This window comes from Sinohyriopsis cumingii, chromosome 13 (genome assembly GCF_028554795.1).
Source record: "Sinohyriopsis cumingii isolate HCF-2022 chromosome 13, ASM2855479v2, whole genome shotgun sequence".
Taxonomy (NCBI): domain Eukaryota; kingdom Metazoa; phylum Mollusca; class Bivalvia; order Unionida; family Unionidae; genus Sinohyriopsis; species Sinohyriopsis cumingii.
Window position 1 is genome coordinate 66,121,400 of NC_142973.1, and position 72,089 is coordinate 66,193,488.

Consider the following 72,089-nt stretch of genomic DNA (forward strand, 5'->3'; position numbering starts at 1 on the left):
CAGTCTCATATTATGCATCTTGGTTTGGAAGTACCGGACCGCGTCTTTATCAAAGAGACATCAATATGCCTTGTACAATGCGCTTAATAATTTAGGTCTCACAAGATATTTTCGAAGTTTGACACCTCCCTAATTTTTAAGGTAGAATACATGAGCCTAATTATCATAAGCCTGGTGTTTATAAATTCACACAGAAACTAAATGTGTAATGTGGATTAGATTTACTTTGAGTTAGGCTTGAAAATGGGTTGGCTTGTTTGGTGACTGCCTGTCACTGTTAGAATAGCATTGGAGATTAAATGCGTAAATTGGGCTGCAAATGAACAGCCGACATGGCTTACGTATTCACCTATGTCTGCTACAGCGGGAAATATCTAAAAATCGAGATTTTGAGGGGTGATAAAAATTATCCTAATTTGTTACAGTACTACTGAACTTTAATCATTCTCTCAAAATGAATGTAAAAAGACGGGTTGGTGGCAGCGTCGGTTCAGTATGAAAGCCACCAGTTGTACAAGGAATTAACCTGAATACCTCCGGCAAAATCTCACAAAACATCTTTATACAGAAATCATTCATTAGTTTTTATTTGTATCTTGACTGTAAAATTATTTCATTTAAATATTTATTATCATAATGATATAAAGAAAACTTTACCCGATACGGTAATAAGGAGTTTGATCATAAAAGTCTCGTGGACCATCAATATAAAAACAAATTCGAGATAGATCGTTACGGCTTATTTAATACGTGTCCTTTTCAGTAAGTTTTTGATTATGTTTAATAAAATGACGAATAAATTCTCATGTGGGAGGATTCTATAATTTATTTTTTAAAACTTCTTCTCTTGCTTTTTCTATTAATTCCAGTTTTTTAAATATTTTTTTCTTTATCATTTAACCCTTAAAACAATCTTAAATTTGGAAATATTATTGTATATATTTCTTTATACTCCAACGCTTCATTGTATACTTCTGCGTCGTGCAGTTGATCCAAATACCTTTTAAAACAAAATGTTTAGGGATTAAAATTGTAATTAATAAGTATTCCTTCATCGTCAAGATCATCATCACTATCATCATCAATATCACTGTCAATATCACTATCATCTATTTCATCAATGGTCTCATCAATAGATAACATTATATATAATATACTAAAAAAATTAATATTTAATTGATTTTTTAAGCATCACTAACACATTCGGTTTTATACATTTTTTTAATATTGATTTTCATATCTGCTTACCCGCATTGGTAAAATATCTGTAAGAACACCATTAATCACACGAAACTATAGATTAAATCGTTCAGGTCATATCTTACACCGCGAAGATAAGATTTAATATGGTTCAACAATTTTTTATATATTATAGTTGCTGTTATACAAGCATTTTTTTTTTCGTTTTTGTTTCAAATTTAGGTTCTATTCGTTTTAATGCAGTTCATATACTAACACCAGTTCCAGAAATAATTAACAAAAATGGGTTTAACATTGCTCAGCTAGTAACTATACCAGAATTTGGTATAACAAAGGTAAATACGAAATTAATCGTAAGAAATTTCCAGAACACCTATAATACTTTTCATACATCAAAGTTTTTTTAATGATAAAATTTTAAATATTTTATTAACGCATCAATCTCAGCTTTTGGACAATTTTCTAAAATATGATTGAAATCAATAATCTCTTTTTCATTTTTTTATGTTTTTTGTGCGATAATTTATAAAATTTTAAAATCATGCATTCTTTCAAAAATTGTGAAGAAATTCGCGAAAGTTATTATTATAAGATAGCAAATCTTTATACTTGTAATAAACAAATGGTTTCGTATCCTTATTAGTTCATCTGTTAATACTTCATTTTTGTTAACCAACTATACGAATTAAAAATGGATTCCAAGATGATCATCCATTGTATTTCATTTACAAGATCCTTACAATCGTTTTTAATTCATCAATATAACCAAGCACTAGCGCTAAAGTTTGGAAGCTAAGATTGTTGATAATAAAATGTTCTTAAGAATTATGTATGCTTTACAAAAATTAGATAAAAATTTATATTGAAGCATATTTTTATTTTTGATATTACTATATGAAAACTTTACAAATATATAAATCTTTTCAGTAACTTTTTATAAGTGTTTGTATATAATTTATCAATTTTTTTATATAGTATCTTAACAATGATAACTCAAGAGATTCTTCTAATGTAGGTAATGGAACATCATCAGTTTCACTAATATCATATGGTGATTTTTTTTATTTTACAAAATCGAATTCGTTGAAAAACATTTCTCGTTCAACATCGTCAAAATCAAATTTTTCTTAAATACTAAAGAAAACCTAATAAACTTTGGACCGATCATAGAGTAGAGATGTTTAATAAAAAAAATATGAACAATTCTTGCATAAAACAACATAAAAATATGTTACCGGAAAGGAAGGAAAACTGTTATCGTCGAACGATTTAATCGTACATTAAACGAAACTTCCACAAAGATATGACTCTAACGCTAGCAACACCCTTGGAAAATGTCAAGGGGGGGGGAGACACAAATAGATATATTGAGGATCTTCAGGAAATTGTTGATAAATATAATAACATAAAAAATAAAACCATTTCAAAGTCAGTAAACGACGCAATAAAAAATCCAATACAAGCAAACGAAAATATGCACCGAGAATATAAATGCAAAGTTGGAGATCGAGTTCGAATTTCTCTAACAAAAAAGTATTTGAAAAAGGATTTACTCCAAATTGGTCGAAGAAGTGTTTGTTGTTGATAAAGTGCTCTTAACAATACCAGTAACATATGCGTTAAAAGATTTATTAGGAGAACCTATACTTGGAAGTTTTTACGAACAAGAATTACAGAAAACTGATCAAAATGTTTTTGTTATAGAACAAGTAATCAAAAGACGCGGTAATAAAGCCTTGTAAAATGGTGCGGTTAATGTGAAATATTTAACAGTTGGATTAAAAAAGCATAATAATTGTTTGATAAATCTCCTCGTATTTTCGTAGTATTGATTTACATTTTACGGGCTTACATGATGAAATACAATATTTTCGACGATTGTTGGAATTATTCATCAGATTAAATACTCTCACAAAGATAAAATCAAATTTTATATTTATTTGTCGTGACGTTAATGCATATATATTAACATTTAGAAATGCTCTTAGCAACTGCCTTAATGATTGATTCTCTTCCACGGTAAAATTAAATTTTCGGATTTTTGTGATATGATATTTAACATTATAATGACTAGAAGTTGGTCTTCCATAAAATTTTTTTTATCAACAACGGTGTTTATTTTGTCATTTGCTAATGGGGTTATGTCGAGGGCAACGCTTTGCGCTTAGTCATCGTTTACGTCAACCTCAGCGCTTGGCAGCGCCAAGCCGAGAACTTTATCAACCTTGACGCAGTATAGGGTGTTATATAAGTATGTGAATCTTTCCAACATCTTCATATTATAATGTTTTTTATCTAATATTAATAAAAATGACAGAAAAAATAAAGTATCACGAGCTGGTTGATATAATAAACATAAATGATCTTGAAGATGATGTAGGAAATGTTTTCCTACACAAAGCTGAATTTATTTTTTTTTTTATTGATATTATCATAATGCACGGCGATCATGATAAAATTCTATTAACAGCTAATGAAAAAGAAATGTTCAAATATAATCCGATTATATCAATAAAATATACTGAAGATGATAACACTTTACGCTCAAAATTGGTTGACAAAAAATCTCAAAGAAATCTTAAACAAAGTTTAACTATCAACATATTCAATGTTTAACTATATTTGAAGGTTATTCTATCAAATGTTGATTGTGATGTTGCAGATTTATTTATTCCATCGGCAAAAAGTTTAAAAGTTTTTATGTATATTTTAAAATGTTTTGCCACTGTCATCGATTTAAATTTTAAATGTTAGGCTTTCACTTGTTTCGGTATTTGTTGCAATAATAGATTAAACCGGAAATTTAAAATGAATACAACCACATAGTCCTCGTCTGTTATTTTCTTTTGCTGTAACAAGAACAAAATTGTCCAATCGGTTGTCGGTCTTGGCGCTGTTTATGTGATCAATAACTAAACCTGGTGGAATTGACCCATTGAAAACCTCATAACAAAATCTGTGAGATTTATAAGTAACGTTATCTGTTTGTTTTCCTCGCACATTTACAATAAGATATCCCGTGTTTTTAAATTTACCCAATACTTTTTTAGTTTTTATGCTTCCAATAACCCCTTTATCAGATGCCTAATAAAGATCAAACACCAGATGAGGCTGACATTCATCTTGTTAAGACAAATTTTCAGTGCTATCATCAGTGACAGCACCATTAACATGATATACGCATTGTCCTTCTGGTGTATATATCAGCAAAATAATGTGTGAATACAATCTTTCTTTAACATCTCCGTTAGATTTTCGTCTCCATCAGATTTTACATTAATCTTAAAACCCGCTGGTGTTTTCTTACCAAATGGTGAAGAATCTTTGATATGTATCACATATCCTAACATATTACCAGAGTAGAGATGCATTTTGCGTCATTTTTATAAGCAATGTATTTGTTTAATAGTTAAAACGCTTTTCGTTTCGAAAGCGTTTTCCCTTTTAAATACGTGTAATTAAATACACAATAAATTTATAATATAATGTTAAAATTACGTGATATTGCAAAAAAGAACTTTTTAGGAAAACCAACAAAAATAGCTTCCGCTTTTGATGGGTATAATAACAGCCACCTATTTGATAAACAAATTATTCTCAAGATTTTGCATCAACAAATCTTTTGCATCTGTTAGAACCAATTGTAAATGTGAACTTAAAAAACATAACGCAGTAAAATTTATAGTACAATATCAAGTTTTATTTTCAAAATTTAATTTTTTCGGCGATTATGTTTGTGAAAATATTGCCGATCCATTTATTACAGCAAAGTCTAGACGAGTTTGACTAGGAACTAATCTTTCCTTGCTCGTTGATTAAATATATCAGGAAATAAACCAAACAAAAAAAATAGAAGAATATACTACATTAGGTTCGGGCTGGAAATTTGAGGCAATATCAGAAATCTTATTTCACTCAATGAAATATGATGTACTACGTGATAGTTCTTAAATCGATCCACAACAAAAAATAAAAAATAAAAAATGCTGCGTCAAGGTTAAAACCTCGGATTAATAATGTTTTTAATGGGCTATTCCTTCCGCAATGTTTCCGGCATAAAAAATGCTGATCACGTTGAAAAATATTTAAGTTATATTACAAAATTAAATTTTGCTGGTATTAGGTTTCCCGTTGAAGAAAATAAAATACCAAAATTCCAAAAGCAAAATCAGACTTCTGAGAAATCCATTTCTGTAAATGGAATTTCTATTAACGTATTTGGTCCTGATGAGCATGAAAAAGTTTATCCAAGATATATTTCTGAGACGGCATCACAATCAACAACAAACCTGCTGTTTTATAAAAAATCATTATGTGTGGATCAAAAACTATAATGGACTTGTTGGTTGACAATATAATAAAGAAAAAAAAACAAATATTTTCGTTTTCGCTGTTTACATGGTTGCTCTGATAGTGAAAAATTACAAGAGCATATACTCTTCGGTTTAAAAATTGTAATCATAAACTAAAGATTCCGTTTGTTATTTACGCTGATTTTGAGTGCATACTTTCTTCAGTACATGGTGTAGAAAATAATCCTAATATATGAAGTACGAGAAAAATTCAAAACTATATTCCATATGGAGTTGCGTTTAAGGTAGTTTGTTGTGTTAATCCAAGTTTACTAAAGCCGATTAAATTATATAGAAGTGATTCCGTTACTAGTCCAAGTCCGGCTGTTTGATTTTTGAAGCAGTTGATGAACGAAGTTGATGATGTATTCATGCGTTTAAAAAGAATGACAAAAATGATAACAATTACAACTCAACAAGAACATGATTATAACCAAGCAAAATTTTGTCATATCTGCGAAAAAACTTTTGACATAACGCAATCTGATAATAAAAAAGATCAAGGTCATTGTCATTTGACAGGACAATATCGTGGAGCTGCTCGTGATATCTGTAATCTAAACTTTCATGCTCCAAATTATATTCCTGTCATTTTTTATAATTTTCATGGCTATGACAGTCATATTATTGTTGAAGCTTTTGGTGACCCTGAACTAACATCTCGTTTAAAACTCGATAACGTAATCAAGTGTATCCCAAATAATTTTGAAAAGCATATCTCTGTTACTTAAGGTAAGTTCCGTTTTATTGACAGCTGACAGTTTATGAGAGCATCGTTAGATGAGCTGGTGAAAGGCTGTAGTGAGTTTAATAACCTGCAAGATTGTTTCGGTAGAGACGATGCCAGAATTTCTAGCGCTAAATCAAGTTTATTAACCAAAATAAAAGGAATATTTCCGTCTGAATATCTTGACAATTGGGATAAATTTAATGAAATTTTATTGCCGGACAAAGATACATTTTATTCACAGTTAAAAAGTGAACATATAACCGACGAAAAATATGATTATGCTAAACGAATTTGTAAAGAATTTGATTGTAAAACATTTGGTGATTGTCACGATTTATGCCTAAAAACTGATGTATTATTACTTGTCGCCATATTTGAAAGTTTCAGAAATGTTAGTTATAACAGTTATGGAATGGATTCGTGTTGGTATTATTCAGCTCCTGGTTTATCGTGTGATGCTTTGTTTAAGTTTAGTAAAGTGGAGTTGGAATTACTGATTGATGCTGATATGTTTAATTTTATTGAAAAGGGTATTAGAGGTGGTATTAGTGCAATAACAAAAAAAGTATTCCTAAGCAAATAATAAATATATGAGCGAGTATAATCCAAATCTTCCATCAAAATATATTATTTATTTTGATCGTAATAATTTATATGGCTACACAATGTCAGAACCAATGCCATTCGGTGGATTTTGTTGGATCACACCAAATCAATTTTTATCAGAAACAGAAAAAAATACCTAATGACGTTTCAAATTGTACAAAAATGGTACTAACAGCTACCTCGCTTGACGCTCAGCATTGAGAGGTTAGTGTTAGGAATGGTCGGCCTGGTGTCAGGATAACGTGACTGGGTGGGACATCATGCTACTAATCTACGACATGATGCCCCAGTGCTAGACATCACCATAAACTGTCACTTTGCAGACATCGTAGCGATATGACTGAAAAATTGTTAAAGCTAGTTTATTATCTCGAGAACAACAAGCAATATCATCAAAACAAAATTCTGTTGTAAATAAAATGTTGTTGTTGTTGTTGTTGTTGTTGGGTTTAACGCCATTTTTCAGCACGATAGGCTATACATGGCGGCCAGTATTAATGGTGGAGGAAGAACCCGGAAAACCCCGGAAAGAACCACCGACCCACGAGAAGCTACTGTAAATAAAATTGTATCAAATTTGGTTAGCAGAAAAAATTATGTTTTGCATGATAAAATTCTTAAGTAATATATGCCGGTCTTGCATTGAGAACAGTTCATCGTGTGTTAAAATTTAATCAATCAGCGTGTATGAGACATTATATTAACTCGAATATTTCAAGAAGATCTATAGCAAAAACGGACTTCTTTAAGCTAATAAATAACTCAGTTTTTGTTACAACAAAGGAAATACTAGAAAGCGGGTAAATATTGAGATAGCTAATAATATCAACCGCAGAAACAAACTTGTGTCTGATGATAATTTTGTCAACATGAAAATCTTGAATGAAAACCTTGTTGCAATAAAATGAAGAAAAACAAAATTAAAACCTAATAAGCCGATCTATGTTGGAGCTGCTGTACTAGATTTATCAAAGTGTCTCATATATGATTTTCATTACAATTTTGTCAAAAACCAGTGGCCTGCTAGTAAACTATTATTTACTGATACCGACTCACTCGTTTATGAAATAGAGTGTGATGATCTATACAAAGATATTTATGATAACAAACATTTGTTTGAATTTTCCGATTATCCTCGCAGTAGTAAATTTCATGATCATATAAATAAAAATGTTATATGTAAATTTAAGGAAAAGATAATTCAATTATTATAAAATATTTTTTGCACTGCTCAGTACAAAGTATTCTATAGTATTGGACAATAATAAAGTAACAAATAAAGCAAAAGGTTTGCCTCGTAATTTTTTTAATAAATTTTATCGGATTTGATGATTTTAAGTATGCACTCCTTGGTGCTCGCCAAGGTGGTGGAGATAGCTTTATAAGATCAATTACTATTGGAACAAATCATTATTAGCTTGAAACGGATGTTATAATAAAACGTGGTTTAAGTAATTGTGATGACAAACGTTATTGTGAAAATGGAATAGATACGTTTGCATTTGGTCATTACCGGAATGAAAAGTATTCTAATGATATACTTGATGTTATTTTTTGTGTGTGCTAAATGTTCGTCAAATAAATTTTGTGTAAACTTAATAAAATAATGTTTGAAAATTTAACAGTATCAAATGGAAGTAGCAGTAAAGTAAAACTATTGACAATTAATGGACAACCATTAACACTTGTTTTCTCTAATGAGGTTTCTGGTAAATGTTTTACAAAATTGTATAAAATAAAACTCTCTTTAATAAAATCTAATAATAGTAAATATTTTGATTTTATGGAGCGATTAAGTAATGAGTTGATGTTGCAATATAATAAATTTCATAATCCAATACATCAAGAAAAGTATACCAGAATAACTATTGATCTTAATAAATCAAAAATATTAACAATAATTAGTAAATATTACATTAATACAAACATCTATGACAGATTTATTCGAATGCTATCGTAGTGTTAGTGGAAAAGTAAAATTTTCTTTATATATACACGATGATAATATATTTTTATATCAACAGTTGATATTTTAACAATTGGTGAAGAAGTACTATGATTTTATTTGCAAAATAAAACATTTGTGAAAGGATTTGCGTTTTTGCGTACAACGCTACACGTGATGCGTTGAGCTAGAAACCTCTTTTTTAAACATATATTTTTATACAAAAACGGCATAAAACCTTATAATTACAAAATACACTCAATACGGCAAATTTTTGGTGTCATTAAAAAGTCAATATAGAAGCCTTACATTTACAAAATACACTCAATACGGTGTTTGTAATAGTCGCTGAGCCATAAACCTGGTATTATGCTACTACTATAAGTCATTGTCAGATGAAAATTCACCCCACCCCACCCCCCGCCCTCCAACCCAAGAAAGTCAAGTGAGACCTTAGTAACCAAGACTAGTTCAGGGTGCATTTGATGATATGGTTCTGTCTGAGCAAGACATCTCACAGTGCTCATTCAGAAACATCTGGAACTTTGCCCGTCAGCAGAGTCTTTCATAATCGAATCCGGCATCATGCGAAAAGGGTTTAGATTACAATTATCTTTACAGATAGTACCTATATTTGTTTGCAAGTTATAAACGTTCCAGTGTGTCCAAATCCAACTAATCATATGTTAATCTAACGCATCTTTAAAGAGGAACTCACGGTGACCTGTTTGACATCGGTTAACCAGTATTTTTAAAAGGAAGCTGTACTCTTAACAAAGCAACGTTCAGTCGGTCTCATAATTAGCTTTCTGATCATCATCAACGCTCTATTACTCACTGTGCATTGTCGATAAAATGCACACAGACAACCGTACCATAATACTAAGAATGCCTAAATCTTAACTCCAATATCACCACCAAAATTAGAGAGGACACTTGCTTTTTAAATAGGCATTGACTACATTGCTGTGTACCGACCTGGAGGTACTAATTGTGATCTGAGTCCAACTGATGTAGGACAGGGGATGCTCACTATACACCATAGCCTCTGAATATGCGATTGTGTCATCAGCCAATTTTTTACTGTACAGTTTTGGATACTATACCTACGCCGACCAACTCAGTGCACGCATATGTATATTAATAATCACAAAATAGTTCAAAAGACTCGCTCCCTTTACTTTGCTAAGTTCCACGACTTGATAAGGTTAATCTATGCACTGAAAAAAAGTAAAATTCTTCGTAAAAATGTGACATGTGCTTTTGCAAACCGTAAAATTGTACATGCTCATTGCAGCAGTTCCGTTTTCAAATCTTCACTTTCGGAGGTGAGTAGTTTTAAACATTGTTAAGCTCTTCATTTCTTGAGGTAAGTAAATCTTGCATGTTGTCTGCAATTATAAAATGCCAAAATAGACGTAATAAGTTTTACAAAATACACCGGAGGTTATGAAGCTTGGATTATCGCTCTGTACAATTTTTACTAAATAATTTAAATTAAAATGCTGTATTTTTTAATACATTACCATTGTCTTCATGCGATTTTGTCAATTGGGAGGAGTAAAATGACCAAATACGCTGCTTCTCTCGAGTGCTTATTATCAGTCTTTTGCCAACTTTCCGCTTGTTGGAAGTATTAACAATGACAACGAATGGCCTAATCATAAAAAATAAAGACAAATTAGTGTTGTATATATTAAATATAAGTAGATATTTTTCTATAAATATTTATATAATTCATACTTGAACAGTGACAGCTTATCACGAGAAATACAAATTAGTTCCATTAAAGAATAGATTTAGGTCATGCAACAAGTAAACATTGTGTATGGCTATTTGTGGCATTGATGAATAATTGTATGTTGAGGAATACGCTAGATATATTTTAGAACGTTTTCTTTATAAATATGTGTGTGTCCTGGAGAATTGCAGGTTTGTTCGGCTTCAACAAAGATTGTTGCCTACTTTGATGGAAAGACGCAATAAAAGAGATCAGAGAGAAATAAAGACAGATTGACAGATCTGGTCTGCTTTTACAATTATTATCACTTAATATCCCACTTTAAAATAAGATAATATAATCGCTTCTAAGTTTCTTTATACAGGACGCTCTGTTTGGCTAAAATACCAGATTTGCACGTTTGTGTCAAAATCACAAAAGACAGAGACCGCTCTGGTGGCTTTAGTGGTTAGAGCGTCCGTCTCGGATGCGGGCGGTCTCGGGTCCGAAAGCCGGCCGTGTCATACCAAAGACTTATTTTTAAAAAATGGTACAAGCAGCTACCTATCCTGGCATTCAGATTAAGAGGTTAGTGTTAGGAATGGTCGGCCTGGTGTCAGGATAATGTGACTGGACGGGACATTATGCTACATGTCTGCGGTATGATGCCCGGGAGCTAGACATCACTATCAACTGTCACACTGCAGACATCGTAGCGATATGACTGAAAAATTGTTAAAGCTACGTTAAAAATCCAAATCACACACACACACACACACACACACACACACAGTGTTAGACATTACTATAAACTGACATACGGCTGACAACGTAGGGATATAACTGACATTTTTGAAGCTACGTTAAAAATCCAAATATCACACACACACACACACACACACACACACACACGACAAAATCCTAAACAGGAAGACATTTTAGAAACCTGTCATTATCCATGCAAGGAAAGTGAGGTACAGTATTTTTATAAGCCTAATTCAATTCAACTAAACTGTTACTTCTCCTCAATAGTTGAAACATGGTTGCAGCTATAATTCTTACACTATGGAATAACAGAACGTCAGGGAATCTTTAATAAGGAAAGATTAACGCCTAGTTTATGCAGACGAAATAACAATTTTGGGATTGGCGCACATGTTTTGTGACCATGCGCATAATTCACAATCTGTGTTGTTATAAAATTTCGATGTATATATTCAATTTCATCAAACTTATTTTGTAATAACAAAACATATTTAGCAATTGTGGTAATAATACTCCAGCAATTGTAACAACATAATGCATCTAGCTATTGTAATAACATGATGCATCTAGCTATTGTAATAACATTATTCGTCTAGCTGTTGTAATATCATGATGCATGTAGCTATTGTAATAACATAATGCATCTAGCTATTGTAATATCATGACGCATCTTGTTATTGTAATAGCATGATGCATGTAGCTATAGTAATAACATGATGCATATAGTTATTGTAATAGCATGATGCTCCTAGCTATTGTTATGACATGATGCATCTAGATGTTGTAATAATATGATGTATCTAGCTATTGTAATAACATGATGCATCTAGATGTTGTAATAATATGATGCATCTAGCTATTGTAATAATATGATGCATCTAGCTATTGCAATAACACGATGCATCTAGCTATTGTAATAGCATGATACACCTAGCTGTTGTAATAATAAGATGAATCTTGCTATTGTAATAATATGATACATCTAGCTATTATAATAACACGATTCATCTAGCTATTATAATAACACGATTCATATAGATATTGTAATAACATGATGATTCTAGCTATTGTAATAACACGATTCATCTAGATGTTGTAATAACATGACACACATAAATGTTGTAATACTAAGATGAATCTTGATATTGTAATAACATAATGCATTTAGCTATTGTAATAACACGATTCATCTAGCTGTTGTAATAAAATTATGCATCTAGCTGTTGTCATAACATGATGCACCTAGATGTGGTAATAATATGATGCAGCTAGCAATCAGTGGCAAAAGTTCCTACCCCGCCCATAAATGTTGTAGGCTTTGTTGTTTTGTGTGGTAAGGACAAGAAATATTTTTTTTTCACTGATGTTTAATGAATGAACACCAAATTTGCAGGAAATTATAAAATATATACCTCAGTAAAGCCGTACAAAAAACGACATTAGAATGAATGTTGATTGATATTATTCGTCAAAGAATGGGATGCAAGATTACAAATTATTTCTGAAATCATAGTTTTAGGGATATTGGAGAGAAAAATAATGTACAATTGTGTGATGAACAGAAATATTGTATTGATATACATGTCAACTAATGAAATGCGCCTCACCAGCGACAGCTTCAATCAATACTTTGAACAATTTAGATTTAATTAATTTTTTTATTTAAATAAAACGGTAATAGTCGATAAATCAAAGATAAATGCACCGGGTACTTCCTTTATTGATGTTGGTCAAATGTGTACAAAACAAAGCTTCTATTTGTTGTTCAAATTGCCTGAATATTATTTTTATGTTAATCTTAGAATACATAAGCATTTAATGAAAAGATGAAGCACAAAAATTACCATATTATATGTCTTTACAACAAAGATATTCTTCTCAACCCAAAGCCTATGGAGGTAAACTGGTGGTGTTGGACGCTGTGGTGAGCGGTAACGCTTGTTCTGAGGAAGGGTCTGGTTAACTCGGTATGAAGGGCCAAAGGTTATATACCAGCAGGCAAGCGAGATAAAAGTACTCTGAATATATCATTCAACAGGTTGGGAGGAGTGGACCACGCGATGTCGTTCCTTTACCATTGGACTGTGTAATCGGAAATCTCTGGTGATCGTCGACTGGACTTGAAACAATCCAATTCAGTATAGATAGCTACATTTATGAACAGTTGACTCAATGTCACTATATGTGTAAATATAACTCATACATCAGTCATGATGAACCATATATCAATCACACTCATTTATAAATTTCATACATTGATCATATTATGTTGATAGATTCACTTGTCAACCATACTTATTTATAATTCCGCATATTAATCACATTTGGTGATAGTTCCATATGTAGATAATATCCATTGATATATGTGATCATTCGTGTTTATTTGTTGATATTCCAAGCTCCGATCGGTTCCAGTAAGGAAAGATATCGTTTACTTATATCCATTGTTGAACTTTGTGAGTAGCATTGTGTTTGTTATATACCTTGTTTGGACTTCAAGCGCATGAGTAATGTGTCAGATTCATTCATTATTAATCTACATTTTAAACGAACATCTCATTTAAGTGAATGTATTCAGTATTTTCACTAGATCCAATCCCACCCGGCTTCATTCGTCTTATAATAGTGGGGGCTAGTCCGGAGTTTATTTAAAGACATGAAACGTTAGTATAATATTATGATGCCAGTTGTTCATGCAGTCAGGGCCGAAGGGGGGGGGGCAACCGGGGATCTATCCCCGGGGCCCTGTCCCGTAAGGAAGTCCCGGGCCGAACAACACTTTTTAGCATAATAATTTTTATCCCCCCCAACCCCCACCCGCAAAAATAAATCAGTAAAAGTTTTACAAGCTCAAACGAGAATATGGTTCAGTTTATCAGATAAGTTCTCCTAAGTAAATTTTACAATAGAGCATGCAATAACTAGCACTTTATGCAATGCTATAGCGGCGATTGTGCAGGAAATAATATTTCATGGCAGTTACACTCAATATAACTTATCGTGGACGGAAAGATAATAAACATAAGATAATAAGTTTTCCCCGTTAACAAACAAATCTTAGCATACAGATCTGGTATTGTTTGGATTTAATTTCTTACCTTCGATAAATTTATAATAATCAATTATCAATAAGTTCCAGACCCATTGTTCAGTAGCGTCCACTGGAAGAATCACAGATTCTTCGCTTAGCAGGTTTCAATTGCATCGGACGTCAACAAAATAGACCACTCTTAGATTTATTATAGTACCATGTTTGAGACTTTGTGAAAATCGTTTTTACTATTTGTCATCGTAAGTATATATATATATATATATATATATATATATATATATATATATATATATATATATATATATATATATATATATATATATATATATATATATATATATATATATATTACAATTAAATTTCGCTAACAAAAATAATTGATTTCGTTCCATAACAGTAATGTCATTGGCTCCCATTACTAATTCTGTGAACTAAGGAAATGAAATAACAAAATAAGAAATCGTGCTGAAAGCCTATTATACCACGTGATCCGAGTTATTAATGTCAATAAAACACTTAGTGTGTTTATAGTACAACGAGGTGACAGAGATGACCTGCCAGAATTATGTTCCTTAGACCTAAATTGCCATAACTATAGCAAGACCGCAAACCTACGACATGAATGACTATATATATATATATATATATATATATATATATATATATATATATATATATATATATATATATATATATATATATATATATATATATATACACACACATTTGACATTATCCGGTCATCTATTTCTGAATATTCAAATTTATTGTTTTTCATGTGATCAATGTTGTATATTTGCAGATTAAATACGTACAAAATGAAGCATATGGATTAGAGTAAAACTTTGAGGATGCAATTATATTGAAGTTATCTGAACATTTAGCCGATATTCAAACCGTAAATTATAAAATACGTAGATGCATATCAATATCATAATTAAACACATTAGCATGACAACGTCATTAATTTTACAAAATAGCAATAATAAAGTATACTCATATGAAAAGTGTTATGCCTATATATATATATATATATATATATATATATATATATATATATATATATATATATATATATATATATATATGTTTCTGCGTCTGCATTGATTATCCATGATGTAGCAGATCTTTCCCCGCGTCCCGATTGAACTCTAGCAAAATAAAATGTGCACTGTCCATCACCCACCCACCCCCCGAAGCACGTCTGAATGGAACTTGAAGACTTATATTTGTCACTTGGTTGATCTAATATATCTACACAATGACGATTTCACATGTTTAGATTATTAACCACAACGATCGACATCGTTTGTGTTTATTTTCAGTTGGTTGATCACTCAACTCTATGTTTGTCACCAGTAGGTAGCTCGTCGAACAGGACATTCAGAAATATTAACAGCTGATCTTGTACACATATGTTGCGTTTTGACGAATTAAATTACAATTACCTCCTACAAAAATGATTAATAATAACTGAAATTATAGGTCAATCATAGCGTTTCCATATACTCATGGTTAATTCAACCCATCCTAGAATTGGAGGGGGGCCCCGAGTGGCCGAGTGGTCTAAAGCGCTCTCCGTTACGGATCACTGCCATCTCACCTCTGCCTGCGTGGGTTCGAGTCTCGGATTCGGCTAATGTGGGTATGTGAGAAAGCTTGCCAGTAGCTTCTCGTGGGTCGGTGGTTCTTTCCGGGGTTTTCTCGGGTTCTTCCTCCACCATTAATACTGGCCGCCATGTATAGCCTATCGTGTGCTGAAAAATGGCGTTAAACCCAACAACAACAACAACAGAATTGGACATGAGTAGTATATATGGTGGGGTTTCTGGCGCACTTTCTCAAGGTATCTTTATTTTACCGTAAAAACATCTCTATCAAAAAAAAACTAATCATGACGAGGCAAAAAATACCCGAAAAAAATCGTATCTCAGCGGATCTTTGTGAATCTTTTTTGCTTCAGTATATCAGGTAATTAATGAACGAGATCAGAGACAGATTATCTAGCGAATCTTAAAAGTATATATGATGAGGTTTCTGGACCATAGTCTGAAGGTATCTTTATTTTACCGTAAAAACATCTCTATCAACAAAAAACTAATCATGACGAGGCAAAAAATACCCGAAAAAAATCGTATCTCAGCGGATCTTTGTGAATCTTTTTTGTTTCAGTATATCAGGTAATTAATGAACGAGATCAGAGACAGATTATCTAGCGAATCTTAAAAGTATATATGATGAGGTTTCTGGACCAGAGTCTGAAGGTATCTTTATTTTACCGTAAAAACATCTCTATCAACAAAAAACTAATCATGACGAGGCAAAAAATTGTATCTCAGCAGATCTTTGTGAATCTTTTTTGTTTCAATATATTAGGTGCTATTTTATCATTCTAACAGCCATGAGAAAAACCAACAGGAAAAAATTGCATTAGGCAGGTATGAACTCAACTAGAGGATCTCATCAGAAAATAATGATAGGATCAGGTAGAATTATTCTCCAACGTAAATTTATTAAAAAATTCCTCAACAGTCGGTAGGTTCTCCACGAGGATATAATTCGAATTTTTCCGTCTCTTGTAATACGCCAAAAGACTTCGATACTGGTTAGACCCGCAGCGGGTACATAATTGAATTTCACCTCGAACACCTACACCGCAACCGATACAAGGCCGTGTTCCGCTTTTTGGAGTTCGACGCAGTAGGTAAGAATGGTTTCCACAATAATCACCTAAACAGCGGCGTCCACATATTTCAGTTTTTCCCTCCATTAGCCACGGGCATAATGTTGCATGTAACATCTATATATATATATATATATATATATATATATATATATATATATATATATATATATATATATATATATATATATATATATATATATATATAAATTAAATTTAAATAAAAATATTTTTGTTTGGAATATAATTTAAGAATCAAAGAGATATATAGAATTAATATAATATGGAGAATATTGTACGTGACCTAACTGAAGTCAGGAACATCATTAAATTATCCGGTCTGAACCGGTTCGAATATATTCGTGAACTTCGAAACGACTATTATTTGTTAACAAATGAATTTGCTGATTATCCGCGATCTAATCAAAAATTAGTTGAGTTGTTTAACCGTGTTGAAAACCTTAAAAGACAGCAGAATGTTGCAGAAGATCGCCGTTGGAACCGAGATAGATTCAAAAATGAAAAGGAAAAAATTTACGACGTGACATGGAATGAGGTCAAAGGCAGAATAAAAACACTAGGAATAACGCGTTATGAATATATTCGACGGCTCCAGAATAGCTATTATGTGTTAACTAAGACCTTTGCCCCATATCCCAGATCGAATGAACAGTTAGTTGATCTGTATAGGCGAGTTGGGCATCTCATTAAGCAAAAGAAGGTCGCAGAGGAACTCCGAGGACAATCTGGTGGGTTCGTTATTGATGAAGCATTTGAGGGTCATGACAAATTCATTAGATTTATTCCGAAAAATCCCAACTACAATCATTACAGATTCAAAGATCTTGAAAAAATTATAAAAGAAGTAATTCCAAAAATATTGGCTACTCAGCCAAATATCAAAGTAACCGTAAAATATGAGATCGAGATGTACAAGGCGTCCGATCCAAATATAACACAGAATGCCGTACTCAATTCGAGTACAAGAATAATCTACCGCGATACTGATTTAACTCAGGCAGCTAACGAATTTTATCAAAATATTGCTTCTCATGTTGATAAATTCACATCGTATGGCTCAGGTTGGGTCATAAGCCAAATTAAGGGGATAATCATAACGACCAGTTCGTTCGAGTTACAGTCAGGAGGATCATATAAAAAATTACCAGAGAAGATTCTTAAAACGAAATCCTGCATTAATGTACAAAATACTGATAATCGCTGTTGCTTATGGGCCTTGTTGTCAGCATTATACCAACCTGAACGAGACGCTGATCGTGTAACTAAATATCTGCCATTCCAAGATAGAATTAACATGGATAAGATCAAATATCCTGTACCTGTTAAGGATATTCGAAAAATAGAAAAATTAAATCCCGAGCTATTCCCGTGTGGTATAAATATCTTCTCGATGACAGAAACATATGTGCCGTTTCCACTAAGAATATCACCTCTAGCTAAGCATGACACAAGTGAACGAGCTGTAAATTTATTATGGTACAAAGATCATTATGTTTGGATCAAAAGATTTTCTAGGTTCATAAAATCAACAATAACATCGCATAAAGCTAAAACATTCTTCTGCTACAGCTGTCTGAATGGCTTTACATCACACGAAAAATTAGTCGAACACAACAAGTATTGTTTTGAGGTTAAAAAGACCACAGCGCCAACACCAGGAAAAAATCAGTTATTCTTCAGCAAATGGGGAAGGACCCGAAAAATGCCCTTCATAATTTATGATGATTTCGAAAGCTACCTGGTACCTACTGAGGATCCTAAATGCATCTGCGGATTGGAACAGTGTCGCTGTGATCTTAAGACGATCAGAGTGAATAAACATGTACCAGCCTCGTATCGATTAATGACCAAATGTTCCGATGATAAATTTTCACAATTATCCCCTATCTATCGTGGGACTGATTTACTACCCGAGGTACATATGCTGAAATATTTATTCCAAGAATCTGAACGGATCATGGGCCTATCTAAATTAGGTGATCCCTACCGTGAACTAAAATCATTCAAGAGCGCGACTTGCTGTTGCGTGTGTAGGAAAGAATTAAAGGACGACAGAGAGCCGCTATTCGATTTTATCGAAAAATATTTATCGAGGTGCTGCGCACGCCGAATGCGCCGTAGTTCAATCTCATATCCCTGTTGTGTTTCACAATCTGCGTGGTTATGATGGTCATTTCGTTGTACGTGCATTAGGCCATCCTGATATTGTTGCGTACATGACAGAAAAAAATCTTACGATAAAATGTATTCCGAACAACAGTGAAAAACTAAAGTCAGTCTCGATAGGCCGATTGAGATTTATCGACAGTCTGCAATTCATGGCATCTCCACTCGACAAATTAGCAAAAAATTGCTCGTCGTTTCCATCGATGAAAAAATATTTTAACGAGGATCAGGTAAAATACCTCACAAAGAAAGGTATCTTCCCATATGAATATTTTAACAGTCCCGAAAGATTCTCTGAGACAACTCTGCCAGGTAGAGATGCGTTCTATTCTTCGTTGTACGATAACCACATTAGCGACGCCGAGTACAATCACGCTATTGAAGTTTGGTCTGCATTCGACTGTAAGAATTTTGGTGATTATCATGATATTTACCTGACCGCGGATGTCCTTCTCCTTACTGATATTTTCGAAGAATTCCGGAAAACCTCAATTGGTTATTATGGATTGGACCCAGCACATTATTTCTCCTTACCAGGGTTATCCTGGGATGCATTACTTAAAACAGCAAAAATAAAATTGGAATTATTAACCGACCACGATATGTATTTGTTTATTGAGAAGGGCATTCGAGGTGGAATTAGCGTCATAACGAAAAAATATGCTGAGGCCAACAATAAATACCTACGTGATTTTGATCCGAGTCAACCTGTAAATTTTATTACATACTTGGATATGAATAATCTGTACGGGGGTGCCATGCAGCAACCGATGCCATATGGTGGATTTAGGTGGATTAGTGAACAAGAATTTTTATCAAAAACATTTAAGGATGGAAAATTTGTTGAGATGGATCCTACAGTTAGCTTTTATGTCGAAGTTGATATTGATTACCCTGAACATCTACACGGTGATCATAATGATTATCCTTATCTGGCCGAATCAATAACAATTACAGATGAAATGTTATCACCAGAACAGTTATCCTTAAGAACGACACAATCAACAACGTTGAGAAAACTCGTACCTAACCTGAACAATAAAATACGCTACACATGTCATTATGCGATACTGAAACAAGCTATTGATGCAGGATTAGTCCTGAAAAGAATCCATAAAATTTTATAATTTAACCATTCAACGTAGATGAAACCCTATATTGATGCTAATACAGCTAGACGGACAGCTGCTAAAACCGAATTTGAGAAAGATTTCTTTAAACTCGCGAATAATGCTGTTTTCGGCAAAACGATGGAAAATATTAGGAAACGTGTCAATATTAAGATCGTTAACAACAAGAAACAACGGGACAAGCTGTTAAAATCTAACCTGTTCCTCGATAAAATATTAATCAGTACCGACTTGATGTTGGTCAAAATGTTACAACCTAACCTATACCTGAACAAACCTATGTACGTTGGTGCAGCCGTATTAGATCTATCAAAGCACATGATGTTCAACTTTCATTACAATTTTAGAAAAAACAAATGACCAAACGCGAGACTGTTATTTACCGATACTGATTCGTTAGTTTACGACATTCCTGGTACCGACTGTAATGATGATCTCTTTCAAGATATTTACGATCGCAAAGATCTATTTGACCTATCTGACGTTAAGGGAAAATTTAACGATAACACCAACAAGAAGGTCATCGGTAAAATGAAGGATGAATTCGCGTTCGATCCTGTTAGGGCCTTCGTCGGACTTCGGTCTAAGATGTATTCGGTAATTGCTGAGTCATCTAGATAGGGAAAAAAGCTAAAGGTAGTAATAATAATTTTGTAAAAAATAAACTCAAATTCAGCGACTATATTAGCGCGTTGAAAAGAAAATCCGGCGAAAAAATATTATCGGCAACGTCATTCGGATTTAGGTCGTATAAACACGAGGTGGTTACCAACAGATTGAATAAGTCTTCATTGAACAATTACGACGATAAACGCTACACTGTTGATGGTATCAACACATATGCCATTGGTCACTATCAAAATAGAAAATAAAATTTAATCACATGCAATATATAAATATAATGGATCCTCAGTATGTTATTTCTGAGGAGATGATAAATAAATTTAAACCGCTGCACCCTAATTCGAATTTAAAAATTCGAGGCGGGTACATCATTGAGAAAGGTAAATTTAACAGCACGAAAAAAGTTTTCTGAAATTTAAGGATCGTAACAAAACCGCGCGAGCAACGTTGAGAGAAAAATATTTATCTCGTAATGGCACCATAATCGAGTGATCTTGCCAAATTTGAAACAAAAATAAAATAACGATGATACATGTGAATTATTACGGCATCATGAGGGAATATTCGAGTTATTTTGCTGCCATGACCGATTTAGGCTTATCCCCAGATGAAATTCATGGTAGGAACCCTAATATCGTTATTTACGCTGATGATCATGACGCACGTTTTATAAAAAAGAAAATATACGTTAAAAAATTTGATAGTTACATCATCGCTGATATATACCTGGAATCTTCAACCGCGGTTTCACATAATCGAATTTCTCCAAGATCCTGTCAACAGTGATATCGTTATGGATTTTACTAACCGCGGCTGAATTAAAATTTTTAAGTCGCATATTGTAATCACATTCCATTTTACTCAGCTGCTCCTGCTGCGCCGCTACGTTGTTCATTTTTTCAATTATTTCACTATTGAGCCCATCAAGATTTTTACTCATCTCATCATTCGGTTTGTTATTTATTTTCACATTTACCTGTTGCAATTGTTGATTTTCCTGAAAGATTTTTTCACATTTATCTTTATATCGCTCAAGATTATTTTGCAGTTGATCTCGTTCATCTGTGATGGTGTTTAACAATTTTTTTCTCTCTGTCAATTTATTTTTTAATTTTTTAATTTTATTTGATTTGGTCATCTCTGATGTGTTTGACGAGGATCTATTTGATTTGATCGACTCTGATGTGTTTGACGTGGATCTATTTGATTTGATCGACTCTGATGCGTTTGACTCAGATCTATTTAATGTGTTTGGCTCAGGTCTATTTGATGTGTTTGACTCAGATCTATTTGATTTGATCAACTCCAATGTGTTTGACTCAGATTTATTTGATTTGATTAACTGTGATGCTGATCTATTTGATTTCATTAACTCTGATGTTGATCTATTTGATTTGATCGACTCCGATGTGTTTGACTCAGATCTATTTGATTTGATTAACTCCGATGTGTTTGACGAGGATCTATTTGATTTGATCAACTCCGATGTGTTTGTCTCAGATTGGCTTGACTCGAATTTGTTTGATTCAGGTTTGTTTGATTCAGGTTTAATTGATTCAGGTTTGTCTGATTCAGGTTTGTCTGATTCAGGTTTGTCTGATTCAGGTTTGATTGATTTGATTCTGTTTGGCTTTAGTTTGACTGTCTTTGACTCGTTATTCTTACAACCTTTATTCCAGATCGAATAGAGGCGCGTATATCCGATTTTATATGTATCAGCAACCTCCTTGGCAGGTAGTTTTCCACGTGACGAAATAATATCATCAATATCTTGCTGGGTTAAATTTGATTTGGGCGGCATATTATTTTAAAAAAATATTTTACCACACGACGCTGTGGTAATTTTTTTTTTGCGAAAAAATATGGTAATAAAATATATCGATGCTTTTTACCAACCGGGTAATTGGTTTATTGCAAAGGTTATTGCAGAGTTGGTAAAAAGCATCGATATATTTTATTACCATATTTTTTCGCTGATACATATAAAATCGCATATACGCGCCTCTATTCGATCTGGAATAAAGGTTGCAAGAATAACGAGTCAAAGACAGTCAAACTAAAGCCAAACAGAATCAAATCAATCAAACCTGAATCAGACAAACCTGAATCAGACAAACCTGAATCAATTAAACCTGAATCAAACAAACCTGAATCAAACAAATTCGAGTCAAGCCAATCTGAGACAAACACATCGGAGTTGATCAAATCAAATAGATCCTCGTCAAACACATCGGAGTTAATCAAATCAAATAGATCTGAGTCAAACACATCGGAGTCGATCAAATCAAATAGATCAGCATCAGAGTTAATCAAATCAAATAGATCAACATCAGAGTTAATCAAATCAAATGGATCAGCATCAGAGTTAATCAGATCAAATAAATCTGAGTCAAACACATCGGAGTTGATCAAATCAAATAGATCCTCGCCAAACACATCAGAGATGAGCAAATCAAATAAATCTGAGTCAAACACATCGGAGTCGATCAAATCAAATAGATCAACATCAGAGTTAATGAAATCAAATAGATCAGCATCACAGTTAATCAAATCAAATAAATCTGAGTCAAACACATTGGAGTTGATCAAATCAAATAGATCTGAGTCAAACACATCAAATAGACCTGAGCCAAACACATTAAATAGATCTGAGTCAAACGCATCAGAGTCGATCAAATCAAATAGATCCACGTCAAACACATCAGAGTCGATCAAATCAAATAGATCCTCGTCAAACACATCAGAGATGACCAAATCAAATAAAATTAAAAAATTAAAAAATAAATTGACAGAGAGAAAAAAATTGTTAAACACCATCACAGATGAACGAGATCAACTGCAAAATAATCTTGAGCGATATAAAGATAAATGTGAAAAAATCTTTCAGGAAAATCAACAATTGCAACAGGTAAATGTGAAAATAAATAACAAACCGAATGATGAGATGAGTAAAAATCTTGATGGGCTCAATAGTGAAATAATTGAAAAAATGAACAACGTAGCGGCGCAGCAGGAGCAGCTGAGTAAAATGGAATGTGATTACAATATGCGACTTAAAAATTTTAATTCAGCCGCGGTTAGTAAAATCCATAACGATATCACTGTTGACAGGATCTTGGAGAAATTCGATTATGTGAAACCGCGGTTGAAGATTCCAGGTATATATCAGCGATGATGTAACTATCAAATTTTTTAACGTATTTTTTCTTTTTTATAAAACGTGCGTCATGATCATCAGCGTAAATAACGATATTAGGGTTCCTACCATGAATTTCATCTGGGGATAAGCCTAAATCGGTCATGGCAGCAAAATAACTCGAATATTCCCTCATGATGCCGTAATAATTCACATGTATCATCGTTATTTTATTTTTGTTTCAAATTTGGCAAGATCACTCGATTATGGTGCCATTACGAGATAAATATTTTTCTCTCAACGTTGCTCGCGCGGTTTTGTTACGATCCTTAAATTTCAGAAAACTTTTTTCGTGCTGTTAAATTTACCTTTCTCAATGATGTACCCGCCTCGAATTTTTAAATTCGAATTAGGGTGCAGCGGTTTAAATTTATTTATCATCTCCTCAGAAATAACATACTGAGGATCCATTATATTTATATATTGCATGTGATTAAATTTTATTTTCTATTTTGATAGTGACCAATGGCATATGTGTTGATACCATCAACAGTGTAGCGTTTATCGTCGTAATTGTTCAATGAAGACTTATTCAATCTGTTGGTAACCACCTCGTGTTTATACGACCTAAATCCGAATGACGTTGCCGATAATATTTTTTCGCCGGATTTTCTTTTCAACGCGCTAATATAGTCGCTGAATTTGAGTTTATTTTTTACAAAATTATTATTACTACCTTTAGCTTTTTTCCCTATCTAGATGACTCAGCAATTACCGAATACATCTTAGACCGAAGTCCGACGAAGGCCCTAACAGGATCGAACGCGAATTCATCCTTCATTTTACCGATGACCTTCTTGTTGGTGTTATCGTTAAATTTTCCCTTAACGTCAGATAGGTCAAATAGATCTTTGCGATCGTAAATATCTTGAAAGAGATCATCATTACAGTCGGTACCAGGAATGTCGTAAACTAACGAATCAGTATCGGTAAATAACAGTCTCGCGTTTGGCCATTTGTTTTTTCTAAAATTGTAATGAAAGTTGAACATCATGTGCTTTGATAGATCTAATACGGCTGCACCAACGTACATAGGTTTGTTCAGGTATAGGTTAGGCTGTAACATTTTGACCAACATCAAGTCGGTACTGATTAATATTTTATCGTGGAACAGGTTAGATTTTAACAGCTTGTCCCGTTGTTTCTTGTTGTTAACGATCTTAATATTGACACGTTTCCTAATATTTTCCATCGTTTTGCCGAAAACAGCATTATTCGCGAGTTTAAAGAAATCTTTCTCAAATTCGGTTTTAGCAGCTGTCCGTCTAGCTGTATTAGCATCAATATAGGGTTTCATCTACGTTGAATGGTTAAATTATAAAATTTTATGGATTCTTTTCAGGACTAATCCTGCATCAATAGCTTGTTTCAGTATCGCATAATGACATGTGTAGCGTATTTTATTGTTCAGGTTAGGTACGAGTTTTCTCAACGTTGTTGATTGTGTCGTTCTTAAGGATAACTGTTCTGGTGATAACATTTCATCTGTAATTGTTATTGATTCGGCCAGATAAGGATAATCATTATGATCACCGTGTAGATGTTCAGGGTAATCAATATCAACTTCGACATAAAAGCTAACTGTAGGATCCATCTCAACAAATTTTCCATCCTTAAATGTTTTTGATAAAAATTCTTGTTCACTAATCCACCTAAATCCACCATATGGCATCGGTTGCTGCATGGCACCCCCGTACAGATTATTCATATCCAAGTATGTAATAAAATTTACAGGTTGACTCGGATCAAAATCACGTAGGTATTTATTGTTGGCCTCAGCATATTTTTTCGTTATGACGCTAATTCCACCTCGAATGCCCTTCTCAATAAACAAATACATATCGTGGTCGGTTAATAATTCCAATTTTATTTTTGCTGTTTTAAGTAATGCATCCCAGGATAACCCTGGTAAGGAGAAATAATGTGCTGGGTCCAATCCATAATAACCAATTGAGGTTTTCCGGAATTCTTCGAAAATATCAGTAAGGAGAAGGACATCCGCGGTCAGGTAAATATCATGATAATCACCAAAATTCTTACAGTCGAATGCAGACCAAACTTCAATAGCGTGATTGTACTCGGCGTCGCTAATGTGGTTATCGTACAACGAAGAATAGAACGCATCTCTACCTGGCAGAGTTGTCTCAGAGAATCTTTCGGGACTGTTAAAATATTCATATGGGAAGATACCTTTCTTTGTGAGGTATTTTACCTGATCCTCGTTAAAATATTTTTTCATCGATGGAAACGACGAGCAATTTTTTGCTAATTTGTCGAGTGGAGATGCCATGAATTGCAGACTGTCGATAAATCTCAATCGGCCTATCGAGACTGACTTTAGTTTTTCACTGTTGTTCGGAATACATTTTATCGTAAGATTTTTTTCTGTCATGTACGCAACAATATCAGGATGGCCTAATGCACGTACAACGAAATGACCATCATAACCACGCAGATTGTGAAACACAACAGGGATATGAGATTGAACTACGGCGCATTCGGCGTGCGCAGCACCTCGATAAATATTTTTCGATAAAATCGAATAGCGGCTCTCTGTCGTCCTTTAATTCTTTCCTACACACGCAACAGCAAGTCGCGCTCTTGAATGATTTTAGTTCACGGTAGGGATCACCTAATTTAGATAGGCCCATGATCCGTTCAGATTCTTGGAATAAATATTTCAGCATATGTACCTCGGGTAGTAAATCAGTCCCACGATAGATAGGGGATAATTGTGAAAATTTATCATCGGAACATTTGGTCATTAATCGATACGAGGCTGGTACATGTTTATTCACTCTGATCGTCTTAAGATCACAGCGACACTGTTCCAATCCGCAGATGCATTTAGGATCCTCAGTAGGTACCAGGTAGCTTTCGAAATCATCATAAATTATGAAGGGCATTTTTCGGGTCCTTCCCCATTTGCTGAAGAATAACTGATTTTTTCCTGGTGTTGGCGCTGTGGTCTTTTTAACCTCAAAACAATACTTGTTGTGTTCGACTAATTTTTCGTGTGATGTAAAGCCATTCAGACAGCTGTAGCAGAAGAATGTTTTAGCTTTATGCGATGTTATTGTTGATTTTATGAACCTAGAAAATCTTTTGATCCAAACATAATGATCTTTGTACCATAATAAATTTACAGCTCGTTCACTTGTGTCATGCTTAGCTAGAGGTGATATTCTTAGTGGAAACGGCACATATGTTTCTGTCATCGAGAAGATATTTATACCACACGGGAATAGCTCGGGATTTAATTTTTCTATTTTTCGAATATCCTTAACAGGTACAGGATATTTGATCTTATCCATGTTAATTCTATCTTGGAATGGCAGATATTTAGTTACACGATCAGCGTCTCGTTCAGGTTGGTATAATGCTGACAACAAGGCCCATAAGCAACAGCGATTATCAGTATTTTGTACATTAATGCAGGATTTCGTTTTAAGAATCTTCTCTGGTAATTTTTTATATGATCCTCCTGACTGTAACTCGAACGAACTGGTCGTTATGATTATCCCCTTAATTTGGCTTATGACCCAACCTGAGCCATACGATGTGAATTTATCAACATGAGAAGCAATATTTTGATAAAATTCGTTAGCTGCCTGAGTTAAATCAGTATCGCGGTAGATTATTCTTGTACTCGAATTGAGTACGGCATTCTGTGTTATATTTGGATCGGACGCCTTGTACATCTCGATCTCATATTTTACGGTTACTTTGATATTTGGCTGAGTAGCCAATATTTTTGGAATTACTTCTTTTATAATTTTTTCAAGATCTTTGAATCTGTAATGATTGTAGTTGGGATTTTTCGGAATAAATCTAATGAATTTGTCATGACCCTCAAATGCTTCATCAATAACGAACCCACCAGATTGTCCTCGGAGTTCCTCTGCGACCTTCTTTTGCTTAATGAGATGCCCAACTCGCCTATACAGATCAACTAACTGTTCATTCGATCTGGGATATGGGGCAAAGGTCTTAGTTAACACATAATAGCTATTCTGGAGCCGTCGAATATATTCATAACGCGTTATTCCTAGTGTTTTTATTCTGCCTTTGACCTCATTCCATGTCACGTCGTAAATTTTTTCCTTTTCATTTTTGAATCTATCTCGGTTCCAACGGCGATCTTCTGCAACATTCTGCTGTCTTTTAAGGTTTTCAACGCGGTTAAACAACTCAACTAATTTTTGATTAGATCGCGGATAATCAGCAAATTCATTTGTTAACAAATAATAGTCGTTTCGAAGTTCACGAATATATTCGAACCGGTTCAGACCGGATAATTTAATGATGTTCCTGACTTCAGTTAGGTCACGTACAATATTCTCCATATTATATTAATTCTATATATCTAATTGATTCTTAAATTATATTCCAAACAAAAATATTTTTATTTAAATTTAATTTATATATATATATATATATATATATATATATATATATATATATATATATATATATATATATATATATATATATATATATATATATATATATATATATATATATATATATATATATATATATAGATGTTACATGCAACATTATGCCCGTGGCTAATGGAGGGAAAAACTGAAATATGTGGACGCCGCTGTTTAGGTGATTATTGTGGAAACCATTCTTACCTACTGCGTCGAATTCCAAAAAGCGGAACACGGCCTTGTATCGGTTGCGGTGTAGGTGTTCGAGGTGAAATTCAATTATGTACCCGCTGCGGGTCTAACCAGTATCGAAGTCTTTTGGCGTATTACAAGAGACGGAAAAATTCGAATTATATCCTCGTGGAGAACCTACCGACTGTTGAGGAATTTTTTAATAAATTTACGTTGGAGAATAATTCTACCTGATCCTATCATTATTTTCTGATGAGATCCTCTAGTTGAGTTCATACCTGCCTAATGCAATTTTTTCCTGTTGGTTTTTCTCATGGCTGTTAGAATGATAAAATAGCACCTAATATATTGAAACAAAAAAGATTCACAAAGATCTGCTGAGATACAATTTTTTGCCTCGTCATGATTAGTTTTTTGTTGATAGAGATGTTTTTACGGTAAAATAAAGATACCTTCAGACTCTGGTCCAGAAACCTCATCATATATACTTTTAAGATTCGCTAGATAATCTGTCTCTGATCTCGTTCATTAATTACCTGATATACTGAAGCAAAAAAGATTCACAAAGATCCGCTGAGATACGATTTTTTTCGGGTATTTTTTGCCTCGTCATGATTAGTTTTTTTTGATAGAGATGTTTTTACGGTAAAATAAAGATACCTTGAGAAAGTGCGCCAGAAACCCCACCATATATACTACTACATGCATTAAGGCTACAATAAATGTTCCGAAAGCATTGGCACCTACTTTACACTTGTTGTCATCCGTTAGTCTCGAGAGACGATGGAAGTGCGCCCATGAGAGATGTCCCGGTTGGTGGTTGTGCAGCGTTTGATGTGGCTGTGTAGCCCAACATGAGAGTGGCAGTCCTTGCTGCACTTGAAGGTTAGGTCTGGTGTGTATTAGATTTGCTTCTTCTTCCTCTGAGATAGCTTTTCGTCAGCTAGCAAGCGTAGCTTGTCCTCGCCGGCTTTCAAACCAGTGATCAGAGCGTGTCGCCAGCTGGGCCTGTCTAGATCGAGCTCTTCCCAGGTGTTGACATCGAGGTCAAGGTCTTTTATGTCGCACTTGCAGACATCCTTGAAGCGGAGATGTTGCCGTCTGATTGACCTTTTGCCAGAGGCACGTTCCGAATAAAGAAGGTCTTTGGGGATCCTTCCGTCACCCATCCAACGTACATGGCCCAGCCATCTGATGAGACGTTGGCGGAGGAGTGTGGCCATGCTGGGAATCTTGGCACGTTCAAGCACATCGATGTTTGTTACTTGATCTGTCCAGGTGATCCCAAGTATGCGTCGGAGACATCGCATGTGAAAGACGCTCAGTCTTTTCTCTTGTGAGGGATACAGAGTCCAGGTTTCACTGGCATACAATAGAGTGCTTAACACGCAGGCACGATACACGGAGATCTTAGTTTTCAGGGTCAGCATGCTGTTGTTCCGCACTTTCTGCGACAACCTAGAGAGAGTTGTTGATGCCTTTCCAATCCGCTTGTTGAGCTCAGCATCGAGCGATAGGTTGTTGGTGATGGTAGAGCTGAGGTACGTGAACTGACTGACTACCTCACGTTCGTAGTTGTTGATGATAATGCTTGGGGGGGGGGGGTCCGCGTTCTGAGCCATCATGTTTGTTTTCTTTAGGCTGATGGTCAACCCAAACTCATCGCATGCATTAGCAAAGCGAGCCTTCAGGTGCTGTAGCTCAGCTGCTGTGTGAGTGGCTAGGGCAGCATCGTCTGCGAAGAGCATGTCCCTGATGGTTGCTTCACGCACCTTGCTCGTTGCTTTTAGTCGTGCCAGGTTGAACAGTCTGCCGTTTGATCGCGTGTGTAGGAAGATCCCTTCTGTGGACGTCCGAAATGCGTGCTTGAGCAGAACAGCGAAGAAGATGCCGAAGATCGTGGGGGCTAGGATGCAACCCTGTTTCACTCCGCTGCGGATGTTGAAGGGGTCGGACGATGAGCCATCGTACTGCACTGTGCCTTTCATGTCATCGTGGAAGGACTGGATCATGCTTAGCAGCGTTGGAGGCATCCAGTCTTCGCTAGGATTGTAAAGATTTCGTCTCTGCTGACCAGATCTATCGCCTTGGTGAGGTTTATAAAGGCCAGGAAGAGAGATCTGTGTTGTTCTTTGCTTTTTTCCTGCAGTTGCCTGACGAAGAAGATCACGTCGATCGTGGACCTCTCTGCGCGGAACCCGCACTGCGACTCTGGATACACTCTGTCAGCAAGCGTCGGAAGTCTGTTCAGGATGACGCGTGAGCAGACTTTACCCACGATGCTGAGAAGGGATGTGCCCCTGTAGTTGTTGCAGTCACTTCTGTCGCCTTTGTTCTTGTACATGGTTACGATGTTGGATTTTTTATGTCCTGAGGCAATGCACCCTCATCCCAGCACTGGCAGAGGAGGTCGTGCAGGTGTTTGAGCAGCACGCTGAAGCCACACTTGATGACTTCTGCTGCAATGCCATACTTTCCTGGGGCTTTACCTAAGGACAGTTTCTCCAAGGCCTTCTTTAGTTCAGCTAAAGTAGGTTTCTCGTCGAGTTCGGCCATGAGCGGGAGGTTTTCAATGGCGTTAAGGGTATAGTTGGTCACGTGGTTCTCTCTGGAGTACAGTTCAGAGTAGTACTCCACTCATCGCTCCATCTGCTTGCCCTTGTCGTGGATGGTATCGCCTGCGGCAGACTTCAGTGGTGCTGTCACTTTCTTCGTGGAACCCATTGCATTCTTTATGGCGTCGTACCTGCCTCTGATGTTTCCGATATATGCTGCCGACTGGATGCTCTGACGGAGCTGAAGCCAGTATTTATTGGCGCACTGCTGTGCTAAACTCTGAACATTGCGTCTGGTAGACCTGTGTGCCTGTATAGTTCTCTGCCAGGGAGATCGCTTGTATTCCAGGTGAGCACTGCGACGCTCCTTTATAGCTGGCACGAGTGTGGCGGAGTTAGCCTCAAACAGTCTTTGTTTTTTTACTGCTTCTTACCAAAGATCCATGTGGCTGTGCTGTACACAGTCTCTCTGATATGATCCAATCTCTCTTTGGCACTGCCGTTGGGAGGTTCTGAATCAAACGTCTTGGAGAGGGCATAAATGAATTCCTCAGCCTTATCTGGATATGACGTCTTGCTCAGGTCAATGCGTGGTATACCCTCTTGCTCTATAGCGGTGTATCTTCTTTGGTTGAAGCTTCATTTTTCAGCACACCAGCGAGTGGTAAGTGTCGCAGTCAGTGCTGTGGAAGGTACGAGTAAGAAGCACACCCCTCATTGCAGACCGTCTCGTAATGATCAAGTCCAGTTGATGCCAGTGTTTGGACCGGAGATTCCTCCAAGACACTTTATGCTGTGACTTTGTCTGGAAGAATGAATTAGTGATGCTGAGGTCGTGGTACGAGCACATTTCTAGAAGTCGCTGCCCGTTCTCATTCATCTTCCCAATGCCAAACTTGCCAAGACAGGAAGGCTAAGCGTCATGGTCGGCACCCAACTTAGCTTTGAAGTCGCCTAGTAATATCAAGTTCTCCTCCTTGGGAATTTTGTCGATGAGAGAGTTTAACTCGTCGTAGAACTCATCCTTTGTATCTGCGGTGGCGCTTGGTGTGGGAGCGTAAACGCTGATCAGGCTGACAGGCCCGGTTGTGGTGTGGAGGCAGAGGAATAGCAGTCTTCCGTTTCCTTATTGACAGGGTTCTATCATCCCCATCAGAGAGTTCCTGAAGGCGAATCCAACATCAAACTCTTTCCTTACCAGAAGCATGTGTAGTTCTTGTCTCTGAGGAACCCGGAATCTGGTAGCCGTGTTTCCTGTAGTGCGGTGATGTCGACCTGGAGTCTTGCAAGTTCGTCGTTGATGACTGAAGGCTTTCGAACATCGCTGATTGCCTGAAGATCATCTGAAAGTCCAGTCAGCATGGTCCGGTTATTCCAGATACCTAGCTTGAGGATTGGTGGTTCCTTGTTGGTTTTCGTTTGTTATTTCTTGGTGCAGTAGTTGCAGTCCTCTTTGTCAGGTACTCGCGTACCTTAAGTCCTACGTACCCAGTAAGGCAGACGAACTGTGACGGGACGGCACGTTATTGTCTAGGGGCTGCCCAGCTTGAGGCAGGCGGTAGCTGTCATGTGAGACCTGTCGGTCTCTCCTACCGTCAGAAGCAACCTCTGGCGTCTGACTCTATGCCAATCGTGCGATGACTTATAACCGGTAAACTGCTGCTTCCCGTGTTGTGTCGAAGCTGTGAAGCGAAACTGGAGTGTCCTCACCAGGGCGCAAGCCTGGGCAGGATGATATGGACAATCAGTTGTTGCCCATGCAGATGAATCCCCTTCTCCACGCAGCTGATAGATCCAAGGGAAAGGACAAGCTTTAGACCATCTAAATGACATATTCTAGTAGGTACCACAAGAATGCATACTGTAGACCATCTAAATGGCATATTCTAGTAGGTACCATAAGGTTGCGTACTGTAGACCATCTAAATAGCATATTCGAGTAGGTACCTTAAGGTTGCATACTGTAATGATTAAGATAATATTTCGAACAATTTAATCCACGCCGTAGAGCCAATACTAACACATCATTTATGAAGACGAACGCTGTCTCGTCTGCAAACATGTATCTAACACTAAAACATTTCTCTATTGGTTAACTTTAACACCAATACAAATTGAGATGTTGCAGCAAAAGTTTTGTCTGCCTCCTAAATGCAAGAACTGCGATGATCATCATGTTGGAGAAACCGCCGTGAAGAGGATGAACAAGACCTAAAGCCACGTACACAAAAAAAAAAATAATGTAAAAAACTACTGGATAATACAGTAGGAAAACACACAAGGATTAGGAAAATCTGACACGCACATAATTAGAACTTGATACGTTTTTCTGTTTTCGTCGAATTTACTTGTTATATTAGTGTTTCATTTTCTTCTTCCCAAACACACTTTATAGTTATTATTATTAGTATTATTATTATTATTAGTAGTAGTAGTAGTAGTAGTGGAATTAGTAGTAGTAGCAGTAGTAATCGTAATAGCAGTAGCAGCAGCATTAATGTTATCATCAGTAGTAGTAGCAGTTGTATTAGTAGTAGTTGTAATAGTAGCAGTTGTAGTAGTAGTAGTAGTTGTAGTAGTAGTAGCAATAATAGTAACAGTTCTAGTAGTAGCAGTTGTAGTGGTAATAGCAATAATAGTAGCAGTTGTAGTAGTAGCAGTTGTAGTAGTAGTAGTAATGAATGTGTCATCTTTTCCAAAAAATCTTCGGATTCATATTGGAGGAGTTTACTGTTCTAGCTTTCTCTGTCAAGAATTTATTTTTCCAGGGATATAATTATCGGAGTGGACATTTTACTCAATTAGGTCACGCTGTAGACGCCGAAACTGTTTTTGGCATAACTGCGTCCGTCTTTGATTACGTTTTCGGCTCTTATTTTTCGTAACCTCAAGCCAGCGTCTATATTTTCATCACCTTTGATATATGTAGAAATGATACGCATTTTTTGTAAAGTATTTGGAAAGTAGTTTTCTTGCAAATCTCAACATTATTATATTGTTTATGCTTTGTCTGGATGTTGTTAAGTGAGTACTTAGGCCATTAATTAATCCCCTTTTCCATCTGACGTTTTTCTCGCCTGATACATTGTGAAACACTTTTAGTTCCCACATCATTAGTAGTCACTAGTAAGGGGTAGGTACTAGCCATTAGAAAGGGGTCACAAAGTCAATGTTGGGTTTTGAAATGACCCTTACGTTCTTTTGAGCATATAAAAATACTTATTCGCTGTCTGAGACAAGGGAAACAACTCGTCCTGACTTACCTACATGTTCGTTTGTACCCATAAGCTTCCGGTATGGCATTAAATAGTGACCCCGTTGAATTCTCACCCAGCCGGGTCTTCCTTTAACGTTGTAAGCTGACTCAGTGTCAGTTCTTTACGTTGAATTGTGATTGTTATAGTCGTTGAAAACCGATCTCAGCGTTGAATCTTGATCGGATTTCCGGGTCATTTGTTTACGGATCTTAAAGTTCCGCAATCGTCAAAAAGGAAATGAATAGTATGTTGTTGTTGTTGTTGTTGTTGTTGTTGTAGGGTTTAACGCCATTTTTCAGCACACGATATGCTATACATGGCGGCCAGTATTAATGGTGGAGGAAGAACCCGGGAAAACCTCTGAAAGAACCACCGACCCACGAGAAGCTACTGGCAAGCTTTCTCACATACCCACGTTGGCCGAATCCGAGACTCGAACCCATGCAGACAGAGGTGAGATGGCAGTGATCAGTAACGGTGAGTGCTTTAGACCACTCGGCCACTCGGGGCCCAACTGAATAGTATGAACAGAATCAACAAATGAAATATATGCAGCACATGCAGTAAAGAAATTATGGGATATAATTATCTCCCTTGTTTGAAATGGATATAATGCAATTTAATTTGTACTTCGGCTGCTGCTATTCATGCTGCTGTTGCTCTTTTCTAAGTATAAACTACTGATTAATGACGAGTGTGGTGGTGGTGGTGGTGGTGGTGGAGGGGAATGGGAAGGGGGTAATTGAGATTAGAGTATAAAGATATAGATGATCACCTATGATTCGTTAATTTCATTGACTATACAGAAAAAAGAAACATCCTTCTACATTGTTTGTGTTGCATCCAACGACACCGACCTGAGAGCGGCATTAACTGAAAAGACGCCTTTAAATTGAATTATTTACAGTATATTTGTTAGTTGTCAGAGTCTAACTTGTACGAACTGTCTGCCTGTTTTAATACTAATATGATGTCTTCTGGAAGTAAATCGTTTATCGAGCATGATGAAATAATATCAATTCAAATTGTTCGTTTGCTATTTTTTTTTCTTGCTTGCTTCCTTGGTTTGATATTTTTCATTTGTCACGCAGTCCAACTAAGTAGCTTACTTGGTGTTTTAAAGCAATATTTCTTAACACAGGACTTAATAGGAAGATACTATAGCTGCATTTAATCATTTATAATATTTTTGTTGAATGATATCTCTCCAAATGAATGGGGAGACAATGTTCTTGGCCTGAACTGTTTATCCTACCGAGACAATTTGCAGAGCACATTTTTCAGCCACGTAGGTTCAAGGTCAGTGTAATATTTTGAAGTGAAATAGATTATAGTTCGTGACCGGTCCATATTTTCCTTACGTCTTGAGGGATTTTGAAATTACATGGCACAAATCTGCACAATATTGAGAGTATGCTTAGAACGCCGCTTCCAGTCTTGTCGGTTCATGGTGAATGTGATATTTTGTGATCAAAGGTCAAAAAGACTATATATTTGGTTTCCCCTCCATATCACCCTTACCTTTTAAGGGATTTTGCATAAATGACACAGAACCAGAGCTTAAAGATAGCAATAACTTAAATAAGAGATTTTGCTTGCTTTTTGCAAACTTGATTTCTTCTAATAATCCATTTGTACTCGTCAGAATTTAAAAGATTAATGGAATGTTCGCTACCCAAGCACAATATAATTTAAATCCAAATTAAGGAAGCCATTTTTGGAAATTTATTAAAATGTAATACATGTACAGGTAAACTGTGCTAAAATGACGACATTTGACGGCAGCGGGTTTTACGTTTTTCTTGAATTGAAATCAAGAAATGTATATTTAAAATTTCAACCCGGCTGGAACCCACGACCAACATTCCACCAGATGTATCGTAATACAGTAACCGCAGACATGTAATCTCCAACTTCCAGTATTCAAAATAGCGATAGAACTTATGAAAAAAATTACTTAATCAGTAATTATGCGTTTAAGCTTTTACTCATGCATCAGCTTTTATTCATTTATTAAAATAATTCTGTAAAACAAATTATACAAAAAATATTTAAACAGCTAATCACCAAACCTCGACAGTGGAATCCTTCAGCATCCAAGACAGGTTAGGTACTCTTTCTTTTCAATCAAACCCAACGCTCAGTAAACAGTATTTTCAAATCTCGGCACAAAAAAAAATCAACAGTGGAGTATTCACAGTAGGGCGCTTGGCGAAGACGCAACGAGAGATGAGCACCAATCATTTTCTCATAAAAGTAAAACGAATAATATTACAAGCAGCTCAGGGCGTTAGAGGCTATGTCGCCAGTGGATAAATAGAACTTCTTCGTCATCATGGGTTATTGGCTCCGATGCTCTTGGTTAGTTTTTTTTATATTTTTTTAAACCAAACCTTGTCTTCTTCAGTTGCATTTAGAATGTAGTGCTTGACTTGTAAAATATGACGTTTGTGAGAGAGATGGGATAGTCCTTGACATTGATTTGCCTTTCTACGTTTTTTGTTATTGACGTAAGAGAGTACCATTCAAAATCTGAATCATTCGATGTGCGAATCATTACGAATATTTCTGCTAAACAAGTTTTAAATGATCAGCGGAATGATATTTTCGATACTACAGAGCTCACGTTGGTCGTCATAAAGCCCCAGAGGCTCACAAAAGAATCGGTCAACGGGTAGAGGTCGGGGGAATGTTAAGCCTTTAACAACATAACAGGTTCTTTTGCTACAGGTTGGACCCCTCCCCAAGCCCTCTATCTAGCCCTACATTGACCTATACATTTTTTGTGATGAGCCATTATGCATAAAACCATGCTGGACATTACTGAGATAGAAGCAATGATACGCCCAAAACCATATTGCAATATACGAAACACAGTAACCCTGAATGAAAACAATACAGTATTTACTATAACACTTACTACTTGATCAATACATCATCTCTAAGTAATGTTATCTTGTAACACTTCAAAATGGTGCTTAAATGAACATATAAAATTAACATAACAATGAAACAAGTCTACAAACACTTGAAAGCTGCCCAACGGATTTCCACCTGGCGCACACGTTTCGGATTAGTTTTACGTTTAAGTTTGCTTTTGAGTTACAGTAGCTGTTTCCATTGCCCCTGTGAAAAAATTTATACAGTCATTATAATACGACCAAGAATTAATGACACACCATTCATGATTAACGCTTTGCATGCTGCTAGGTTTATAGTGCGAGCATAATAGCCTATGTGACTCTGAAGCAGCCACCGCCATATTAATGGCATTCTCAAGAGACTCCATTCCAGCCACGTGTGATAAGTGCTACAGGCACGTTCAAGAAACCTTTTTTTAAGTCATGTCGCAAGCTTTATACATGTCTGACACCACCGTTCGGATATGTACGTGCGCGACACGAGGAACCAAAAACCCTAACAATTTCTTTGAAACTATTGTTTGCAACAACACTGAAAGCTTGCACATCCTTCACAATAAATCTAGCGATGGCAGATGTTGTGTTCTTATGTCGAACACTTGCGTTTATATACATAGATGCAGGTGTGGCTGCAAACTTGCTGGAATTGTTTTGTGTCACTTTTCACCATGGTCGAATACGGACGCTTGGGTACTGTTCATTTAGCATTTAGTGTAATTATAAACGGGATATATATATATATATATATATATATATATATATATATATATATATATATATATATATATATATATATGAGGAAAGTGAAGTTTATAACTTATTATTTAAGATGAAAAAATATCCCATGGTCTTGACTCGCCATCCCTATTAAACCTTGCCGGAATAATCGCGTTTTTCATTCCCATGCGATCTTTTGCTAAGTGCACATTAGGAGATAAAGACATTATAGTTCATGAATTAAATGGGGAAAAATGTGAATAGTATACAATTGTATTGGGCCGAAAGCAAGCAAGACCGTGAAAAATTTCGCGGTAAAGGAAATCATATTGCGGTAGGGATTGTCAGATCAACAAACCGCAATATACCGGTATGCCTTTATATTGTTGCACCACTAATTACGAAAATCTCGTTCAGTCGTGTTTACTTGATTGAACGTTTCTTTTGTGACTCGGTGTGCTCGGCCACGTCGTCAGATTTATCACCTCTACTTACGAATGGTTCAACAGCTTCTTTAATTCAGCCACAGACAAATATAATAAACGCTCAAGCGTCTAGGACATACATACATACATACAGCGAAGATTACGCTTTCAAATATAATTTTCTTCTTTTTCATTTTATGAAGATAAGAATCACGTGAAGACAGGTAAACTAAGAGTCAGTGACAGCAAAAAGTACTATTTTTTGTCACGGTGGAATTGTTTATACCATAATATTTTTATCATTTTCTATTTTTCATTCAAATCCGAAATATTGCCTTGTTTTTCTATTCCTCTCTTTCTCACACCTTTTCTAATTACAGACAACAAGCTTGTTAACAGAAGTCCCGTATGTGACGATTTATGCGTAGCATTATTACGGAATGGACTATAATAAATTGAGATAATTAGCTTACAATATTTGAAGTTATATTTAGCACAAACAGCCACGAGCTGTTCACTGAAGCATGTCTCAAACCCATGTTTGATTCTGTGATTCCAGCATGTTACACGAATTCTTATTATAACGAGCGCATGATAAATGAATTAACCAAAGGATACGTAATAATCATTAATTTCAATGGATCAGATATTTTAATTGTCAGACAGATTTGCAGATATTTTTTCCTTCTTATCAACACATTTTGTGCATTTTAAAGATTGTGGTTGCAAAAAAAAATGGAGGTATAATGATTTTGGCCACATGTCGACTGTCTGTTTTGTATATTATGTCTTTCTTTGTTCTTAATTTTACTGAGAGCTCAGCTTATTCTATTAATTTTTACAAAAATGTATGGCATGGCTAGGATATTTGAGATGAGTACCTTACTGCTACTAGAAACAAAGGATGATGTTATGTTGTTATGAAAGGTCTTGAGTCTGCAGATGCAATTCTTGGTCATATCATCCAGTTCTGAGGCAATTTCATCGTCTGCGAATTGCTGAGAATCTATGGAAACATATGACCCACGTTCTGGACGACGTTGTTTGTAATGGGGGTGGGTTGGAGTGGCTGCTGTGAACGAAGCAAGAAATGAAGAATCTCAATACACAATGGAAGATATTTCTTGTGTCACGGGCATTAATTCGTCAGGTGTTTTTAATATATTGAAGAATCATTTGAAACTTGAAAAGGTTTGTACAAGATGGTTCCAGCAATCGTTGACGGTTGATCAAAACATACCGCATATACCCGATAAATAATACTAGTCCAACTGCAAACTGCACAACCCCAGATCTGCCGGCTCATAATGCTTCGGCAGATCAGGGTCTGTGCAGATTGTTATGAGTACACATTATAAAAAATAGCATAGACCGTGATTATGTTACGGCAGATCAGGATCTATGATATTTATAGTTTGACTCTACTTATATACGGTACCGGTGTTGAAATCTCAAAGCTACTAACCAAATATGAAAATAGGGACTCGAGACGTTTTGAATGAGATCACCACTGGTGACTAACCACTGATTTACATTTTTTGTACCCGACTCAGGATAAAACAATTAAAATTTGGACAGGAGAAAACAACGATATAAATCTACATGTCAATGCGTTAACAAACATTTATCTTAATGTATGTGTCTCTTTACTAGTTCATGTTAAGTTTATACAATCTTTTACTACGTCTGTTTACTTATAATTTAATAAGCTGCCACTTTACAGCAGGTCAGGGTTATCTAATGTCTTTAAAATATAAGCACAGGTGTGTGTGTGTGTGTGTGTGTATATATATATATATATATATATATATATATATATATATATATATATATATATATATATATATATATATATATATATTAATCTGTTGATGCCATCAGAATATAAGCACAGACGTATATCATTATGTTGATGTCTTTAAAATAGAACCACAGACGTAGAGTAATCTGTTAATGTCTTTAAAAGAGAGATATAGACGAGAAACACGCAGTTTATTCTGTAACACATTAAATTTGTACAAGGAAAGTTAATGATTAACTGTACTTCCAACACGTTTGTTGAAACCTGTGGAATTCAATACACTTTTATAATAAACCTGTACTAATTTTGTCGCAAGATATTTCCCACTGAATTTAGCTAATAATCTTTGAATTCCTTTAGGTCAAGAAACTTTAGTCAGGTTCCTTCTTTGGAGCTTTGTTGTCTTGCATTAGTTTTGTTTTAACGTGTATTTTTACTGCCTTATTTTGTATACTTTGCACGTATTTATTACCACATATGTGTCTAAGATTTGTTTAATAGTTGCAAATATTTAAAGAAAATATTAATAACCCAAAAATGTATAAGTATCGCCCTAGAATACGTTTCATATTTTGGTTTTATGTGCAAATATGATTCAGTACAAAAATAAATATTTCATTTTTATATTTAAAAAATGTATGCAAGAATCTAATATCATATTGCTTATTTTTGCACAATTACTTATTTTGGTTGTATGAAAGACAAGAGAAATAGTTGTATCTTAGTAAGCGTGTCATACCCTTTGACCCCATCAGGGCGGCAAATTTGTGGAAATCCGATTATTGGTCTTTCAAATATGAAAGACACACACGGAATTCTAGCTACATCCGTTCATTAATGCGTCTTACCTTATTCAGGAAGGATCATTTGACTTTACTGCAGATAAAGTATGCGTAATAATTATGTAAGCTTAATTAATTCATCAGAAGTTCTAAAACATTTTAGCAATGGAGCGACTTCTATATTCACGACTTACCTCATGTCTAGCCATTGGTACTTTTCAAAGAAATCGCTAAGTTTATCTTCAGCAGATGCTGGACGACTAGAAATCGCTGGAAAGCGTATAATTATATCTCCTGCAAACCATGTTTTTGTTTCTTATTTATTTCTCGTTTTATTTTCATGTAATACAATCTTTAAAATGAAGAAAGAATTATTTTGTCGTAGTGGTACCAAAAATGTTTCAAAACGCCGACTCTTCTTTTGTGTTCTTATTGAATCATTTCGATGAAAATAATATGATTCTTCATGTTTGCACATGATTTGTTTTTTTGAGAACCGAAACATGTTTATCAGAAGGTGGAAGTTTAGGGCAAAAGATGCCGTCTAATATTTTGAAGAAACAATTTGTGCAGCGACCGTTCCGAGTAATGTTTATCATATCGTTTGTCACCCTATATACATATTCACTTATTTTGCACGTGACTGCACGTCGGGTAAGATACGTCGCCAGTGATGACACCATTGCAATTAAGCGGATAATCCTATTTAAATTTGGAATAAATCGCCCATAAAAATCTGTAAAAGTAAATGAAATATTTAGGTATCAACGCTACTTTTCATTTGTAAAAGCAACCGAAAGTAAACGATATAAAATGTTTTTAATTGTTGACTGGCCCTCTTGAAAAGCATAGATGCCTTTGAATTTGAATTTAGCTACCCCTAATGATTGTTAACAATGGAGCAATCCTCTGCGATGTTATACTCTATATATATATGGCCAATTTCTAAATGCTATTTTGTTTTCATAAGCGAATATATTTAGACGTATAAAGATTTCCTCCTCTTTATATTCAGTTTATCTGGATTGCAATTATTTACAGACTTACATTTATGAATCTTACTTCACAGCCAAAGTTATAAGCTTACAAGCTGCGATACGCTTCATTCGACTCACCATCATCCGATATTAGTACACTAAATTCTTTCATATTTCCTTTATTTGTTATAGACGTGTCAATTTTTTACTCGAGAAAGGGTCAGAACTTTAACTTTATTTTACTCGAAGTTGGAAAATAATACTCTCATTTTCGAAACACGACTCGTAATAATCCGGATAATCTAATGCTGACCAGTCGACGAGATCTAACAATCAGGCTAGGATTATTGTGATAACGATATATATTATCTATATTTTGGGGAAATCCAATGTATGAGTCATACGTTAGATACACCGGGACTATCTTACTGACGTAATATCAGGTCGATTAGCCTGCCCACCAAGTGTCGCGAATTTAAGGTAGGATGGTGACCTTACTGTTTATCTTTGTCACGTGCATTTATTGATGCGTTTGAACCAGTTGCAATTTTATACAAAGGATGTTTTGTGAACTTGAGATACACACATGGATATAATATGTGACCGTAACCATCTTCGTATTAATTAACTCCTGTGTGGTCAATGTTTCATTTGCGTTGTGTGATAGGATTTTTTGATACTTTCGTTGTGAGGCTTTTTCAACACCCTTCTTTCGAAAAGGTCGTGGAGAAAGAACGTTTGTTTTTCACATTTCATTGAAGTGTCTGAATTGGTCGACTTCAGCGAGTTATCCCAAATAATTATTGGTAATTTATTCAGTTATATTTAGAGATGTATGTCCAATATGATGGAACTTCCTCAGTCCTAATTTCTGGTACGTGATTATGCTAAAATTGTTCTTCCAAATGGAAGAGCATATATCCAAAAGTAAGTGTGTTCAATACCGCAGTAGTGCAATTTTTATACGTATATTTGTTTGCTCTGTCATATTTAAAAACGAAAGACATACCAACAAATTGTCATCCACATAATTCCAATGCAAAGTTCGCGCTTGAAAATAATGTTATACGCAAGGGGTCTCTTTACCGAGCGAATCAAACACTCAAGTGAGTTATGCTTTAGGCCCCCCCCCCCATGTTTTCACCTATTATCAAGAACTGCAATACAAGAGTCGTTGTCAACTAGAAGTTCTCATAATACGTCAGGACTATAATAATTTTACTGTGATCAACTAATGACCGCAGAATATCCCAACTTCACATTTGCATTAAAACTTCACAATTGCATGGCTTCTGTTTGATAGAATTCATTACTTTAGCGCCAGTACCATGAAAATGTAAATTCAATTCAAATACCTAATACAGGGAACTACTTTCCTACTTTATCCCTGGTCACTCGAACCACAGTTTTAAACCTCATTTCACATGTAACTTAATAATACATTTACAATCATGACAACGATAAAAGGTGTCTGTAGATAATGGAACACTCCTTTTCGGTTATTCCTTTGTATAAACTATCAGTCCCTATCACAAATATTTCACACAGAAATACACAACCACTCAACACCTTTAGATTCAAATCGGAACTACTTGGCTCATGCCCATTTATCAGACTCTGACCTGAACTCAACTATGAAACTAAACCATGACATCATAAAATGTCACCAATACTGGATTCTGTGACGTTCACCCAACACAGTGGCTAATTACTCGGGCTGAGGAATATTTCCCCAATACCGACTTCCCATAATCAACCAACTAATCACTAAAATCTAATAAATGTATAAAATGGAGACGTAAATACAAATGGCCCATACCCTAGATCCATTCCAATATACTATACTATCTGACGTACAAAGATATTAAACCAGACTCTGTCATAAAGAAAAAAGTTTTTTTTCAGTAATTTTGAGCCGAGAAAAGTTTAATAAACTGACGATACACACTGTACGTATGCTTATGTGAGAAAGTCAAGATACAATGCATAAGAATCATTGTATATATTTACCACGAAATAAACTGACTCGACATAATATATCATGCCTTGTAAACGGAGTTCTAAATAGGATTTTGATAAAAAGGGCAATTCATTCTACTAATTGCATATTTTATGTTCTTTTTGAAAAATATAATGTTCTTATTTTGAGAACAAAGAGCAAATACAAACTTCCAATACCAAACTGAGTCTTAATCTTCTAGATGCCAATCACACATGTTAGAATGCGTCAAGCGACTTAGTGACCAAGACTAAATAAGGGTGATTTTGATGATATGACTCTGTTTGAGTAAACGTACTCAAAGTGATCATTTGAACAAACAACGACACGTCCTGAATTTATCCATAACATAGGTTACATTGATTCAGTCGTAAGACGGAAGGAGCAATACTCTGTCTTCTTTTGACTCCTTGATTCAAACGCAATTCTTTTAATATTAATACATAAATACGTTTCTTTGTGCATTTTGTATTAATTTGTGTGCGTAAAAAGTGATACACCGCTTGTCTAGAGCGTTTACCACCAGTCTTGTGCCTGCTTGGCTTTTTGGAAGTATAAACCACGACAATGAATTAATCTTCAGTATTTAGGAAAGAAGTGAAACTGTTGCTGTATCAAAATTGTATACCAGATAAAGAGTAGAAAATATGTATTTATCTCATTTTTTTTATATGAACAGTAACAAACTTGCCAGAAGAAAATCAAAGAACAGATTTACGTCACGTAACTAGTAGACATTACTTGTCTATGACTATTTATATCGTTGATGAATAAAATATAGATGAATGCGATTTATTATGCTTTCATCATAAATACAGGATGTCATGCAGATTTGCTCGTAGGATAGGATGACATTTGAGAAGGATTATCGTACACTTTGATTTAACGAAATAGAGAAAGAAAGATTTTAAAATCTGGTCTGATTTTATACCTTGGGTCGTTTCCTAATACTTTATATCACACTTTAAAATGAAGATAATGTAATCGTGTTTTAGTTCCCTTGTTTAATATGCTTGGTTTGTCTAAAAGATCAGGTATGAACTTTTGTATCAAAATTGTTGAAAATAGAAACACACGTCCCATGTCTAACAGAAAGAAACTATTCCATCATTAAGCGAATATTTTACATTTTCCGTTATCTTTCATTTTATTAGCTTGGTTGTCATCATGATCATAGTGGTACTCATCGTCGTCATCGTCACCACCACTACTATCATCGTCATCATCATCATTTCTAAAGTTAAAAGCAAATGTCTTTTTTGATTGAAATAAATATAAAATTAAATTCAATCTTTTAGTGCATATTGTTTCCTCAGTTAATAAATGGGGGGGGGGTGCGTAATCAATATAATCCATTAATTATGTAGGTTATGGAACTGTGATAGATAAAAAATAATGGAAGAAATTTAATTTTCACCACTAATGTTCACAGTGTTGTAACGACTGTATGTTTCTGGAAGTTGTCATTTTCAAGTGTGAATTTGGGAACGCCTATTTCATAGGGTTAAATATGCTATGTTTCATGTAGTAACATTTGCTATATTTATATTTGATACCTATAAATGTGCTATATAATAAAAATTTATCGACGAGTTTTTCCTGCATTACCACCATTTACAATGTGAACAGGATTTTTATTGTGGTTTAATGACATTGGATTTGCGAGTCACGCGGCATTAGCCGTAGCAGTAAGACAGCTTCGCATGCTAAATTGACTGAATGATTAACAAGGCTGTCTCTATTAGCAAACCCCTTTGATATATTCATGTTTCTGTTTTCGCTCCCCAGGGGTGCAAATGATATAATTTAAGTCACTTACTTTCTTTTCAACTATATTAGGACCCTAATACTTGGCCTGAAGAGGATGTTGAGTTATGGGCAAGAAAACCAGAACTCAATCACTAGACCGAAAACTCCTTCCCTTTGTATTTCTGTCGTGACTTACTTTAACTTTTGACAGAGAAGTGTGAAGATTAGTTCTTGCTACTTCGTAAGCCTTTGACAACTTATATTAAATCAGAGAGATAATCGAGAAGATTAATCTGGATGTTCATTGGAAAAAAGTTTCTCTTTTAATATCTTCAATGGTCCATGGAGAGTATATCCAAAAAATTACTTCAGAGGTACTAAAACCTAATGATTCTTTAACTGATAAAAAAAAAATTAAAAAAATGAAATGAACACCATCGTCCCAATCTTTTCCTGTATTACAGCAGTATGACCGATTCATATTCTTTGATGTTTGATGAAGTCTTTCTAAAGCCCATTGACTTTCAGGACGATAAGGAGTAGACTTGAATTGTTGGATGCCTAATCCGTGCATAACTTATGAGACATTTCAAGAGATACAATATGATTCTTGATCAGAAGGGACATTTTTAGGGAGACCATAAAGTGTCAAAGACAACTTCATCAAAGCTTTTACTATGATTTTAGTTCCAATATTCCTCAAAGAAACTGCCTCGGAAATGGTGTGGACGTACACGTTATGATCAATACATATCGTTTATTGACAAATGAAACTTTGTGAGTCAAGGAATAGCCTCCAGCTGTACGAGCAGCATTTTCTAAACTTGCGACCTTTTCCTCATCAAGATAGGTCTTGACATCACTATGGACGCAATTCTTCAACTCTTCAGCTAATATGAGCCAGCTGAGGTATTGTAATTCTGACCAACCCTCTTGACTGAGCACCACCTATTAAATAGTTGTTATTTTCCCCAAACAAATTCGACATTGATCTCTCCAGAGTCTTTACTACAGTTTCTAAACCCTTCAGGTACAAAACTCATAACCATTCAAGATAATTTCTTAACCATATCATAATTAGCACTTTGTTGTACTGACATTGAAGCGTAGACTTAGAGAGCTTTGCCAATAGGTACACATTTTAATAATAATATCCAATGTTCTCCTGGAGGTTTCAGATTTTCAGCAATTTCTCAAAATGAGCAAAGTATTACTTGGCTTATTCTTTTTAAAACGTGGTACTAACCTAATATTTCTGTTATTAACTAAAGCTGAAATCGTGTTTCAAGGGAGAGAACGCTCTCCGCCTCTTGCATATATTCAGGACGAGTTTGAGACTGAGATGAACATTTTAGAAAATGTTCCCTCTATTTAATTTTGTTTGCGAATAAAACCTATCCACAATAAAATAAAAAATAAAATAAAAGAGGAGTGATTTTTGTTTTTTTTTTCTCGGGAAGATATCACGGTTCAAGAATAACTTCAAAGGCTAGTAAAATTGTTTTGACTGTTGTTCATAAGATCGTCTTAGAGACAATCTTATAAAGAAGCCAAACATTGTACTGAATCATCTACACAGTTCCTAACGTCATGGGAAGGAAGTATATAATGGAATGGAACAAAAGTGTCAAGCAATATTAATATCAGATTTATGAGATTTTATTTCAAATGGAATCTTTTTAATGGGCATATATTATATTTGAAAATGAGAACACAAGTACATGAACAAAATGAGTAAATTATTTTATCTGTATCTGGTATTTATTCTTCTTTATTTCTGTATAGTATATAGTATTGCATGCACTCAATGCAAAGCTGCCGATGTTGTGACTGTCGTATTTCAATTCGACACGATGTATAGCTAAGAAAAAAAATAAGTAAATGAATTCCTTGTGCTCCTTTATTTGCGTTCTTAAATCTTATTAATTAATTAATTAAAAATGGTGATTGCAGCTGACTCACTTGGCGCTCAGCATTAACAAGTTAGTGTTAGGACTGGTTGGCCACGTGTCAGGATTATGTGACTGGTCGGAGACATGATGCTACATGTCTACGGCATGATGCCTCAGTGCTAGACATCACTATAAACTGCCACACTGCAGACATCACAGCGATATGACTAAAATTGTTAAAGCTACGTTAAAAATGCAAATCACACACACACACACACTTAAATAAACCTGCAATTTACAGTTCAATTAGCTGCCGTTGTTCCTCAATGCGGAGTAAAGTACCCACTGATGTGATGTCCCACTCATTTCTGGAAGACGTAATATATTCCATGCATTTAATCCATTGCGCTATTAATTTGACCCTGTTACATGTTAGATTATATATATATATAAAAATAGCTTATATGTAAATTCTTTTTGAAAATGGAGTCAACTGACTTTTATCAATTGATATAAGTCATTAACACATGTGGTAAAGGTATCCGCTTGTTCCCTGAAGTACCACTGTTATGTTATATTGGACACAACCGGTTACTAGATACAGGCCGGAAATCGATGCTGTTGTTGTAAAAAATTGAAAGGATATTCTCCATTGGGACATAATGAAACGTCCTCTCATCAAAACTTGTTTTGGAACATCGTCAAACAATTCAACCAACACGATTCCCGGAGTTCAATGCCGAACGTTGTCTAGAAAGAAAATAAAATTTCAATAAATTCTTAATTTCATCCTAAGAACCATGCATCACTGTATACTACTATCATATTGCCATATTCAATGATCTTATACGAGTTTAATTTTCATAAAGCAAAATGGTAAGCAAAGCAGTAAAACCCTGAAATTTTAGAATGTAAGTTATTGGCCCGATACCATGGTCAAAGAACAACTACATGGAGCATTTTTTTTAAGTGCTGCATATACGTAGTTTTCGGTAGCAAACATACACGTAATTTTACGAATAGACACATCTTTGTGGACGTAGAAGGCGTTAGTTCATATATAGGAAAGAGTAAAGTAAATTGCGAGACAAAAAAGTGATGTATACTAACCCCAAAGAGCCACCAAGGAGAAGTGGGTTTACATCGCACATGTCTGATTTGCAGATACACATGCCGGTTGACTGCATCATTTCGTCAGGACAACCTCTCAACCGACAGACGCTTGCATCACAGAGACGATTTCCGAGCAAAAGTCCGAGAGGATGGGCATATCCGTGGGGAGCTACAATACCCGCCGAACTTGGAACACCTCCCATTGTACCGGTTAAAGCTGTATTTCCATGCAGGTACAAGAGGTCAGATGCATCCGGTGTGTCAACATCAGCGAAGGGGTGTTCATAATAGGGAATAAACGGATATCCTTGACCTAAGAATGCAGAATATAAAGATAAGTTTTTTTCATCATCTTTTCCTCGTCAAATTTGGGATGGAAAGCTATTATTTAAACTGTTAAATAAACGTTAAAAGTCTCATATTTCCTTCACATACATGTGAGACAGAATTTTTTTGTATCTGAGCTCAGTTAGAAACCTTACTGATGTTGGTCAACAAGAAATAATGTAAATAATTATTTAATTCATTCGAATTTCATTTGGATTAAATGCTTCAAACGAGGGTATGGTTTTTTCTCCTCAATAATTACATTTTTCTCGAAAGCATTTAATGGAATTAATTGTTCAGCCAGACAAATATTTTCCCGGAACTCTATATGAATGATAAAATTTTGTCACCTTGTTAAATTATTGATCATGTGCATAAACGTCGTGTTGGTGTTTTGATGACTATGTAAATAAATGCACAGTCAGTTCCAACGTATGTAACTCGCAGTTTTTGACAGAATAGTCTCTTAAATTCTTTAAAAATTTTGTTTCTATAAATTCTATCACTTTAGCATGCTGGATAGCATTCTGTTTCCTGTAGGTGAAAACATTTGGATTACTCGGACATTGTCCCCAGTCCCATGTCAATACCCTTAACCCCAGTAATGTACGTTTAATATAGTGTAAAGCAAGAAAGGGTAGGAAAAGGATTTTGTTACATTACAATGACAACACAGTTCTCAATTTTATATGCTGTCAGAGTCAAAGCAACAATAAAGGAAAGAAAATACCCAGTGATTCATCCAGCAGAGGGAACAGACAACACGTTTTGCTCATTCTAATATCCAGGATGACGGCAATTACCATTTTATATAGATTCTTCAGCTTTTTCACATATTATCACAGGCTGAGTTTGCGGAAGTATCTTTAAAATCTTATCAAGGACATAATGTTAATACTGCACTTACAACGACATTAAACTTGATAGTTACAGTTGGTCTCAAATGGCATCGATAATGTTATCCGATGCTGTATCTAACAATGTATTGATTCAAATAGCCTGAAAAATGGATAAAGAAATTTATTCTTACACGAATTTTAATAATTTTATATCATTCCTTCTCCGTTCAAGGCAACTAATATGCACTAAACTTATCATATATTTAGTCAATGCACAATCTCCTTTATATTGAGATATATATTCAAGCCACTGTCTTACAATTTAATTATGCTAACATCTGGCTCCTCTTTACGCAAAAATCTACATTGCAATAACATCGGACTTTGGAGGGTGACTCGTATCCATTACCGGGGAAAAGAAAGGTTCAAAATAATTGAAGTCAGCTTAAATTAAATTATTTTGGTCCCTTTTTCAGGATCTTTGCATTAATAATTTTTAAATGCAGCACGAACGTGAAATTATAGATGCCATCTTAAAACTACTATTAATGTTATAAAATATTTAAATTTTCGCTAATTATAATAGAACTATTGCAGCAAATACGCTGTTTTACAAGGCACTGTAGAAATTGTCTAATAACGTCACGTAAAATTTGAAACATGAGGCGAATATCACTGATGTTACATCAAAACATGTTGATATATCAAAACATGTTTACTGAAAGAAACAACATATTTACGTTTTCAGTTTGGCATGTCTAATTTGTCACAAGGCCTAACTGCAAGGTACGAGCGCCAAACCTGAACAGTATGACGTGTTATTGCATTACTATTCAACACATCACTTAATTATTTTTTGTGGTGTACATTATTGTTTGCATGGGCTCAGCAACAAAGTGACAATGCTTTTTTTAACCATTATATCCTTAGGTACGAAAGATAGAAACTTATTGGCGAAATAATTTTCATATATTTTTACGGAGCTTCAAATTAAAAAATATTGTTTTAGTACCACAAGATGAAATATATCCGGTATTATAATCCTTTTTATTAAATACCAAACATGTTCCAGAACTGAAGCTTACAACATTAAAATAGATCCTCAGCACAAACCTCACCGATTTATATCCTTATATCCAAAATCTTTAAATTTTCATATGTAAGATTTTCGCCATGCCATGCGACGCTTGATTGTGTATAACTACAAAATGATTTATTATATAATGTGTGAAATATAGTCAATTATTAAGGAAATCAGTTTTAAGTATTTATTTCATTCCTCTTTTTCTCACAGAGAAAACATATTCTTATATTTTCACATGTGAAAATAGAAGATTTTCAATCATGGCACGATGCGCTTGATTGTGTATGCCTACAAAAGTTATACATACAGCAACTAAACGAGCCTTCTGTCAGCTAGAACAAATCATTAGGAAGTGAATTACATTTTGGTCGTGAAAATTCATTTTTGTAGTGGAAATCTGACTCGACGCCGTTCGAGTTTCTGTGAAGTTATTTCCACTTACTTCCTTGACAACAATGATATATCCGATGTGATGGATTGCTGAATCGGACTTGATTTGTGGAGTGTGTGTGTGTGTGTGTGTGTGTGATTTAGATATTTTGCGTAGCTTTAACAATTATTCAGTCATATCGCTACGATGTCTGCCGTATGGCAGTTTATAATGATGTCTAGCACTGGGGCATCATGCTGCAGACATGTACCACGATGTCTCACCCAGTCACATCCTGGCACCAGGCGGACCAGTCCTAACACTAACCTATTTATGTTGAGCGACAAGCGAGGCAGCTGTTAGTACCATTTTTTTTTATATAAGTCTTTGGTATGACTCGGCCGGGGTTGGAACCCGCAGCCTCTCGCAGCCGAGGCGGACGCTCGTACCATTAGGCCGCCGGAGCGATCTATTTGTGTCAAATATGATCAAATATCTTACAAACGGATTGTTGTGCTGAATTGAGTGTAATTTTCTGGGATCTAGCTTCTGTAAGATGTTTGACATATAGTAAAAAATAACATAATTCTTTCCTTCGTAAAGATCACATATATTTCATATTGTGGTAATAAAAAAGATATATTATAATTCGTGGCTCTGCTGCAAGTTAAAATATCCCCTTTTTGTTTGTTTGTTTTTGTTTGTAACAGGCTATTAAATACATCCGATATTAACATATGGAAAGGAAATATCCTCTGTGTATTAACTGCATAGTTCGAAGAGAAACAATTCCTTAAAATGGTGCTCACTAATTTAAAAAAATAAAGATATCAGTAATAAAATGCATATTTTAATTAATTTGTGTTGAATATATCTCTCTGTCAGATATGATTACACAATAACCAATTTTAAAGTTTTCATGCAAAAGGCAACATGCCATATGTTATGGTTTTGCTGAAAGAAAGAATGCTTCTTATAAACTTTCGATGCAAGTGTACTTTGAACAGGTGTTTATGAAATATATTTCGAATCTGTTAATGGTTTATATACTTGATTTACAAGTTCAAGTTTGTAAATGAAAATATATATCTATCTATCTCTCGCTATATATATATATATATATATATATATATATATATATAGAGAGAGAGATATATATATATATATATATATATATATATATATATATATATATATATATATATATATATATATATATATATATATATATATATATATATATATATATATATATATATATATATATATATATATATATATATATATATATATATATAAGAAAATCTAAGTTATATTCGAATAAAAGTCGTCTAAATTAGAATGTTGAATACGTGCAATGAATACTGAATTGGACCAACCTAAGCATGATGAGATCACAGTCACTGAAATCGTTGCTGTTAAAAGATGATACATTGTTCAGCTTATTTCGTTCCGATGTGGTCCGCGCCTGGAATTTTCAATAACGTTGTCAAGATGGTCACTGACAGGAGGATGAAAGTAACATTTTGCTTTGGCCTTTATATAACAGAGAGCCGATCATTCGTGAGCATGACGCATAGACATGACCCTAGAAAACGTGTTTTTTCCAATGTCAGTTTTTCGCCTCAAGGAATGTGCATGAAAGATGGATAGCTCCTACTCGGTTGTCATTGACAAGAGAGAACGACAAATTTAACAGAGGTAAACAACAGTACAAAATTATAAAAAGTCAAGAAAATCACAGGAGGTGTTTCTAAGCAAGAAGACCATTGATATGTAGCATTTTCAAATGCTGAAAAGATGCTGTTAACAAATACGTGTATTATTATATATTTCTGAACGCGTTGATAGTTGTAAAAATGTCTAATGTTTATATATTATAATTACTTGGTATTACAAATTGCGTCAGACCAGATCAGACTGAACCTCGCCAAACTGGACCGAAAGTGCCGTAATGACCAAACGCTTGTATTTAAAGTGTCATTTTATTTATTACTGATAATATATCTATATCATGAACTCTAAATGTCTCCATGAAAACTTGAACATTAAATACTTTGAATGGATTGCACATGTTTGCATAAGGATGATTGCGCTTTCAATCTCCTTGTCATCTTTTTTAAGAAAAGGAGAGAATGCTTTATAGAAAAAGAAAACTGAGCAAGTAATAGCAAAAGGAAACTTACAATGTTTGATTACTGTGACTGAGCTTGTAAAATCATTAACAAGATTGACTTTACTTTCAATCTCTATTGTAACTGTATATTTTTATGTGATTTGTTGAGCTGTCTAATATAATTGACAATATAAAGGCAAACTCGTGATGAAGTACTGTTCAGCCCCATACATAGACACACACATACATACATATATACATACATACATACATACATACATACATACATACATACATACATACATGCATGCATAGATTCCAAGTTATGGATCTTAAGTGTAAGTTTGATTCTTGTACCTCGAGAATATCGTGAAACAGAGAGTTTGCTCCCTATTTGGCATATATATTTAATTGATAAATATAATTTCATGCATATACCTTGCGTATAAAATAATCCGACTGTGTTCTCGTGTAGTTTCACTTAGCTCGCTTATTGATAATTTCCGGGTTTCTAGCGAGTTGTTCCCCGTCAAGCCTTTCGTTAGACCTCGGTCCATCATATTTCGATGAGGAGAAGGGTGGAAGGTGCATGGCTAAGTAAATGGCATTGGTGCATGAGTGCCAGTAAATAGATGGCGTTAACAGCAGAACTTGCTCGATTCTTGTTTGTAAAGGAGTATAACTCGCTGACCTGTTTGATTATATTGTTGTCCTTCTATAGTTTTAGATCAACACATGCAATGTGGAATAAATGGATTAGCGATTTCAAACTATGTATATGTATATTCATGAATGTATGTAAAGCAATCCAAAGTTTGCTTTCATGAAGCTGAGTTGTGATTTCCACTTGTCATAGACAGCACCTTGAGCGTTTTCTTGAAACTTTTGTTATATTTCTTTATTTCTTGACAGAGTGCATGGTTTAGTGGGTTAGGGCACTAATTTAGATGTAGGTGAAAAGTGACGTTACTCGAGGCACGGTTTCTATTCCTGTCTCGAAAGAATTTTAAAGTTCAACTCCCGTCCAGGTTTTATTTACCCTCAATTTGAATTGTGCAAGAGGCGTACATGAAGTATCAGCATTTCAAAAGAACAGTTTGGTTGAAATAATCTAATATGTTGAAATTAAAAATATATACACTTTAAAATATCTTAAAATATTTGCCCATACTGAACAACTTAAATGGGAAAGGTAGAACGACATTTAATGTTGATGACGAGTTAACAAGGCGTACACTGTTTCATGAAGAATCAAACGATGGCGAGCCAAACGAATCCCCAAAAGATATATATATATATATATATATATATATATATATATATATATATATATATATATATATATATATATATATATATATATATATATATATATATATATATATATATATATATATATAATTCAATGGATGATAATAAATACAAAAAAGAAAACACACCCAACACACTTGTGAAGAGAAAATATCATCAAGATTTCGCCTATTTCGTCATTTCTGAGAATTATACCAAGCCTCGAGTAAACGCCTCGAGTATTTTTCTGTGAGTCATGATGTCACCCGGTACGCGATTACAGTGACAGATGAAGGTATGGCTTGAAGTTATTTAATAGCGCGGGGAAAGCGTAATTTTAATCTATTTTGTCAAAAATGGTCACGAGTTGATGCATGTCAATCGGTTGCAAACGTGTCTTACTCTTGGTTTTAGGCTTTTAGTTGAGATAGGTTTACACGCCCCTGTTCACTTCGTCTGTGTCTGGTAACTGCTCTTAAAACGTTTGTTCAAAATCCTAACATTATAGGTTAAAAATGTATAAAATATAATTACAGTCAATTTTTTAGTGTTTAGTGATTTTGTTTCAAGCTAGTTTACATTGCAGTTAACAAATTATCTTCGAAATATTGCATGGTTGGACAAGTTTGGTCCTCACCTTTCTTTATTGGCAAGAGGTCCCCCCCCCCCCATTATGCACATGTGTATGACTCTGGTGTCTTTATTGACAAAAATTAAAAATAACAATCACAGGTAATACAGCACTGATAGATAGTGAAATTGATTTGTCTCATTTCTTGTCACGTGGTAGCAAAAACTCCTAAATTCATTCATTCCATTAGTTATCTGTCTTTCTAAAAGTAGTAATGAAAAAAATCAAAAATTGTTTCGTAGATTACTGTTTTTATTATGGCAACATCATAAGGTTTATTTTATTATGGCAACATAATAAGTTCTTTTTATCATCGTAACATCATAAGGGTTTTTATTATGGCAACATAATAAGGATTTTTGCTTTGGCAACATAATAAGTTTTTTTATTATTATGGTAACATAATAAGGTTTTTATTATGGCAACATCATAGTGTTTTTAAGTATGAAAACATCATAATGTTTTTAAGTATGGCGACATCATGGTGTTTTTAAGTATGGCAACATCATAGTGTTTTTATTATGGCAACTACATAGTGTTTCTAGTATGGCAACATCATAGTGTTTCTACTATGGCAACATCATAATGTTTTTAAGTATGAGAACATCATAGTGTTTTTAAGTATGGCAACATCACAGTGTTTTTAAGTATGGCAATATCATAGTATTTTTAAGTATGGCAATGTCATAGTGTTTTTAAATATGGCAACATCATAGTGTTTCTAGTACGGCAACATCATAGTGTTTTTAAGTATGGCAACATCATAGTATTTTTAAGTATGGCAATAACATAGTATTTTTAAATATGGCAACATCATAGTGTTTTCAAGTATGGCAACATCATAGTGTATGGCAACATCATAGTGTTTTTAAGTATGGCAACATCATAGTGTTTTTAAGTATGGCAATATCCTAAGGGTTTTGATAATGACAGCAAAATACTTTTCTCTGGCAACATAATACGTTTTTTTATTATGGTAACATAATAAGGTTTTTATTATGGCAACATAATAAGGATTTTTGCTTTGGCAACATAATAAGTTTTTTTTTTATTATGGTAACATAAGAAGGTTTTTATTATGGCAACATTATAGTGTTTTAAAAATGGCAACATCCTAAGGGTTTTGATAATGACAGCAAATAAGTTTCTCTGGCAATACCAACACGGTTTTGTATTATATCAACATAAGTTTTCTTATGACGGCAACATCATTCAGTTTTTTTTATGGCAGCATAAGCTTTCTTATTATGGTAACATCATAGTTTTTTTTAATGGCAAAATAGTTTTTTTTTATTGTGGCAACATCATAAGGACATTTATTATGGCAACAGAATATGATTTTCATTATGGCAACATGCTAATTTTTTTATTATCATGGCAACATCATAAATTTTGTTTATAGCCACATCATAAGGTTTTTAATTGTAGCCACATCATTGGGTTTCTTTTTGGCTCTAGAAACGGGTAGCCTTAATTGAAGAAATTAAAATGAGCGTGTTTCTTTTTGTCTTTCCTTGTACGAGTTTAAGACATTTATACGTTTTGAATCCATAAATTATAAGGCAATGGAAAGGAGATGGCTTATTGAGCTGTCCTATACAGGATCTTTAAAGCTTTTAAAATATCCTCATACGTGGAGGCCTGAACTCGAAATGTGCATGATAAGAAACAACAACATTAATTATGCAATATTTTCTAAATTTATGTGCAGTCAGATAATATAATTTCATAGAGTCGTACTATTAAAAATACGATTATGATTTGACTGAAGTCAGGTTCTGGTGTATGAATACATGTCCAGTTCAGATGCTTTTCGGCAATTTCAGAACCAGACAGACGTAAGTATTCATGATGCGTCTTTTGAAAATGATTTTTCTCTATATGTTTGGTCTGTCTTAGTTTATTGCTTTGGATGCATCTATCACCACAGAACGAAAATATAACGGCCAAAAAATAATAAATTATAATAACTGACATCCGATCTTTATAGATGTACAGTACATGCATAAACTGCCATGATATAGAGTGTTGCACATGCTGCATTGACAGAGTCGAAAACGGGAGATGTCAATCTATCGCCCACTTCAAACCAGACCACACCGGCCTAAACAGCATAACAAGTGTTTCGTACGTCTAAATTATGTGCATTCTTAAATGTGTACTTCGTATATGATATAATACATGTACTCTTACGTACATAATTGGAATGCAGAGTGGTAAATTACATACTGCCTACGTGTTCTGATAATGATACAGGACGATAATAAATGTCATTAGGAACTGTGTAGGCACGGCTTCCATGGCATATTGACTGTTTTGTAATCATGCTTGTGCTGGCGGCGTAAAACAATAGAGAGGACTGGTATAGGTTAGTAAGCATACCAAACGCTTGACCTCATCAGGGTAAATTTATATATATATATATATATATATATATATATATATATATATATATATATATATATATATATATATATATATATAATCGTTAGTTATTAATATATCAAAAACACTTCTGCTTATCATAATCCTAGAGATATAACCAAAGAAAGAAAACGGGAAAGAATATGCGGGCCCGAGTACATTGACTTGACTTAATGAACTGTTTGGAATGAAACTGCCTGAGATCTTTGAGGCCATTTATTTTCATTTCTAAATTGCAGACCCATGCCATTAGGACGAGTACGGCTTGCATTATATTACATCGAGCGAAGTAAAAAGACTATTTGTAGTAATAGGATACATGTAATCGTGTAATTTTAACACTCTGATACATCCAACCGTATTAATCTGCTTTAAATTGGCGAACAAAATAGGACCCTTCCACCCACCCCCACCCCCCTAAAACCTAACACACAAACACCAGCTTCAAAAAAACTGAAAACCAAACACCGGAAACCAAAACAAGAAAATAAACACAAACACCGAACCAATAAAATAAATGTGTCCATTTTGGACAACCAAAACTGTGTCAGGAACAATATGTCTCTCATTTTCCTGAAGGACGTTTTTGTCGGATCCTCGAATCGTATAGTATATCGTGTACTATGTCATGGAAAATTCTACAAGACATTCGTATGCTAGATGGAATGCGCTGGTGTACAAAAATGATTGGAAACAATGTAGCAAATTTCTCCAAATGTCCAGAAGAACGACTGGAAAAAAACATTTGCAAACCCGAAAATATAAGGAGGGATCTGCAGAGGGTGTCTCTGTGGTCTGTTATAGAAGATCTAACCATGGAAACTGCCACCGATATTGTAGAACAGATATACTAGCTATCGAACAATCCTCATCGTCCACTATTTTGGATTCAGCCGATTTAAAACCAATGGCAAGCACTAGCAGCGGCTATACATTGCAGCCTGGTACTGCTCTTAAAGGCAACTAAAACACTCTGTGCGATATAATGGGGTAATACCAAAACCAGAAGTGGAGTTTCGAAACTATATACAGAACAAGACCTACCAACGCTGGAACAGAAAACACTGTCGTTGTGCATATCTTCGTTTGATTCTGCAGGTTTTCAATGCACGCTGTTGTACTCAACCAAAATCACGATGGTGAACATTAGAATCTGCAGATATTCCGAAAAACCAGCTATTGGGCCGCAACCTATATGGCTAAAGCAAAGGACCATACGGTAGACATCCGAAACCGAGTTGGAATCAAACAATATACAAGCACCAATATATCTATCGGGTACAACCTTTGTTCGATGACGCTTGAATCGGAAAATGTACAATGCAGACAGATGTCTATTACCATTCCCAATAGAAGAAACAACTACCATGCGAAGGGTTTCCTTTGCATCAATCCGAGATCGCCAGAAAATGCTGCACGACGATCTTTTACTACGAGAAGACAATTGGCTGGACGAAATAGCCCAACGATGAAACAAAGCAGAACGAGAGAGAACCGAATATATACACAACAAGCAGAAGAGGAGTGTATTTTTGCACTGTTGCAAAAGAAACACGCGATACTGCGAAAACGTTTGGAACACATGCGAATACCACTAGAACAAGCAGGTAGAGAATTTTGGGCAAACAAACAGACACAAAACTTTCCATCGTTGTTACCTGACCAACAAAAACCCTTTGTGCGTGCAGACTTGATGTCTTGGGATTCCAAAACCTGGAACCGACAGCGATACAATAATACAATACAACACTACTTGTCGTGTTTGTTTCTACCGAACACAATCAAGAACACCGGCGGGGCCACTACGACAGTTAATGCTCTGATGGGAACCATCTGCTTTGTGCTCGTGACTGCGAAATCCCCAGACCACCAGTTGCTACACACCCTGTAGACCGAGGAATCCATTCTACGTCATCCACAGCAACTATGCACCTTTTTCATTTGTGATACTTGGATTTTGGTGATCAATTTGGTGCTAGCGGTAATTTTGGAGAATATTGCTGCGCAGCAATGGATAGAAAAGGAATTGCGAGAATACAGAAAAATATAACGGCTTATGGGTAGTGCACAAAATGGCCGACCAGCTAAGACACGCCTAAATCCCAAGCCAGACAAAGAATTCTTAGTCGTGCATTACTCGACGCTGTTGTTTCGTGAATAAAACCGATACGTGTTGATATTTCCACACGTTGACAGCTTGTATATTTTCAACGAGTTTGCAGAAAAACAACGTGCTTTGCGAATGGCCACCACCAGCACCAAAAACAAAACAATTCGTGTTGTCCTAAAACGTGCTTCACCAAAACAACAGATCGCGAGATATCCAACAACTGGGATTCGACATTGCCCTGCATTGCACAAACTGGCCACGGATATGTATCCACATATTCGGAAGCTATAGATTTTACTATATCGTCCTTGTTTTCGATACACAATTGCCGGCAAACGTTTTGGCTGCCCAGAAGGATCGCTTTCGAAATGTTCAAATTTCAACATCACATGCATACAATTTTTCGTTTCGCCTATCTCGAACACGCTCTATATATGCAACCGTTTTGTTGTTGACCGACAGCGTCGATAGTGCCATTGTATATATCCTTGAAAAATTGTATGCATTGTTTGTTTTTGTTTCAATTTGATAGCCAACCGGCGACAGATCGTGGTTGCCTCTTTCTCAAGTTTCTATGTTCTGTTGCTAGAACGAATACCCCCCCCCCCGACAATCTTTCCAGCAGTGTAGCTGTCGGAGGTAGGCAAGCTGGTGTACTTCCATCTGCTTCTAGTTGGGCTGTTTTGCAAGGACATTCTTTTCCTGTGGGTTTTCTTGACACACCCAACCGACTCCTCTGAGGAATCCTCCACAAGATTTTGAATAGCAGTTTCGCCATGGCTACACGAGCCTTTAACGGATTTTCCTCGTCTTCCACTTGTTTTTGTTGCACTGAATACTTTTCCAGTTAGACACACGATCTTCCAAGGGATCTCCTTTGTCTTCCACTTGTATTTTTCTGCCACATACTCTTCCATCCTGGCCACACGACCTTCCACTTATTATTGTTCCACCACTTACTATTCCAGTGCAGAAACACGATCCTCATACGTGTCTGCTTCCTACTCCACAGGCGTATCGAATTCCACCGCAACATCCTTGTTGTTCGGGGTGTCCATTCTTTACTTTCCATATCCGATACAGCCAGTTGGAGTCAGCCCCAAACCGTTTCTTTGTCTCTGCCATGGCTAACTTTCCATGAAGGTTTCGTATCTCTTGTTCCTGTCCAGGAAGGCCAGTTCGTGCAATGGGAATTCTACCTATCTGTGCTGGGAAAGATTGGACGTTTCTACGAGTCACTCATACTAGTACTAAGAGTATACCTTAGCGAGCATTTCTAGGAATATATTTTGGCTTTGTCGTGGCACATTTCTACACCCTCTACTCAGTTGATCGGTATTTATATAAAATTGCGATTAAACCACTAATGACCGATCAACACTCTTCAATCCACTGGATGAACTTTCATGAGAAATTGCACCTGCCGCTTTTTGCTGCAACCACCAGGACAATTGAACAGCGGCATGCCTGAAATACAACCAGCTCATTCACCGGTGACATGTTTAAATAGTGCTCAATTTAGTGCCCGGGTCAAACACTGATGTAAGAAATGGTAGCTGGAGCTAGAATGTGTAATTTTACATTGTCAGAATCGTTCAATTTTACCCGATACTGAACTCGCGTGCAAATACACATATTGCATTCACGTGCATAAAGGAACTACTTTCTACTGTAAACAAATAATGGACGCAGACGCCAGCACTTTTGTTTTGTAAACAAATCATGTACACTCGCGTAAGGGGCGCTTTGCGTTGTGGTTGTTTAAATTTGTTTCTGAATGAACTAAAACAGATGTTTCGTGGACTGCCACATACTAGCTGCTTTGGCACATTCCGCGTTAATTTTTTTGATACAATGCTTTGGATTTAGACTAACTACAGTATGCAACATACGCATGAAAGGGTCCTTACAAATAACATACAAGTGACAAGTCATATACTGTCTTCTTTAGCTGGTGATAAGAATGGCAAAAAATATACTTTCAATTTTACATCCTGAATTCACTCAAAATGTACTTTCTTAGTTCTGCAAATCCGAATAACATGAGCCATGTCATGGGTTTTCAATCTTGATTACACATTTCGAAATTGTACTGTAATTTTGATGATAAGTGCAATTACATCCTCCTTACTGCACTCAAAATGAAATAAGCATTAAATTCCATAGCGTCTTGTTGATAATTGCAATTGAAAGACTTCATATTTTCCCACATTCTGATTTCAAACATTCAATGACAGAAACAGAAACACATCTGCAGATGCGAACACGCTTTTCCCTCACTTCTTTAATCTTATGTATTTCATGTGGAATTGGCACATATAAATCCAGTCCATAATCACGAAATCACCAAAATCTATTCCTTCCAGATCAAATGGAAAAGTTGTTGCAATGTGCATTCATTCACAGTATGACGCCAAATTTCAATTTTAACTAGACACGCCATTTTCTTTCGAAAGTTATGTCGAGCGCGCGAATAAGTTCAAATTTATCTGGGCGGAGTTATGTGCGCAGTAATAATTTTGTTGTTGTGTAATGATGAATATGCGCTTGTGTATTTAGTTTGGAATGCGGCATACATTCAGTTACTTTGTTTCTTATAGTGTATTTTGTTAATATAATTAAGCATTAGGTAGAATAAAAGAAATAGCATATAATAAAAAGGTTACTGCATTTGTATGGGAAAATATGAACTCGTTTTGTCGGATGAATATACTGCACTCCCAAGGTCGTGCAGTATTTCCATTCGAAAAACTCTTTCATATTTTCCCATACAAATGCAATAAGCTATAAGTCCCAGATGATTGTAAATAAATATTTCGTAATCTAACTATTATCCGATCATTAAGAATTTTGATTGCATACAGTAATGAAGCAAATGTTTCAAACATAAACGTAAATAATACTACAGGGTCATTCATTCAAGTCATAACTTATTCTTCCTCGAACCACATCACCGAATCTCTTCCTCCCTCCCTCCCTCTCTCTCTCTCTCTCTCTCTCTCTCTCTCTCTCTCTCTCTCTCTCTCTCTCTTACACACACACACAAAACAAGCAGCACACATCTTAAAAAATACTTATGCAATTTACATTTATTTGTAATTATCATCAATATTAAACACTATTGGAATTGTGACCGTAAAAGAAAGAATAAATCAAAGAGATTAAAGTCATTTTTTAAAACTAAATTTTTCATGCGGATGGGGTAATAAAATTAACTTCACAAGGGGTGAAAAATAAGTGGAACATTGATAAAACGGTAGCCTGTCTAAGCCGGTTTTTCACATCAGTCACATTGTTAAGCGGCTAAGACAACCTTCATACATATACATATATATATATATATATATATATATATATATATATATATATATATATATATATATATATATATATATATATATATATATATATATATATATATATATATACACATATATATACACATATATATATATATATATATATATATATATATATATATATATATATATATATATATATATATATATATATATGTGAGTTGTTTTCACACACGGCACGATTGTGTACGTAAATACCCACAATGCAACGCGCGTGTACCTTGCGTCGCCATTTTGCGTCCCTAACAAACCTTTATCAACGCGAGTCATCATGTATATTCAAGATAATAATTGATTTAATTGTCGATAAGGATATTTACTTAATCGAAATGATGCATAGATTAGACTTGAAAGTATGTGCCCTTATAGCATGAAAATAAAAATAAAACTGTAAGTTCTCTTTCTTATATCGAAAGACAGAAAAGTGCAGTTGAATCGTAATTTTGCGTATTGATATAAAATATATATGCTATTCTTTTCTTATACAAACAGACAATACTGTCTATTTTATATAAAACAATATTTTGTATGATGTCCCTAAGCTTGTCAACTTGAAAGAGTATTTCCGGGCAATGATCTCCGGGATACAATAGCAGTTACGGAAATAAAATTGTATAGCATATGCATTATGCCAGAACTTTAGTACAAATACTTTTCGCGAAAACATGTGCTTGTGCCAAGGACAGCTGACAAACCAGTTTTAAAAAGTACTGTCAAATATTCTGTTTGTGGTGGAGATGATGCATGTAGGATGATATTGAATGTAAGCGATAACCGTTCAAAGAAGTTTCATCTTCAGTGTATTCAAACGAAACATTTGCCTAACGGAGCATGACTTTGTACCGAATGTTAAAACCGATTATTCTTGAAATGCCTTTAGAAATATGAAATTATATATTAACGATTGGCTTTTTAACTTGAACTATAACCAAATTATTGATTTAGGCCCACGTAAATTTAAAATCATTACATGTTTCTACTTGTTTGTGTATTCATGTATTTATGCATCTGTTTATTGATTGATCTATTTCTTTATGAAAGAATAACAAAGATGGTTGGAATTTCAATTTTTTATTTGAAACAAAGGAGAAAAGCCACGCATTTGGTCTCGTATAGTTGACATTCACAGCAGAATGTGATGTGTTATTATATCCTTGCGTACAAAATGAGACGTGCCTTCATAATTATGTAGGAGGGACAATGTTGTTAGATGCCGGTTTGTATGACTAGAGAATCAAAATGGCCGATATGGAAGTACACACGTTTTGTGACGTCACGTGAAAACAACGGTTATATATTAATTAAGAGCCGAATGTAGATACTTGCTGCAATTATGTTTCTGTATGAGATTATATTTTGAACAAAATAAAATCTACAAACTTTGTATTAAAATAAACATTTCATGGTTTTGTATACAGCAATCTATCTCCGGCAAACAAATGAAACGGTAGAAGGCCAGTCTGACCTACTGGGATACATGAACATTTCATAGTGGGCCACGCCAGCTGAAATTATCAATTATTTCGATAGTGGGTGCGATTGGGAGTCAGGCGATGAAGCCACAGTTTGTTTCAGAAAAGCGAAAACCTTGATGGAAATGCAGATGTATTGAGTTAAGTTTAATTAAACTGACGGCGTGCACCAGAGTTGCGTACTATTTGGCATATACGATTTGTGTTGTATCAAAAGGTAAGGAATTCGCGAAACGGCGACGAAATTAATGCAGGTTTGGGGTCATTGTCCGTCTTGTATCTAAATCCAACCTATTGAAAGTATACATTGCGACTACGAATGATCTATAAGGGAACTTATATTCTTTCTTAACAAACTAGATAAAAGTTCATATCTTTATAAAATGAATACATAAGCCGTGACAGCTTTTCAGTAGAAACATAAATAGGCTCATTTAGGAACACAAATTTAGGTCGCTTAACAAGTAGGCATTGTTTTTCTTGTAAAATAAATACCACTACATGTTTTATTACGTCTTCGTCATTAATATATCGTTGACCTACAGATTTACAAGCTGGTTGACTTTGTCAAGTTGATTTGCATATTATTATTCGTCAGATTCTGTTAACGGAAGATCATATTGCCATTTAATCTGTTTTTCTTTAATAATGAACACTGGTAACTATATCATATTCTCGTGATCAGATGTAAAAGATATCAAATTCGATATAGCTAATTCCCATTTTTTTTTATAAAAAAAAAACATACTTCAAGGTGATATACGAAAGACGGTTGGTAGAGAAACAAAATATTGTTCAAATATGGTGGGAAGAATTTATTTAAAGATAAATAAAATAACATGTTTTATACTTCGTAAGTATTGCATTTATTACATTCAAACAATGCGGAGAGGAAACATTTTTTCTCCATCTGTACTCGTCTTTCCTCCTGAATGGTATATATTGTATATCCATGCATAAAACTATAGTCCAAGTGAGAACTAAACAGACCCAGCTTTGCCTTCGTTTATTGCATAGGCAGATCTGAGTCTAAACAGCTTCTTAATGGTAGAACAAATAACATAGACGCTGAACTCCCGGTGCATTATGTGACGGTGTATCAGGTTCTATGTTGTTTGCAGTTGGCTCCGACTTAAAAGCGAGTATATACGATATACAGGAAGTGGTATTAGCATTGCAGTTAGTCTCGACTTGAAAAGCGATTACGTACGGTACACAGAGAAAGATATTAATGATGTCGTGTTATTGATCTTTTTAGATATCCTGTCATGGAGCTTTGACCACAGTTTACACAAATGTGTACAAATGTGTACGAGACCTATTGTTTTATATCGCCTATGTACAGAGGCGACGTTAGGAGTACGCGGGGCCTAGGGCCGACCATGACCGCGCGGAGCCAGAGTATCGGTATCTCGATTGGTATGCTACTGCAAACACTGATTATGTCTAGACTAGATCAACTTTCGCGATTTGGCGCACGAATACTAAGTTTACTTCGCAACTTTGCGTGCATTACGTGCGGCCTGTATCAGCGTTTCCAATTTTCCGGAGAATATAGCTTGACAAACTCATAAGGACGACCTTAAGCTTGAAGCGCGGGGCCCCCTCAAGAGCGGAGACTGTGGAGGTCGCCCCACTTGCCACCCCCAAACGCCGTTCATGCCTATGTATAATATATTTGTCACTGACCATAATAAATATTACCTAAATTACCACTGAATTTTGACCAATTATCAAGAGAATAATGAGTCCATAAAATATTAGCATGTCCTACTTGTATCTGATAGCATATTTGAAACGCCTATGAAAAAGCGTGTTAGTATCACATTATATTTCACCCGGCTTGTTCCATTGACACACATAGGCTCATGTTAGTACCCCGTCCAAGAGTTTGGAGTAGGGGTACTAATATTAGTAATACGTCCCACCCAGTCACATTATTCTGACACCAGAACGACCAGTCCTAACACAAACCTCAGCTGTTAGTACCATTTTTATAATTCTTTGGTGTGACTCAGCAGGGATACGAATACGCGGCCTCCCGCACACGAGGCGGACGCTCTAACCACTAGGCCACCGGAGCGGTACTAAATATCCAGTGATCACAGTTTACACAAATATGTAAGAGGCCTATATTTTTATGTCGCCGATGTGTAATATATTTGTCATTGATCTATCATGGATATTTCTTATATTACCAGTGAATTTTAACCCAAAGTATCAAGATAATAATGAGTCCATAACATAATAGCATATCAGACTTATATCTGATAACATCTTTGAAAGGCCTATGAATAAACGTGTTAGAATCACGTGACAAGGAAGTGACTGAATTGCCTTTTCAAGTTTTTTTCCAAAGATACTGAAGACAAATTGGTCTGTTGAAAAGCGGCTGGTTCATCTCACTGCGTGAAATAAACTACAAGTTTGACTAATCAGCAGTGTCAAAGACGTTTAAACTAGCAGTGCAAATTCTTTTTAAGGATGTAACTGAGAATTGCATCATGTATGTATGTATGTATGTATGTATGCATGCATGCATGCATGCATGCATGCATGTATGTATGTATGTATGTATGTATGTATGTATGTATGTATGTATGCATGCATGCATGCATGCATGCATGCATGCATGCATGTATGTATGTATGTATGTATGTATGTATGTATGTATGTATGTATGTATGTATTGTATTGTATTGTATATTTGATTTAATTATATCTGATTTAATATATATTTATTTCAATTTAATTGTTTGTCAGTTTTATTTTAAAAAATTCATTACTTGATATTGTAATGTCAATTTATTCACTAGAGATGATATTTTTTTGAGAAAATAGTTTGACCTTGACTTTTTGGTTTATAAACACCAGGCGTTGATCTAAATCCTGACCTTGTTTAAGAATTTGTAGCAACCTTTGTAAACAAGTTCTATTTTTTAAAATGATTGGTTGTTTCCAAGGTCATGATGGGACCTTGTCTTTAAGATATAAACAATTTTGTTTTATTTCTTAGAGTAAAAATGATTGGTTTTCGTCAGGGTCACGCTGAGTAAGCGTGAGCTGTAACAAGTACTTCCTTCTATAAACTTCCAAAAGATGATCACGTGACCCTTTTTTACGTTTTAGAAAGCCCATATAACCCATGTTTTGGAGAATTAATCTCAGTAGAAGTTGGGCCGTTAAACTGTTCGTTGTATGTTGTGCTGTTTGGAGTTATTTAAAATTACTTGGTTTGGCGTTATTTCAAATTACTTGGATTCAAAAGGATTAATTCTGTTTTTTTTTTTCTTCTGGAAAATACGTGTACTCATGTAATATTGTGGAACAAAGACAGTTTTTTAAAATATAAAAATCTATTCAGCTATCAGAAACCGGAGTGATAATTCTTGTTTCTACAAGGAACTGTAGACTTCACCACTACATATTGCAGCATACGTCATCGTCTTCCATCTTGGATTCTTCGTTGGGATTCGAACATGAAATCAGTTGAACATTTTGTTATTAGGACTCCAAAATATTTATTCTTGGATAATTCTGGGACTATTTTTAGAAGTGATTCTATAAAACAGAATTTTTCCAGGGAAATAAATTATTGTATTTTTCAAAGCTTGTTGTTTTCACTCTTTCTTGTGTTACTGTTTATTCGAGCCTAAACAGGTGACATAAGAGTATGTATGTATGTATGTATGTATGTATGTATGTATGTATGTATGTATGTATGTATTATGTATGTATGTATGTATGTATGTATGTATGTACTAATATTAGTACCCCTACTCCTACCTCGTGGACGGGGTACTAACATGAGCATACATGTGTCAATGGAGCAAGCCGGATGTGATTCACACCCAGCGCTTTTTCAGCCTAATATCAACAATTTAAACATGTTCCTTGCACATAATGAAATAAATTAAGTAGTCCTCTTATTTAATACCAGAAGTATCGCAAATCATTGTATAAATATTGTAAAATCTCGTTTACCTTTCTTATCCGATCTTTTCATTTAGATCGTCCGTCATAATAGGTTAAGTAATGATTATTTCTGTTCTCGGTCTCTTTCGTATGTGTGCCATATCAGGACATTTAGGCCTTATTTGGAAATGTACACAAATCATAGTAAAAATATGGCGCGGTTTGAGCCAGAAATTCTGCGCATTAAAAGTAAATACGCTTCATCTCTAACTTTGAAATTCCACCAAGAAGCCATTTATTCGCCACTTGATTGATAATAACATAGCGTAGAATATCCAAATATGGACTGGCAAGCCTTACATAGAAAAGGGGTCACGGCGAGAGTCTCGCGTTTTCTGTCATGGCGGACACGGTAAGGTTAGTGTAACCATGCCATATATTTTATCGTGTGAGGGCTTAATAAATTCAAAATAAGCCAAACTTCTTTCACAATATGATTATACTTATGTAGTAGATTTCTACACTATTGTTTTTCCGTCTTTAGTGATGATTTTTTTGCTCCATTACATGATATGGGATCAGTTTGCAGCCTCAACCACAACAAATCAAGTTGAGACTTCGACATCGTAGCTAATATGTATGTATGTATGTATGTATGTATGTATGTATGTATGTATGTATGTATGTATGTATGTATGTATGTATGTATGTATATCGTAATAATACGTATTACACAAAGCGCTGAAATATTATAGGAAACCGAAAGGAGTGTATTAAAATTAAGGTTTTGGTTTGTGATAGCCGATATTTTCACCATAAAAAACGTCATCAATTAAAATGTCTAACAAGACAGCTATAAAAAAACTTGTTGATCTTGCATACCATTCTGATTAATTATTTAGAACTCGTGTTCTAAAGGAGTGTCAGACAGTAATTAATTTCATGTACTCGCAAATACCTTGTTGTGGTTTCTCATGTTATTTTGAACGCTAATTTATCTGTCACGCACAAAAATGCGCTGTAAGATGTATTGGTGCATCATTAGTTTAGTATTGTTGTATCATCGATTTAGTATTGGTGTAGCATTGGTTTAGTATTGATGTAGCATTGGTTTAGTATTGGTGTAGCATTATTTAGTATTGATGTAGCATTGGTTTAGTATTGGTGTAGCATTGATTTAGTATTGATGTAGCATTGGTTTACTATTGGTGTAGTATTGGTTTAGTATTGATGTAGCATTGGTTTAGTATTGGTGTAGCATTGGTTTAGTATTGATGTAGCATTGGTTTACTATTGGTGTAGCATTGGTTTAGTATTGATGTAGCATTGGTTTACTATTGGTGTAGCATTGGTTTAGTATTGATGTAGCATTGGTTTAGTATTGGTGTAGCATTGGTTTAGTATTGGTGTAGCATTGGTTTAGTATTGGTGTAGCATTGGTTTAGTATTGATGTAGCATTGGTTTACTATTGGTGTAGTATTGGTTTAGTATTGATGTAGCATTGGTTTAGTATTGATGTAGCATTGATTTAGTATTTCTATAGTATTGGCTTAGTACTGGTATAGTATTGATTTAGTAATGGTTAAGCATTGTTTAGTATTGGTGTAGCATTGATTTCGTATTGATGGATTATTGGTTTAGTACTGGTGTAGCATCGATTTAGTATTTATGGATTATTGGTTTAGTACTGGTGTAGAATCGATTTAGTATTGATGTAGTATTGGCTTATTACTGGTATAGTATTGATTTAGTAATAGTCAAGCATTGGTTTAGTATTGGTGTAGTATTGATGGATTATTGATTTAGTACTGGTGTAGCATCGATTTAGCATTGATGTAGCATTGGCTTAGTACTAGTATAGTATTGATTTAGTAATGGTCAAGCATTGGTTTAGTGTTTGTGTAGTATTGATTTATTTTTGGTGTAGCATTGGTTTAGTATTGGTGTAGTTGAAAGCTGGAGAAAAGAATAACACTCACGGAAAGAATTTTATATCATGAAGCTGTTGAACAGGGACAGTTTCTCTAAAGAGAAAAATACATTTTTGAGTATATGATTTCACCTTAAATTACCTACATCACGTGTATAATACAATTAAGTTCCCTACATAATACAATTAGGTTTTATTCCTTTAACAACTATTGTACATTTTAAAAAATATATATCTCAAAATACATTTAAAGTCCCAGTTGATGCGTTATGTCATATTTAAGAAATAATTACTTGACAAGAGGCATCTAACACATAAATGTCTCTTTTAATTCTTAAGAGCTGGTTCGCTCAGGGATTTTGTAAACAACTAAAATAATGAAGGCAGGCATTTATCTTCTCCAATACATACCTCTTTGTAAGTTATTATTTCGATTCTAGCATTGTAGATAAACAAAAGTTCGGCTTCCGTGCACTGACTGGCCATGTACAACAGCATGCGAGCATCTTGCACAACCAGCGGATACGCATTCATTGGATGAGGTCGTAGAGTTACGTCACATTTAGTGCTACTGTTGGTGGGCCGCTCTTCAAAAAAGAGGTGCATATATGTTTCAAGAATAAAGTAAATTATTTTGTGGTTGACATCGTGACAACGAAATCCTAGTAAAAAGATAGCAATATACCGAAAAAATGACCAGTACAACTCCAACATTGATCAACTCAGGAAAAACAATTTGTTCATCTGTTTTTAAGAGTCAAATTATCATATTACCCACAATTCCATGCAACTCTTGCTGCATATAGATCAATTGTTATGGCTGTAGCTAAGGCTGCTTTTGTTCTATCTTTCCTTTAAACACATTGTTTCAACCATTCACCTTGAAGTATTTTTTTCCAATAACTTTTGAATTGATTTTGCATTTGTTCTTTGAAAATGCTCCCCAACCGTGAGAGAGAGAGAGAGAGAGAGAGATTTGAATTTTTAACTGTGCTTTAAAAATTGTTCAGTCATATAGCTACGATGTCTGCAGTATGGCAGTTTATAGTGATGATTAGCATTGGGACATCATGTCTCAGACGTAGCATTATGTCCCACCCTATCATATTATCCTGACACCAGACCAACCAGTCCTAATACCAACCTCTTAATGTTGAGCACCAAGTGAGGCAGCTGCTAGTACAATTTTTATAAGTCTTTGGTATGACTCAGCCG

The 72,089-nt window shown here is 34.9% G+C and overlaps 1 protein-coding gene across 1 annotated transcript; it reads right to left on the reverse strand.

Annotated features, from left to right (window-relative positions):
* Positions 1-47,644: 47,644 nt before the first annotated feature.
* On the reverse strand, positions 47,645-53,164 carry LOC149785751 (uncharacterized). The gene is made up of 3 exons (XM_089979653.1): positions 53,006-53,164; positions 49,004-49,319; positions 47,645-48,643 (listed from the first exon to the last, which is right to left on the reverse strand). The coding sequence occupies exons 1-3, from the start codon at positions 53,058-53,060 to the stop codon at positions 48,604-48,606; spliced, it is 411 nt and encodes a 136-aa protein (XP_089835779.1). The 5' UTR covers positions 53,061-53,164; the 3' UTR covers positions 47,645-48,603.
* Between the last annotated feature and the right edge of the window lie 18,925 nt (positions 53,165-72,089).

Coding starts and splice junctions, on each gene's coding strand:
- LOC149785751 (XM_089979653.1), bottom strand. CDS start 53,060: ATGTATCATCTTTTAACAGCAACGATTTCAGTGACTGTGATCTCATCA. Junction 49,320..53,005: donor TGTGATCTCATCATGCTTAG/GTTGGTCCAATT, acceptor CTGCATTCTTAG/GTCAAGGATATCCGTTTATT. Junction 48,644..49,003: donor CTCCTTGGTGGCTCTTTGGG/GTTAGTATACAT, acceptor TTTTCTTTCTAG/ACAACGTTCGGCATTGAACT.